The 72,089-nt window shown below is 44.9% G+C and overlaps 3 protein-coding genes across 3 annotated transcripts in view; all 3 read left to right on the top strand.

Moving 5' to 3' along the window:
• arl4ca (ADP-ribosylation factor-like 4Ca) overlaps window positions 1–610 on the top strand; it is a 1,857-nt gene extending 1,247 nt beyond the window's left edge. The window contains exon 1 of the mRNA XM_060911838.1: window positions 1–610. This exon is cut by the window's left edge and continues 1,247 nt beyond it. The gene's annotated coding sequence lies outside the window, so the exon portion shown is untranslated.
• A 20,984-nt stretch (window positions 611–21,594) lies between these two features.
• On the top strand, window positions 21,595–22,842 carry LOC132875081 (hatching enzyme 1.2-like). Its single transcript, XM_060911680.1, has 4 exons — window positions 21,595–21,712; window positions 21,986–22,126; window positions 22,212–22,329; window positions 22,455–22,842. Exons 1-4 carry the CDS (start codon window positions 21,595–21,597, stop codon window positions 22,840–22,842), a joined length of 765 nt encoding a protein of 254 aa, XP_060767663.1.
• Window positions 22,843–27,619: 4,777 nt separating this feature from the next.
• On the top strand, window positions 27,620–66,031 carry LOC132875273 (aldehyde oxidase 1-like). The gene is made up of 35 exons (XM_060911999.1): window positions 27,620–27,730; window positions 27,860–27,917; window positions 29,941–30,037; window positions 30,320–30,428; window positions 31,508–31,634; window positions 32,227–32,288; window positions 37,667–37,738; window positions 37,956–38,030; window positions 38,811–38,955; window positions 42,089–42,181; window positions 42,322–42,473; window positions 42,562–42,655; window positions 42,982–43,091; window positions 43,421–43,605; window positions 44,290–44,449; window positions 44,918–45,007; window positions 45,158–45,315; window positions 45,420–45,546; window positions 51,647–51,769; window positions 52,144–52,240; window positions 52,618–52,742; window positions 60,296–60,429; window positions 60,655–60,742; window positions 60,864–60,950; window positions 61,085–61,276; window positions 62,085–62,312; window positions 63,256–63,351; window positions 63,504–63,632; window positions 63,925–63,999; window positions 64,089–64,141; window positions 64,592–64,706; window positions 64,800–64,865; window positions 64,936–65,124; window positions 65,410–65,577; window positions 65,883–66,031. Exons 1-35 carry the CDS (start codon window positions 27,677–27,679, stop codon window positions 65,928–65,930), a joined length of 3,981 nt encoding a protein of 1,326 aa, XP_060767982.1. The 5' UTR covers window positions 27,620–27,676; the 3' UTR covers window positions 65,931–66,031.
• The last annotated feature ends 6,058 nt before the right edge of the window (window positions 66,032–72,089 follow it).

Genomic DNA, 72,089 nt, shown 5'->3' with positions numbered 1-72,089 from the left:
CACAGTAACATCCATCCGTCCGTCATCTCCAGCACTTATCCGTCAGGGTCGTGAGGGAAACTGGAGCCAATCCCATCTGACTCCAGGTGAGAGGCGGGGTTCACTCTGGGCGGGTCACTAAACTGAGATAAACAACCATCACACTCTCACCTCTGGAGGATTTAGAGGAGCCAGTTGACTAAATCCACATGTGTTTGGACTGTGGGAGGAAACCCACACACACACGGGAAGAGAACACACAAACTCCATACAGGAAGACCTCGGTCAGCCATGAGGTTTGAACCCAGAACCTTCTTGCTGTGAGGCAACAGTGATGACCCCTGCACCACCGTGCCACGCCCACATGATCGCTTCATAAACAAACCAAACATGAACACAGGTGCCAAACAAACAAAAACAAAGAGTTCTCTGGTATAAAAGTGAAATCGATAATGCGGGGAATTTAATGGGTTTTGATGACAGGATTCTGGAAAAGTACAGAATTTGAAGGCGCTCAGATCCAGACCTGACTTTTAAAAAAGTTTGAACACACAGTCGTTGCTTGTCAGAGTCCCCAACACAGTAAGATTATAATTCTTCAACATTATAATTATGTTATACAGCTGAGCAGTGTGATTATATAAGATCAGTATTGTGATAAAGATCTCACAGAACACTTTTTTTTTAGATACTGCAGACGTCATCAGGATTTTTTTGTATAACATACAAATTTTGATAATTCGTACTGAATCTTTAAACGGTGTAAAATGATAAAATTAGTTGTAGATTTTTATATGTTTAGCCTTATTTCAGTGTTTTTCTCTTTTATAATGTTCCATTCTCGTAGGACATCAAATCTAAAGGATTTCACAGACTTTCTTTTGAAGAAAAGTTAAAAATAATAATAAGAAGAAAACCAAACACAGAAAGTCTGGAAACTTTATATATACACTATAAAAGTGTGTGTTTTTACACACAACCCCCTTTTTTGACTGTATAATTCGTTAAAATATTTAAAAATGCCACAAATTTGTCCAAAAAACCAACTGGACTTAATATTTCAGTGAGTGTAATACAACCCCGATTCCAAAAAAGTTGGGACAAAGTACAAATTGTAAATAAAAACGGAATGCAATGATGTGGAAGTTTCAAAGTTCCATATTTTATTCAGAATAGAACATAGATGACATATCAAATGTTTAAACTGAGAAAATGTATCATTTCAAGAGAAAAATTAGGTGATTTTAAATTTCATGACAACAACACATCTCAAAAAAGTTGGGACAAGGCCATGTTTCCCACTGTGAGACATCCCCTTTTCTCTTTACAACAGTCTGTAAACGTCTGGGGACTGAGGAGACAAGTTGCTCAAGTTTAGGGATAGGAATGTTAACCCATTCTTGTCTAATGTAGGATTCTAGTTGCTCAACTGTCTTAGGTCTTTTTTGTCGTATCTTCCGTTTTATGATGCGCCAAATGTTTTCTATGGGTGAGAGATCTGGACTGCAGGCTGGCCAGTTCAGTACCCGGACCCTTCTTCTACGCAGCCATGATGCTGTAATTGATGCAGTATGTGGTTTGGCATTGTCATGTTGGAAAATGCAAGGTCTTCCCTGAAAGAGACGTCGTCTGGATGGGAGCATATGTTGCTCTAGAACCTGGATATACCTTTCAGCATTGATGGTGTCTTTCCAGATGTGTAAGCTGCCCATGCCACACGCACTAATGCAACCCCATACCATCAGAGATGCAGGCTTCTGAACTGAGCGCTGATAACAACTCGGGTCGTCCTTCTCCTCTTTAGTCCGAATGACACGGCGTCCCTGATTTCCATAAAGAACTTCAAATTTTGATTCGTCTGACCACAGAACAGTTTTCCACTTTGCCACAGTCCATTTTAAATGAGCCTTGGCCCAGAGAAGACGTCTGCGCTTCTGGATCGTGTTTAGATACGGCTTCTTCTTTGAACTATAGAGTTTTAGCTGGCAACGGCGGATGGCACGGTGAATTGTGTTCACAGATAATGTTCTCTGGAAATATTCCTGAGCCCATTTTGTGATTTCCAATACAGAAGCATGCCTGTATGTGATGCAGTGCCATCTAAGGGCCTCTGCATGCTCTTGCGACAAGGCTTTCGCAGATAGCTTTTCTCAGACAGTTGTAATTTATCGTTGAGCAGGGAGTAATAGGCGTGCGCGATGTTATTCACCGCCACAACGCAAGGGGGCGCGAAGTCGCGAAATCGCTAGGAGTAGTTGGTGGGTGTGGTTAGTGGAGTGTTTATCCTCCGGTTACTTATAATGACTCTGGAGTCGTATAGATGTCCGTACTTCCTCACTTCCTCGATCAACCGCTCTTCGTGCTGCTCCATCTTCGCTCGTGTTTTTAAAAATGGCGGTAGTGAAAACAAACCAAACCAGGAAAGTAGGGAAGCGGAAGTGCGTGTACAGCAGATGTAGAGTGGACCAATCAGAGCCCTCTTGTCTGCTACGCTGTCTGCGAGGCTTCTGCGGTGGTCACAATTTTTGGGAGGTGCACGCAGAGCGTCTGCGAAGGGGGGGGGGCTACGCAGACACCATCTGCAACACCATCTGCGAGGACTGCGTTGTCAGCATAAATTGGCCTTAAGGGCCCGAAGATCACGGGCACCCAGTATGGTTTTCCGGCCTTGACCCTTACGCACAGAGATTCTTCCAGATTCTCTGAATCTTTTGATGATATTATGCACTGTAGATGATGATATGTTCAAACTCTTTGCAATTTTACACTGTCGAACTCCTTTTTGATATTGCTCCACTATTTGTCGGCGCAGAATTAGGGGGATTGGTGATCCTCTTCCCATCTTTACTTCTGAGAGCCGCTGCCACTCCAAGATGCTCTTTTTATACCCAGTCATGTTAATGACCTATTGCCAATTGACCTAATGAGTTGCAATTTGGTCCTCCAGCTGTTCCTTTTTTGTACCTTTAACTTTTCCAGCCTCTTATTGCCCCTGTCCCAACTTTTTTGAGATGTGTTGCTGTCATGAAATTTCAAATGAGCCAATATTTGGCATGAAATTTCAAAATGTCTCACTTTCGACATTTGATATGTTGTCTATGTTCTATTGTGAATACAATATCAGTTTTTGAGATTTGTAAATCATTGCATTCCGTTTTTATTTACAATTTGTACTTTGTCCCAACTTTTTTGGAATCGGGGTTGTAAAACACAGTGTTTCATTGATATAATTATTTTATTTATATAATTTATATGTATATAATCATTATCAGACCCACAGTTAACTGACACACAGCTGAATTATATTCCAAACACAAAATGGAGCAGATTTCTACATGCAGGGATTAAATTTTGTGTATTCAGCCTCTGAAAGGCCTGATGTGAGGAATAAAGAAGCTGTAATAAGGAAGGCGTGTGCTAAGAATAATGAAGCGAATCCGGAAACGTGGTTTAATTATCCGGATAATTAACGGTAGCGTCGCTGTAATGAACAGGTTTGTTTCGTGTGAAGACTGATCACGCTGCTGCTGGTGTTTCAGGCGCTCCGTGTTCCTATAATTATATAATATAAATTAATTTAATTTTGCAGGAAGAAACCCCATGAATCAGAGATGTAAAATAAAAGCAGGCTGGCTCCTGCTGTGTCGTTTCTTCCCCTGTTTCTCGATGAAAGTAGTTTTTATATTAATGCTGTTAGAGCTTAAATATAATGTTATATATTACGTGATAAAACTCCACACTGAGCTGCGATCCAACGCTGGAAAAGGATCAGAGGTAAACTAAAAACAGATGTGTGCCACATGTTGATCCTGAAGGTCTTTCGGTTCGTCCGACACAATCAGTGAAGTTCCTCATCAGATCTGCACCATGTCGGTGTGATGGATCGGCTCTTCTGCAGCTCTTATCTCACGTTAATTTAGGTTATAAACATCTATAAGGCGTGGACTGATGATCACTTTTACAGAATGATTCACGCCGTCACAGCCATTTTCCCTGTCTGTTCTCCTGAAATAAAGCCCTGTCTCTTTCACACTCACAGCTCGTTTTTCACGTGTCCTTCGTTGCAAAACAGCTGTGAGATGGTTAAGTTAAAACTTTAATGAAGACGTGAAGGTAAAGAGAGTCGTGTTTTTAAAGCCCTATTTGGATGGGATACGTTTCTGTGCATGACGTGTGGAAGAACACTCTCGCACTTCTCGTTATTAACAGCTCGGTTGGTTTTTCCACCAGAGATGACCGATCACGTCCTGATTTGTTATAAGACAGAGAATATGACTGGATCATTTACAGTACAGGTATATTTATTTATTTGGCAGCAATATAAAGTGGTTTTACTTGTAGCTGTCATTGGAACAGCCCCTTTAATGAACCTGCGCTCTTCTGATTGATTTTATTTGTACTGTTATTTATTTTCTTTCACTAGTGGGCTCCTAATGTAGACGCTATGGAGACAAAGTTCTAGGACACTTAGCGAGTAAATAGAATTGTTGACAGAATTCTCCATTGTGTCGTGTTTGTTGACTGATGTGTCAATCTGGGACTAAAATGATCAGATGATTATGGAGCTGTAATTTTCTCAGGGAAGGACGGAGGACAAAAATGCTGATTAGAACAAATGATGGAATTAGTGAAGTGCACCATGTCCAAATTAACCCTGTAGACACAGAGCTCTCGATAAAAAGTTAAATGTTGATATACGCACATGCCTCATGCTTCTAATTCTGAGGCCACACACTGTTTCACCTGCAACCTGAATTCCCAATAAAGTAAATGAAACTAGTGAAGAATCGTGTGTGTGTGTGTGTGTAATTTTTTGTGTATGTTTTTGTCTTTTTATTTGCATATAAAAAATAAAATTGTCTCATCAGGGACAAAGTCATAAAAGGTCAGTTTTGATTTCAGGTTGTCTCGACCTCTATTCAGACGGGATTAGTTTCCCATGTGGAGGTGTAATTATTCCCAGAGTTAGTCATTTTTTACAGACTGCACACTGGCGACAGCTTAATTTAATTATATTATGTATATATAAAATGTTCTTTTGTCTCCAAACTCAAAAAGTTTAAGACACAGAACAGTAAAATCTAGGCGGAGTTAAAAAGGGCGTGTCAGAGAAGCAACACTTCCGGAGGTTTTAGCTCATCTAGCCGCAGCCCAGGCCGGATGAGCTCAGGCAATCACGCGTCGTCCGTCTGTCACTGTCTGTCCACAATTTACAAAAATCGCTACTCCTTCTCCAGGATTGATGGGATTTGGATCAAACTCACATCCAGTGTTCCCCAGGTGGGTGTGTATAAAAGTTGTCAAGATGGTGGCGCCACCTGTCACATTTAGGATTTTATAGGAGTCTTGGCTGATATGAGCTCCAGTCTCACTGAGGCTATTTTTTGGGACGTTACTGAGTTCCGAGCACAGGTTCACACTACAGGCAAGTTATGGTCATGTGACCTACTAACGAGCAAGCATGGCCACGCCCCCTACAACAAGCACTTATAAGGTATAAAACGATCTGTATGTTGTGTACACATGGACTCGGAGTATTAGTGATGAAGAAACCCGTCTCTGTGATTTTATACACAGGTCTGTACACTGTATGGAGAAAGTGTCATCTGGCACCGGGCTATGAACTCATGGACATCTCCGTGTGTGTGTAGCTGGATAATGAGCTCAGTGAGATTTAGATTGGATATTATTATGTCACACTTGTTGCATAATTAGCAAAGCTATTTTAAGCTGAAGTAATCCCAGAGCATTTCTGATATTTGACTTTTTGGGGCTATTGGACTAAAATAAGCTAATTAGCTAATATGCTCGGCTAATTATCAACCCATATCTCACTGACTAGATCTAATCTCCCTTTCTCTCGGAGACCAGCCTATTTTTGGTACGGGGGTAATAAAGCATCTGTAGTATCGACTTTTACAATTAACACAGTTCCCAGAAGGCGACCTTTGTATGAGTATAAATGTAAAAGTCTTTTTTATGTTGGTAAAAAATTACAGGTTTCACACTTGCATTCACTACCCGCACTGTGACGTGTCCCAAAGCACAAACCCAACACACTTCAACCTGAAACAGCACAATGTATTCAGGGTATTAATCTTTATATCGGCTTTATGTTTGGAGACGTTTATCATATCGTATCCGATGTTTCAGTCCTGAAAGAGAATTATCAGGAACATCAACATTTCCCTCAGATGTGTTGGAAAAATACAAAATAAATTGGATGTCTAAACTTGCACTATGGGCGGCACGGTGGTGTAGTGGTTAGCGCTGTCGCCTCACAGCAAGAAGGTCCTGGGTTCGAGCCCCGGGGCCGGCGAGGGCCTTTCTGTGTGGAGTTTGCATGTTCTCCCCGTGTCCGCGTGGGTTTCCTCCGGGTGCTCCGGTTTCCCCCACAGTCCAAAGACATGCAGGTTAGGTTAACTGGTGACTCTAAATTGACCGTAGGTGTGAGTGTGAATGGTTGTCTGTGTCGATGTGTCAGCCCTGTGATGACCTGGCGACTTGTCCAGGGTGTACCCCGCCTTTCGCCCGTAGTCAGCTGGGATAGGCTCCAGCTTGCCTGCGACCCTGTAGAAGGATAAAGCGGCTAGAGATAATGAGATGAGATGAGATGAGAACTTGCACTATAACGACAGCATGAAGCATGAACCAAATTTCAACACTGGCCACTAGGTGGCATGTGTGACTGGTAATTACTAACACTGGCCACTAGGCGGTGTGTCTCTCATCTCATCTCATTATCTCTCGCCGCTTTATCCTGTTCTACAGGGTCGCAGGCAAGCTGGAGCCTATCCCAGCTGACTACGGGCGAAAGGCGGGGTACACCCTGGACAAGTCGCCAGGTCATCACAGGGCTGACACATCGACACAGACAACCATTCACACTCACACCTACGGTCAATTTAGAGTCACCAGTTAACCTAACCTGCATGTCTTTGGACTGTGGGGGAAACCGGAGCACCCGGAGGAAACCCACGCGGACACGGGGAGAACATGCAAACTCCACACAGAAAGGCCCTCGCCGGCCACGGGGCTCGAACCCGGACCTTCTTGCTGTGAGGCGACAGCACTAACCACTACAACACCGTGCCGCCCCTAGGCGGCGTGTCTGATTGGTAATTACTAACACTGGCCCCGAGACGGTGTGTATGACTGGTAATCACTAACACTGGCCACTAGGCGGTGTGTATGACTGGTAATTACTAACAATGACCACTAGGCGGTGTGTATGACTGGTAATCACTAACACTGGCCACGAGGCGGTGTGTATGACTGGTAATTACTAACACTGGCCACTAGGCGGCGTGTGACAGGTAATTACTAACACTGGCCACTAGGCGATGTGTATGGCTGGAAATTACTAACTCTGACCACTAGGCGGTGTGTATGACTGTAATTACTAACACTGGCCACTAGGCAATGTGTATGACTGGAATTAAGAACACTGGCCACTAGGCGGTGTGTATGACTGTAATTACTAACACTGGCCACTAGGCGGTGTGTATGACTAATTACTAACTCTGGCCACTAGGCGGTGTGTATGACTGTAATTACTAACACTGGCCACTAGGTGGTGTGTATGACTGTAATTACTAACACTGACCACTAGGTGGTGTGTGACTGTAATTACTAACACTGACCACTAGGCGGTGTGTGTGACTGTAATTACTAACTCTGGCCACTAGGCGGTGTGTATGAGTGTAATTACTAACACTGGCCACTAGGCGGTGTGTATGACTGTAATTAATAACACTGACCACTAGGTGGTGTGTGACTGTAATTACTAACACTGGCCACTAGGCGGTGTGTGACTGTAATTACTAACACTGGCCACTAGGCGGTGTGTATGACTGTAATTACTAACACTGACCACTAGGCGGTGTGTGTGACTGTAATTACTAACACTGGCCACTAGGCGGTGTGTATGACTGTAATTACTAACACTGACCACTAGGCGGTGTGTATGACTGTAATTACTAACTCTGGCCACTAGGTGGTGTGTATGAGTGTAATTACTAACACTGGCCACTAGGCGGTGTGTATGACTGTAATTACTAACACTGGCCACTAGGTGGTGTGTGACTGTAATTACTAACACTGGCCACTAGGCGGTGTGTATGACTGTAATTACTAACACTGGCCACTAGGCGGTGTGTATGACTGGTAATCACTAACACTGGCCACGAGGCGGTGTGTATGACTGGTAATTACTAACACTGGCCACTAGGCGGCGTGTGTGACAGGTAATTACTAACACTGGCCACTAGGCGATGTGTATGGCTGGAAATTACTAACACTGACCACTAGGCGGTGTGTATGACTGTAATTACTAACACTGGCCACTAGGCAATGTGTATGACTGGAATTAAGAACACTGGCCACTAGGCGGTGTGTATGACTGTAATTACTAACACTGGCCACTAGGCGGTGTGTATGACTAATTACTAACTCTGGCCACTAGGCGGTGTGTATGACTGTAATTACTAACACTGGCCACTAGGTGGTGTGTATGACTGTAATTACTAACACTGACCACTAGGTGGTGTGTGACTGTAATTACTAACACTGACCACTAGGCGGTGTGTGTGACTGTAATTACTAACTCTGACCACTAGGCGGTGTGTATGAGTGTAATTACTAACACTGGCCACTAGGCGGTGTGTATGACTGTAATTAATAACACTGACCACTAGGTGGTGTGTGACTGTAATTATTAACACTGGCCACTAGGCGGTGTGTGACTGTAATTACTAACACTGGCCACTAGGCGGTGTGTATGACTGTAATTACTAACACTGACCACTAGGCGGTGTGTGTGACTGTAATTACTAACACTGGCCACTAGGCGGTGTGTATGACTGTAATTACTAACACTGACCACTAGGCGGTGTGTATGACTGTAATTACTAACTCTGGCCACTAGGTGGTGTGTATGAGTGTAATTACTAACACTGGCCAATAGGCGGTGTGTATGACTGTAATTACTAACACTGGCCACTAGGTGGTGTGTGACTGTAATTACTAACACTGGCCACTAGGCGGTGTGTATGACTGTAATTACTAACACTGGCCACTAGGCGGTGTGTATGACTGTATCAGCGGTTCCCAAACTTTTTTGGCCGCGCACCCCCTTCTATACTCCAACCAGGTTGACGCACCCCCAGTTCCCCAGTTTCAAAAAACACACGCTTTCTTATAAAGGCAGCATCTTTAATCGTGCTAAAATGATAAACATCGTTTGCCACACCTGCAGGAAACCACAAAAGTGAAAAAAAAAACACCTTACAAAGCCAGCACGTCATGCTCGAATGAGAACATCGAATCACATTAACATACGCTCTCGTATTTGAATTAGATAGAATTTGATTGAAATGTAACAGTTTTAAAACGTTGCAACACGGTAAATGCGCAAATTCATTACAAAGGGAGGTCACATCGAGGCATGTAGTCTACCAGCCAGATATGGGGAAAATATATGATTTTCATCCGTGTTTAAAACACTAGCAACACGACCCTGTCATTAAGGTTATGAAAATGAATTGAGAATGAATTTAATTTGCAAAAAAGTTAACATATAATAACAGTAAAAATAGCAATGATAATTATGAACATATGCATTTTAAAGAGATACAACAATTAAAGAGCATATCAGGAACAGATAAAGAAGAGGATCCATCTGATTGTGAAGTGCAGCGCTGGCGGCTCAGTCTGCAGCGAAAGAGAGACAGACAGACAGACAGACAGACGGTGGGTGGATTCCTCCCTATCTGTTGGGGTTTCTCCTCCTTCATCCCTGATTTGTGGTGGTGCATTTAGTTTTGCCGATTTCAACCAGTTGAGCATCGCGAATGAATGAATGAATGAATGAATGAATGAAGCCACAAACTACTGCAGAACCGGTACGGCGTAGAAGAGTTAAAAATCGCCATTACATTTTTTATCTTGCGCACCACCTAGTGGCAGCTCCCTGTGGACCACACTTTGGGAACCGCTGCGTGTAATTACTAACACTGGCCACTAGGCGATGTGTACGACTGGTAATTATTAACACTATAATAATTCATCTTTTTTGCTCTTGTAAGCACTGATTGTAAGCGCAGGTCCTCTTCTGGGAACAGCGTTCATTCCAAAAGTCCATCCATCCATCCATCCATCCATCCTGTCCTACAGGGTCGCAGGCAAACTGGAGCCTATCCCAGCTGACTACGGGCGAAAGGCGGGGTACACCCTGCACAAGTCGCCAGGTCATCACAGGGCTGACACATAGACACAGACAACCATTCACACTCACATTCACACCTACGCTCAATTTAGAGTCACCAGTTAACCTAACCTGCATGTCTTTGGACTGTGGGGGAAACCGGAGCACCCGGAGGAAACCCACGCGGACACGGGGAGAACATGCAAACTCCACACAGAAAAGGTCCTCGCCGGCCACGGGGCTCGAACTCAGGACCACCGTGCCACCCCCATTCCAAAAGTCTTTTATATATAAAGTTTTAGAGTGTGTATGGTGTATGAATTGTGTAGGTATAGTGCATGTATGTACAACCCCGATTCCAAAAAAGTTGGGACAAAGTACAAATTGTCAATAGAAACGGAATGCAATGATGTGGATGTTTCAAAATTCCATATTTTATTCAGAATAGAACATAGATGACATATCAAATGTTTAAACTGAGAAAATGTATCATTTCAAGAGAAAAATTAGGTGATTTTAAATTTCATGACAACACATCTCAAAAAAGTTGGGACAAGGCCATGTTTCCCACTGTGAGACATCCCCTTTTCTCTTTACAACAGTCTGTAAACGTCTGGGGACTGAGGAGACAAGTTGCTCAAGTTTAGGGATAGGAATGTTAACCCATTCTTGTCTAATGTAGGATTCTAGTTGGTCAACTGTCTTAGGTCTTTTTTGTCGTATCTTCCGTTTTATGATGCGCCAAATGTTTTCTATGGGTGAAAAATCTGGACTGCAGGCTGGCCAGTTCAGTACCCGGACCCTTCTTCTACACAGCCATGATGCTGTAATTGATGCAGTATGTGGTTTGGCATTGTCATGTTGGAAAATGCAAGGTCTTCCCTGAAAGAGACGTCGTCTGGATGGGAGCATATGTTGCTCTAGAACCTGGATGTACCTTTCAGCATTGATGGTGTCTTTGCAGATGTGTAAGCTGCCCATGCCACACGCACTAATGCAACCCCATACCATCAGAGATGCAGGCTTCTGAACTGAGCGCTGATAACAACTTGGGTCGTCCTTCTCCTCTTTAGTCCGAATGACACGGCGTCCCTGATTTCCATAAAGAACTTCACATTTTGATTCGTCTGACCACAGAACAGTTTTCTACTTTGCCACAGTCCATTTTAAATGAGCCTTGGCCCAGAGAAGACGTCTGCACTTCTGGATCATGTTTAGATATGGCTTCTTCTTTGAACTACAGAGTTTTAGCTGGCAACGGCGGATGGCACGGTGAATTGTGTTCACAGATAATGTTCTCTGGAAATATTCCTGAGCCCATTTTGTGATTTCCAATACAGAAGCATGCCTGTATGTGATGCAGTGCCATCTAAGGGCCCGAAGATCACGGGTACCCAGTGTGGTTTTCCGGCCTTGACCCTTACGCATGGAGATTCTTCCAGATTCTCTGAATCTTTTGATGATATTATGCACTGTAGATGATGATCTGTTCAAACTCTTTGCAATTTTACATTGTCGAACTCCTTTCTGATATTGCTCCACTATTTGTCACCGCAGAATTAGGGGGATTGGTGATCCTCTTCCCATCTTTACTTCTGAGAGCCGCTGCCACTCCAAGATGCTCTTTTTATACCCAGTCATGTTAATGACCTATTGCCAATTGACCTAATGAGTTGCAATTTGGTCCTCCAGCTGTTCCTTTTTTGTACCTTTAACTTTTCCAGCCTCTTATTGCCCCTGTCCCAACTTTTTTGAGGTGTTGCTGTCATGAAATTTCAAATGAGCCAGTATTTGGCATGAAATTTCAAAATGTCTCACTTTCGACATTTGATATGTTGTCTATGTTCTATTGTGAATACAATATCAGTTTTTGAGATTTGTAAATTATTGCATTCCATTTTTATTTACAATTTGTACTTTGTCCCAACTTTTTTGGAATCAGGGTTGTATAGTATATGTTTGGAAGCCCCGGCCTAACAGTTAGAGAAGCAGCTTTGCGACCAAAAGGTTGCTGGTTCAATTCCCTAGACCAGCAGGACTGGCTGAAGTGCCCTTGAGCAAGGCCTCTCTCTCTCTCTCTCTCTCTCTCTCTCTCTCTCTCTCTGGCAGTCACTCGTGACTGAGCACTAGAGTTCATGTCAGATCTGCCTCAGTTGTTACTGATTCAGGGGGTGACGATGTCTTATGTGGCTGCTCAAACCCAAAGCAGAACGGAAGAGTCGGGGACACTTTGTGCAAGGCAGGGTGGGTGGTGAGCAAGGAAGGAGAAGCTGCTCTTTCCGTTGTTGTCTCTTGGCCTCTACCTCACAACATCGTTGATTCTCCATGTGGCCTGTTCCCTGAATGATGGTGCGCCTCCACTCAGTGCGGTCCTCGGCAAGGGTCTCTCAGTTGGCATGGTCGATGTTGCAGCGAAGGAGAGTGGCCTTCAATTGGTCGCGAAATCGACGTTTGGGGGCTCCTCGGGATCTTGTGCCGGATTCAAGTTGTGAGAACAGGATCTGGCGGGGGAGTCAGGTTGTGGACATTCTTCTGACGTGTCCTGCCCAGCGGAGGCGATGTCGTGCCATCGTGGACTCGATGCTGGGGAGATTGACTCGGAGAAGGACAGATTCATTGGAGACGAGATCTTGCCATTTGATCTTCAGGATCGCACTGAGTTTCTGCTGTTGGAAACGCTCCAGCTTTTTTATGTCACTCCTATACAGAACCCACATCTCAGAGCCATAAAGGAGGGTGGACAGAACAATGGCTTGGAACACCATGATTTTTGTATGAAGATTCAGGTCGTGGTTTAGGAAGACACGTTCAGAGAGCCTTCCAAAAGCTGTATGTGCGGCACAAATCCTATTTTCAATGTCTTTCTGCACAGTGCAGTCGTTGGAAAGATAGCCTCCCAGGTAGGGGAAGGCTTCCACAGTCTCAAGGACTTCACCACAGAGTCGTATGTTGCTGGTGTCTGGAGGGGGATGGCCCGGGGCTCCCTGCGCAAGGATCTTGGTCTTCCCAGTGTTGGAAATGAGACCAAAGTGGGAGTAGGCACCATCAAAGGCATCGACAGTAGTCTGGAGGGCAGTGACTGTGTCCACAGGGGTCGCGTTGTCGTCAGTGTACTGCAGCTCCCGAACCGTGACCAGGGTGGTGAGCCTGCGGGTGCGGAGGCGTCCGGTGTTGGAGAGGCCTCCATCCATTCAGCAGCGAAGTTGGATGCCAGAGGCCTTGTCAGGAAGCTCGTGGATCATGGCACCAAGGTAGAGGGAGAAGAGAGTGGGGGCCAGAACGCAGCCCTGCTTCAGGCCAGTGGTGATGGAGAAGGGGTCTGAGATGGTGTTCTTGGCCACGACGCAACCAGTCATCCCATCATGAAGGGCCTGTACAAGGTCTGTGAAGTGGTCGGAACAGCAAAAGCATCTCAAGGTTGCCCACATAACTGGTCTTGGGACGCTATCGAATGCCTTCTCCAGGTCCCAGAAGATGAAAAGGAGTGGTCGTCATTGCTCACGGGACTTCTCATTAAGCAGGCGGGCACAGAAGATCATGTCAGTGGTGCCATGAGATGGCCGGAAGCCGCACTGTGACTCTGGAAGGACTTCCTTAGCGATGGTCAGGAGCCTGTCTAGCAGGACCCGTGCAAAGATCTTTCCGGCAATGGTGAGAAGGGAGATGCCGTGGTAGTTTCCACAGACGGATCGATCCCCTTTCTTGAAGATGGTGATGATGGTGTCGTCCTTCAGGTCCGCAGATACCACTTTCATCTCCCACATGCACAGGATCATCATGAAAAACCTGGTCTCCATGGCTCTGCCCCCATGAGAGATAAGTTCCAACGGGATGTTGTCGGGACCTGGGGACTTCCATGCTTTCATGTGCTTCAGCGCCTTCTGAAATTTGGTGTAGGAGGGAGAGAGTGACATTCAATGCCTGACCGGGTGTTGGGGTACCTTACAGAGCAAGTAATCAACCATGGTAGATGGATGATTCAGGAGCATCTGAAAATGTTCTTTCCACCTTTTAAGGATGGCTTGATCTTCTGTAAGGGTGGTTGCCCCTTCGGCAGTCCAGAGAGTGTTGGTACCTCCACGACGAGGACCAAAGATTTCCTTTGTTGCAGCGTAGAAATGCTGGAGGTCTCTGCTGTCAGTGTAAGACTGGATCTCCTTTGCATTGTCTTGCCACCAGAGGTTCTGCATCTCTTGGACCCTTCGCTGACACTCCTGCTTTGCCTTTTGGAAGTGTCGCAAGCAGGCACGGGTAGGACGATTCTCCCATGCGAGGCAGGCAGATCTCTTCTGGTCGATCAGTTCTCGGATATCGGTACCTAACCCTCAATTCCTTGGGTGAGAGTGGTGGTGTACCTTGTGTGTGATTAACTGAAGAAAAAGTGATGATGTGATGATCAGTTTGGATGTTATGAACATGCTGAAGTTGTTATTACACACTGAGAGAAAACGAGAAAGATGCCTGGTTGCTAAGCAACTGTCTGGAACGTCGCCAGCACAGAGATCTTAGATAGTCATCATGAACCTGTGTGTGTGTGTCCTCAGGGAAGCTCTCCTCATATTTAACAAGCTTACACACACTCAGTTCAGACACTAACTTTTCTTTCCTGACCTACATTCCACTTTCTCTCTCTGTACCAAAAAGTTTCTAGGTTACTTGACTGCCTTTGATCACACACACACACACACACACACACACACACACACACACACACACACACACAGTAACATCCAATGTTCAATTTTGCAAGTGTGCACAAACAATTGTGTGTGTGTATTTCGTGGATCTCTGAGGTCAAAGTTCACTCTTCAGGCATGCACATGGACTTTATGAAGTAAACTTTCACAGAAAGGAAAGAGAAGAAAAACAGTAAAAAGGGGCGGGGCTTGATGATCAAAAAGGGGAGCTGGGGCGGGGTTAAGGTCCACTTGGAAACAGATGTCCCTTTTTATGAAAAAGGGCAATGAGAGAGATGACAGTGAGACACACAGTGTGAGAAATACAAAGAGAGAGAGACAGACAGAGAGAGAGGGACAGACAGATAGACAGAGACACACAGAGAGAGAGAGATACACACACACACACAGAGAGGGAGAGACAGAGAGAGAGAGAGAGACAGAGAGAGACACACAAAGAGAGAGAGGGAGAGAGAGACAGAGAGAGACAAAGAGACACAGAGAGAGAGAGACACAGAGAGAGGGAGAGACAGAGAGAGAGAGAGAGAGACTGTCTACAGTGTTTAAACACTTCTCAATGCCCTAATATGGTCATTGTGTGTAAATTTCAGTTCCTGTGTATGTGAAGTTTTGTTAGTGATTAATGCTGAGTGTAATTTTAGTGTATTTTTAGTTGCTCTGAATCTTTTCTTCGTAATTTAGCAACACAACTGAGATCAGTGTTGATGTTCTGGAGAACAAATCAAACAACTATCTGCGAGCTCACTAAATCAGTAACTATAACATTTTGTAGTCATGTCAAAAACATGAGTGTGCACACACACACACACACACACACACACACACACACACACACACACACACACACACACACCTCTCAGTGGCCTATGACATGTCCTCTGTCGTCCTCTAGTCATGGATGTGTTTGGGGTGTGTGACAGCTGTAATGATGAGAGCTGCAGGGGAAGATCTCAGCAGGAGCGCTCTGTGCACAGTGTGTGTGTTTAGTTAATCCCTCTGTGCCCACAGGGAGACGTCTGGGTTTAATAAGGCATGTGTGATCCATGTAGGAGATCAGCCTTTTCTTTGATCATTCACCATTTCACCATAGGGTTGTCTGTCTGTCTGTTTGTGTCTCTCTCTATCTCTCTCTCACACACACAACAAAACCTAAACTGCACACAATTGGTTATGTAATATAATATATCCTGGTTGCTATAATGATGAAAAACTATTGTGCTTTTTTGATATTAGCTCATTGGAAGCCCAAGTCAAGTTCAGTTCTCACAGAGCTTGCACACTGTGATGATCAAGCATCACTAGTCTCCCTCATCGACCTAGCCATAGGCCTTGACCACCTGCTGAAGAGTTGAAGGGGAAAACCAGAAAAAATTTCCATCATGGAAATCCGAGCATCTGAACCCAAGCCACGCTGACCAGTATGGAGCGCAAAGGTGTCATAAGAACAAGTTGTGTTTCTATAGTGGCAGTCCCCAACATCAAGTGGCACTTTGCCCAGTTTGTCCCAAGACCAGGTCCTCACAGTCCACTCCTGAGCAAACTGACCAGCCCTCTCACTCCAACACGCTCCTAAAATTCTCTCATCAAAATTTTGCCACAGAACACTCAGAAAGTCCCTCGAGTTTTTCTCTGCTGATGGACTCCAGAGTGGCTGGCAACTTTATCAACACTCCCTTGTCTTGAAATTGAATTTGTCCATCCAGCCACTCTGCAAACCTCTACCCTCACTGCAGTGTTGACTTCAGTTGAGAGTCCTGAGGCCAACTCGAACATGGAAATGCCCTTTAAGTATCAGGACCTCAAGGAAGTTTTCAGCAAGACCAAGGCAGGAGGCATCCCTCCTCATCATCCCAATGGCTGCACTGTTGAGATCATGGCAGGCACCACACCTCATAACCATATCTCCTACTCATAACCATATAACCAACTCCTCATATCCACTCTCAGCTAAAGAAGCCATGGATGAATACATAATGGAAGCCCTGAAGTGGGTATATTCGTCCCTCCAGCTCAGCTGAATTCCCCCCCCCCCATGGAACTGTTCCCCTGACCTAGCATTTCAACACCTAAAGGTAGCTTTCATGTCTGTTCCCATCTTGAAACACCCTGGTCTGTTCAGGCCCTTTATTTTGAAAGAGGATGCTTCCAACACGTCATCGTATATTTGCTTGAGAGCAGGAGTGAATAAAAAGCTTACTATTTATACTTTATTATTCACTCTCTGAACATGAAATGACCTGAAATACACAGACAAAGCACTGACCAAAATCTCTGAGCTACAGTCCACTCCCTGAGTTTATATCAGAGTCTTTAGGTGTCCGGTTTCTGATTAAACCAAGACAGGAGGACAGTAAACAGCGACCACATGTGGTGAAGCAGTAAAACAGCAGTCCACAGATGGCACAGTGTGAGGAACTCACTAGTTACTGCATGATTACACTGGAGAAAAAAAATCAATCTGCCTTATAATGATTTGAGTCATAAATACACACATCTGTAAACAAGGATAAACCCCTCAAAACTGTGTTCAAGAAGATCCTTACCAATTTTCCCCGTGTCCCATTGGCATACATTTAGTCTTCTCTCTCTCCCTTTCTGTCAGTTCTCTGTCTTTGTGGTTTTTTTTTTTTTTTTTGTGTGTGTGTGTGTGTGTGCAAAGCAAGCACAAGCAGACTTGGTTATAACTGAGACAGTTTGGGTGGTCTTATAAAAAATGGCGCCAACGGAAAAACTGCACCTCAGATCTCTAACTTGTTAACTGATGCACTTTAATTTCTTTACAAATTAGGAGCTGAATTCCAAAAAGTCAAGCCTTAGATCTGAGATGTAGTTGCTTCCTCTGGTCACTTAGGTTTGGAAAAAATGTTATGCTAAAGTACTAAATATGTTTCCTGGAACAATCACATAAAATATAAACTTAAAACAGAGCCTGATATGTTCGGACTTTTTTCCATGCTGTTTTTTTTTTTTTTGCAGTTCAGTCTAAATTTGATGACTATATTCAAAGCTGAGTGGTGGTCCAAATAATATTCAATAAAATAATGGAAATTGTACAGTGTGCATGTTTTGGTAAATGTATGCCAAAGCAATAAGAAGAAATAAAGAGTGATGTGTCATAATTGAGGCAGCACAGTGGTGTAGTGGTTAGTGCTGTCGCCTCATAGCAAAAGGTTCTGGGTTCGAGCCCAGTGGCCGACAGGGGTCTTTCTTTGTGGAGTTTGCATGTTGTCTGCGTGGGTTTCCTCTGGGTGCTCTGGTTTCCCCCACAGTCTGAAGACATGCGGTTAGGTTAACATGGGGGCGGCCTTGGGCTGAAGTGCCCTTGAGCAAGGCACCGAACCCCCAAATGCTCCCTGGGCGCTGTAGCGTAGCTGCCCACTGCTCTGTGTGTGTGTGTGTGTGTGCGTTCATTGCTCTTTTCAGATGGGTTAAATGCAGAAAGGACGAATTTCACTGTGCTTGAGTGTACATGTGACAAATAAAGGCTTCTTCTTCTACACCTTCCACAGCAAAACCTGAATTTGTTTCATTCCTGGGACAACTCAAACCTACTACCTCAGCATCGAGAGCAAAGTCGGGTGAGTCCCACTAAAATGTTTAACTTATACATGGAGTTTGATCTTCTTTATTCCTGTTCGATGCACAGTCTCCATGTGTTGGTTTCAGTGACATGGTCAATCACCTCTCTTTTCTCACAGATGCTACTCTAATGTGGGCAGAACAGGTGGTGCTCAGGTGGTCTCTCTCAGCAGGTTGATATGTGTTTATAATGGCATCGTCGAGCACAAGCTGAACCATGCACTTGGTTGCTACCACGAGCATACTCAGAGTGATCACGACAGCTACATCACCATTAACTGGGAAAACATCAACCCAATAATGCAGTTTAATTTTAACAGAAAGAATGCCAACAACCTCAACATGGTGTGTGAATACTCCATGATGCACTACATAATAATAATAATAATAATAATAATGCATTTTATTTAGAAGCGCCTTTCAAAACACTCAAGGACACTATACAAACAGTAAAAACAGTAAAACAAGACACAATAAAAGCACAGAGAAAGTAAACAGAGAATTTAGAGATGGTAAGAGTCATAGTGAATATGCTAACTGGGTCAAGTGAGTTATCAGTCTGGATTTGAATAGAGGTAGAGAGTCGATATTACGTATGCTGGGGGGGAGTGAATTCCAAAGTTGGGGAGCAGAGCGACTGAAAGTTCTACTCCCCATAGTACTGAGGCGGGCAGAGGGGACAGTGAGGAGGATGGAGGAGGAGGATCGGAGGGAGCGAGAGGGGGTAGCAATGTGGAGAAGATTGGACAAATATGGAGGGGCAAGATTATGGATGGCCTTGAATGTGTGGAGGAGAATTTTGAAATTGATCCTGTATTTGATAGGGAGCCAGTGGAGAGTCTGTAGTGTTGGGGTGATGTGATGAAAAGAGGGCGTATTAGTGATGATACGGGCAGCTGAATTCTGGACCAATTGGAGCTTATGAAGGGATTTTTGAGGGAGACCAAAGAGGAGAGAATTACAGTAGTCAATGCGGGAAGTGACAAGACTGTGTACAAGGATGGAGGTGGTGTGGGAGGTGAGGGAGGGGCGAAGACGATTTATGTTACGTAAGTGAAAATAAGCAGGCCGTGTAATGTTATTGATATGAGAGAGGAAGGACAGAGAGCTGTCTAGGATGACACCCAGGCTCTTGACCTGAGGGAAGGGGGAGACTATGGAACCGTCAATTGAAAAGGAGATACTGTCAACTTTGGAGAGGGTGGATTTGGTGCCTACAAGGAGGACTTCAGTTTTGTCGCTGTTCAGTTTCAGGAAGTTAGAGGTGAACCAGGATTTGATTTCAGCTAAGCAGGTGGTAAGGAAGGGGGGAGGGAGGGTGGAAGAGGGTTTTCCAGACAGGTAGAGCTGGGTGTCATCCGCATAGCAATGAAAATTGAAAATTTTCAAAGAACAGCTTTGGATGGACAACATCACTCCTACTCTGGGTCCATCAGTGAACATTGGATAGAGAAAGGATCTGTCCACCACTGACATCTTGAGGATCAAAACTCAGGGTCAAGAAGTGCAAGGACAGAGGCTGATGTGAAATAATGATATAGGTCAATGGGCTTCAATCAGATTTGAAAATGGCCAGTAATTCTGCAGATTTGAACCTGATTAATCAATTTATCTGGATTCCCAAGTCAAAATTGAGTGCAGCTCATGCTTCTCTGGAGGAAACACCTACCGATGTGCTTAAATTGTGGGTAAAAAGCACCTGATAGACATCAATAAATGTTTCTTTGTTTGTATTGTCCATCTCAAATAGTTTGGGCGGGACGGTGGTGTAGTGGTTAGCGCTGTCGCCTCACAGCAAGAAGGTCCGGGTTCGAGCCCCATGGCCAGCGAGGGCCTTTCTGTGCAGAGTTTGCATGTTCTCCCCATGTCCACGTGGGTTTCCTCCGGGTGCTCCGGTTTCCCCCACAGTCCAACGACATGCAGGTTAGGTTAACTGGTGACTCCAAATTGACCGTAGGTGTGAATGTGAGTGTGAATGGTTGTCTGTGTCTATGTGTCAGCCCTGTGATGACCTGGCGACTTGTCCAGGGTGTACCCCGCCTTTCGCCCGTAGTCAGCTGGGATAGGCTCCAGCTTGCCTGCGACCCTGTAGGACAGGATAAAGCGGCTAGAGATAATGAGATGAGATGAGATGAGATCTCAAATAGTTGGAACGTCTCTTGTTCAGAGTAATGTGAGGTACAGCAATGGTGCTAAAATTACATTGCATTACAGGCGTTTATCAGATGCTCTTATCCAGAGCAATGTACAGCACACCCAGAGCAGCCTGGGGAGCAGTTGGGGTTCGCTGCCTTGCTCAAGGGCACTTCAGCCATTCCTGCTAGTCCAGGGAATCAAACCGGTGACCTTTTGGTCCTAAAGCTGCTTCTCCATTAGGCTCCATTAACCTTTAGGCCATGGCTTACTCAGAATCAAACCCATGTAAAAATGAACAACAAAAAGCATCACTGCAATAACAAGAGATGAAACCAAACCCTGACAACCCGAGTCCTGCTGGGATCCATCTAAATGTAACTTTTAGACAGGAAATTTTGTGAAATGCAGGGCATGTTCATGAAGAGATCATAAGATGAAAATGACATAGAGGTACACAAAGTGGTGTGATCTGTTTGTTATGATCTCTGAGGACACAATTAATGAACACTGTTTTAATGAATATGAAAGAGCACAAGAAAACGTCAAGCCAGTGTCTCTAGAATCAGTTGTTGCCTTCCTCTGCAGGTACGGATGGATATTAATTCCCAAAAACACACAGTAGGATTTCCAGGCTGTTTATCTTGGGTTAAACTGCAGTTCTGTTAAATATGCAAGTCACTCCCAAAAAATAGAGATTGAGACATAAATCAATAACCAAACTCTGTGAGCTACGGTCCATCCGTAAGGACAGAATATCCAAATAATCTCCCAACTCAAGCTCTGTGTCAGTAAGGTATTAAAGTAAGTACTGAGTCCATGGGATCCTCCCTTTAGTTCCACACATTACAGTGGACTCTTAACGCCTAGCGTTAATCCCCAGAAAGCCACACCATGTGGTTCCTGTATGTGTCCATGTGTATAAAAAGCCAGGTATGACAGTAGGCAGTCACCAAGCTACGGTGAAGGAGCATCCAGATCATCTCCACACACTGAAGCATCATGGAGTCCAGAGCATCTCTTTCCATTCTAGTCCTGCTGCTTGGCTTCTCGCAAGCTCTCTATCTCAATCAACCTCAGCACGTGGACATGACAACACAGATTCTTACCACCAACAACGGTCTGATAACTCACTGAGCTCAGCCATACTAGACCAGCATCATTACTGCTACACATTCTATAAATATAAGCCCAAAACCTGTCTTGCTCTAAGATCGGAATTTTGTAACGATTTCTTTATGATTCTATTTTGTGTGCTTGCACGAGTGACAGAAATTGTGGCAGTGAGAGTTTTATTTGAGACCATGATATTTGACTCAAAAAGCTAAGACACTACAAGTAATACTGCTTATTGATTTTCAGTCCTTATCCCTTTTCGTTTTGCTTGATGAAGGCTCCAGGGAATTGCTGTTGGAGGGAGACATACTCTTGCTAAGCGACAGGAACGCTGTGGTCTGCCCCGACAACAGCTGCTTTTGGAAGAAGTCCTCAAATGGCTTAGTGGAGGTGCCGTTCACACTGAGCAGTGTTTTCTGTAAGTGAAAGACTTCCTTATCCACGTTGTCTAGTCACACATCTCTGTTTATTTGTTATTAATTTGTTGGTCATTTTCTGTAAAGCTTCCTCGGACAGGACTGTAATTGCCAATGCCATGGCCACCTTCCATAGCAAAACCTGCATTCGTTTCGTTCCCAGGACATTTCAAACTGACTACCTCAGCATCGAGAGCAAAAGCGGGTGAGTCCCACTAAAATCTTTAACGTCACTTACACATGGAGTTTGATCTTCTTTATTCCTGTTCGATGCCCAGTGTCCATATGTTGGCTTCAGTGACATGATCAATCACCTCTCTTTTCTCTCAGATGCTACTCTAGTGTGGGCAGAACAGGTGGTGCTCAGGTGGTCTCTCTCAGCAAGTTGGGTTGTGTTTACCATAGCGTCGTCGAGCACGAGCTGAACCATGCACTTGGTTTCTACCACGAGCATACTCGGAGTGACCGTGACAGCTACGTCACCATTAACTGGGAAAACATCGACCCAGCAATGAAGTATAATTTTAACAAGGAGAACACCAACAACCTCAGAACAGCATACGACTACTCCTCCGTGATGCACTACGGAAGAAGCGCTTTCTCCATCAACGGTCTGGACACCATCACTCCTATTCCGGATCCGTCAAAGAAAATTGGACAGGCGACGGATCTGTCCGCCACCGACATCCAGAGGCTCAACACTCTCTACAACTGCTGAACTTGTTCAGACCTTTTGGCTTGATTTATCTTTGCAGTAACGTTGTGTAGCTGTTAATGATAGAGGAAGCAGTGATCGCTTCACTTCACTTGCTGTAGTAACAAATTATGGAATCATAGAATAAAATGGGTACAAGCATAATTTTCTCAGTGTGTACTTTTATTCTTTAGTGTGTACATTTAAGTTTATTTCACGTAAACAACATGAAAGAGTTTCTGTCATCCCAGAATTCTGAATTTCACAAAAATATGTATTGTCACACCATCAGTTTTCATACCTTCATATCATACATGTACCATTACTTTATTGAATATCGTTTGGTATAACTGAACCAGCACTTAGACATGGGTGGCACGGTGGTGTAGTGGTTATATATTTATCAGGGTTCTAATGAGGCCTTTTCAGCATATCGGGCCGACACACAACGTTTCCTTACTGCTACGCCCACAACATTGCCGACACGCCTGTAAAAGTTGCCGCTACACAAATAAAAAGACTTGAAAATCTTGAAAATGTGGCCTTTTGTTTAATTTTCTCCTGTTATCCCCATGCCGCCATGCGAATGTTCTACATTTGGACATACTCCACTCCCCGTCCACGTCAGCGCCCAGTGCAGAGCTGCCTGAGTAGCTCCGTGTGGAGATTGTCACTGATTGTGCTCGTTTACCTCCTTCCTTATGCTGTGTTCACGGTAAAGTGCCATCCGTGTTAAGAGACGCTTACAAGCCATGCAGTAATACACAACGGTCGCCGAGTTAAATCTGGATCGTCATGTCCTGTAATTGAACGTCCGAAGCTGAAAATAAAGCTCACACTTGGTGAACCTCAACTGATTGCTTTATTCTTATTCCATAAATATGTCACTAATATAGTTGAATATTAACGATAATAACTCTTCAGTCAAAAACAATCACAGCAACTTCTGGCAAAAATAATCTCATTAATATTACCAAAAAAGATTGACTTTCAGGGAGGCTTGCAAGTGCCAGCAAATGCATGAGAATGCATCTCCGAGCATGTAGAACCCGTGAGCTTTCCCCCGGCCATTATGACTGGGGCCACTACGCTGATATTTTGGTTGAGTTAGAACCCTAAAAACACACACACAGAGTCCACTTTATTAGGAACACCCCTACCTCCCCCTGCTGTTTTGTGCAGTTCTCTAATCAGCCGATCCCTCCACAGCAGCACGATGCATCAAATCCCACAGATACAAATCAGGAGCTTCAGTTAATGTTCACAATGTTCAAACATCAGAACGGGAAAAATTGTGATCTCAGTGTGACTTTCTCTCACTGTGGTATGGGTGTTGGTTTGAGCCAGATGGACTGGTTTGAGTATTTCAGAAGCTGCTGATCTCCTGGGGTTTTCACACACAACAGTCTCTAGAGTTTACACAGAATGGTGCAGAAAACAAAAAACACTGAGTGAGTGAGCGACAGTTCTGTGGGTGGAAACAAACGCCTTGTTGATAAGAGAGGGTCAGAGGGAAATGGACTTTTCAATTGAGCTTTTTTTCCAGGAAGGATATAGTAACTCATATAATCACTCTTTACAACCGTGGTGAGCAGAAAAGCATCTCAGCATGCAACAGAAAAATAGAAGAACACATTGGGTTCCACTCCTGCAGCCAAGAACAGGGATCTTAGACTCAACAACAAGTTCCTATTAAAGTGGCCAGTGAGTGTATATGCATATAATAGTGTGCTATTGATAAAACCAAGTGTTATGCAACCTGATTTATTTTTTTGTATTAAAGTATGTCCTATTTTCCATAATTATTAATGTTATCAACTGAAAGGTCCTGAGGAAATCCCACTCCATGCGTATGTGATAGGATGGTTTTTTTTTATGCATAAACCCCTGTGCATTTTTCCATGTATAATACTCCATGCCTTTTTTCTACTTAAAAAATGTCATGGGTTTGTCTGTGCCTCCATCTCCATACACGTCATTCTATCCACAATACAGCAGGCATCAGGAATTCTCCTCAGGCATCAGGAATTCTCAGGCATCAGGAATTCTCCTCAGGCATCAGACCTCAGGAATTCTCCTCAGGCATCAGGAATTCTCCTCAGACCTTAGGAATTCTCCTCAGGCATAAGGAATTTTTCTTAGGCATCAGGAATTCTCAGGCATCAGGAATTCTCCTCAGGTATCAGAAATTCTCAGGCATCAGGAATTCTCCTCAGGCATCAGGAATTCTCCTCAGGCATCAGGAATTCTCCTCAAGTATCAGACCTCAGGAATTCTCCTCAGGCATCAGGAATTCTCCTCAGGCATCAGGAATTCTCAGGCATCAGGAATTCTCCTCAGGCATCAGACCTCAGGAATTCTCCTCAGGTATCAGGAATTCTCCTCAGGAATTCTCCTCAGGCATCAGGAATTCTCCTCAGGAATTCTCCTCCGTGTATAAACCCAGAGATTTTTTTTACCCATAATGTTTCTGCCCTGAATAAAACTCCTGTAATATTCCAGTAACTCACACACACACTCACTCTGTTTTACACACACACACACACACACACACACACACACTGCTACACACACTCACTCTGCTACACACACACACACACACACTCACTCTGCTACACACACTCACTCTGCTACACACACACACTCACTCTGTTAAACACACACACTCACTCTGTTAAACACACACACTCACACACTCTGTTAAACACACTCACTCTGTTAAACACACACACTCTGTTAAACACACACACTCTGTTAAACACACACACACACACACACTCTGTTACACACACACTCTGTTAAACACACACACACTCACTCTGTTACACACACTCACTCTGTTAAACACACTCACTCTGTTAAACACACACACACACACACACACACACACACACACACACACACACTGCTACACACACTCACTCTGCTACACACACACACACACACACACACACACACTCACTCTGCTACACACACTCACTCTGCTACACACACACACTCACTCTGTTAAACACACACACTCACACACTGTTAAACACACACACTCACACACTGTTAAACACACACACTCACACACTGTTAAACACACACACTCTGTTAAACACACACACTCTGTTACACACACACTCACTCTGTTAAACACACACACACTCACTCTGTTAAACACACTCACTCTGTTAAACACACACACACACACACACACTCTGTTAAACACACACACTCACTGTTAAACACACACACTCTGTTAAACACACACACACACACACTCTGTTACACACACACACACTCTGTTACACACACTCACTCTGTTAAACACACTCACTCTGTTAAACACACTCACACACACACACTCACTCACTCACTCTGTTAAACACACACACACTCACTCTGTTACACACACTCACTCTGTTACACACACTCACTCTGTTAAACACACTCACTCTTACACACACTCACTCACTCACTCACTCTGTTACACATACTCTGTTAAACACACACACACTCACTGTTACACACTCATTCACTCTGTTACACACACACTCACTCACTCTGTTACACTCACTCTGTTAAACACACACACACTCACTCTGTTACACACACTCACTCTGTTACACACACTCACTCTGTTACACACACTCACACACACTCACTCTGTTACACACACTCACTCTGTTACACACACTCACACACACTCACTCTGTTACACACACACACACACACACTCTGTTAAACACACACACATTCACTCTGTTAAACACACACACACTCTGTTACACACACACTCAGTTACACACACACTCACTCTGTTACACACACACACACACACACTCACTCTGTTAAACACACACACACTCTGTTAAACACACACACACTCACTCTGTTACACACACTCACTCTGTTAAACACACTCACTCTGTTAAACACACTCACTCTGTTACACACACTCACTCTGTTAAACACACACACTCACTCTTACACACACTCACTCACTCTGTTACACATACTCTGTTAAACACACACACACTCACTGTTACACACTCATTCACTCTGTTACACACACACTCACTCACTCTGTTACACTCACTCTGTTAAACACACACACACTCACTCTGTTACACACACTCACTCTGTTACACACACTCACACACACTCACTCTGTTACACACACTCACTCTGTTACACACACTCACACACACTCACTCTGTTACACACACTCTGTTAAACACACACACACTCACTCTGTTACACACACTCACTCTGTTACACACACACACACACACACACACTCACTCTGTTACACACACACTCACTCTGTTAAACACACACACACTCACTCTGTTACACACACACTCACTCTGTTAAACACACACACACTCACTATGTTACACACACTCACTCTGTTACACACACTCACTCTGTTACACACACACTCACTCTGTTAAACACACACACACACTCACTCTGTTACACACACTCACTCTGTTACACACACACTCACTCTGTTAAACACACACACACACTCACTCTGTTACACACACTCACTCTGTTACACACACACTCACTCTGTTAAACACACACACACACTCACTCTGTTACACACACTCACTCTGTTACACACACACTCACTCTGTTAAACACACACACACTCACTCTGTTACACACACACACACACTCACTCTGTTCCCGAGCTGCACGCTGACTGTGATGACGTCATATGCAATACTGTCGGACTCCGCGCGCGCGCTGTTCCGCCATGCTATGTCAGAAAGTAGGCGGGGCTCGAGCTGTGTGCGGACAGTGGGCGTGTCCTGAGTGTGGCGTCCCCCGGTCAGTCCGCAGTTGGAGCCGAAGCCCCGAAATGGCTGCTGAGCGGCGCGGTGGAGTTCTGAGTCTCTACGTCAACGGGAGAAAGGTACAGAGTCCCAGGAACGGCCTGCACGATGAGTCTGTGATTAGTTTCCGGTTTGCAGTGAGTTTGGTGTGGTGGTGATGGTGGTGGGGAAAATGCTGCACTGAGGGATCTTGTGCTGCTTTGTGGCAGGTGGAGGTGAGAGATGCGGATCCAGAGACCATGCTGCTCTCCTTCCTCAGGGACACATGTAGGACTCTGACTTACTTTCTCTTCTTTACAGTCTTTATATTTAACATGCACTCTGTAGGTGTGGCATGGCTGACTGCTGTGCAGAACAAAGTATTGGCACCCGCCTGTCAGTGAGAAAGGAGCACCACTGAGCAGGTGGAGGTGGCGGCGGCTTCTTCTGTGTGACCTGCAGGTCCATCAGCTCCACTGCACATCTCACACACACACAGGATACCACGTGACATGTGGGGACTTATTTAAGAATACTATTGCCAGATTCTCACTCACCCACTATATGGCCAAAAGTATGTGCACCCCTGACACTCCTACGTCCTTGTTTGTTTAATGTCTCAGTCCAGATTTATTCCTCCTTTCCTGTTATAATGAGTTCCACTCTTCTCTTCTCTTCTCTTCTCTTCTCTTCTCTTCTCTTCTCTTCTCTTCTCTTCTCTTCTGCGAAGGCTTTCCACTAGTATTTGGGGCAGGGATTTGTGCTACAAGAGCATTAGTGAGATCAGGCACTGGTGTTGTTTTGAGGAGGTCTGTGCTGCAGTTGGTGTTCCAGTCCATCCCAAAGGTGTTCATTCAGGGCTCTGTGCGGGACACTCGAGTTCTTCACTTCAACCTTTACACACCATGTCTTCATGGAGCTCCTGTGCTTTGTGCACAGGAGCATCATCATGCTGGAACAGGTTTGGACTCTGAGTTCCAGTGAAGGGAAACTGGAATACTACAGCGTACAGAGACATTCTATACAACTATGAGCTTCAGATTTTGTTGGAACAGTTGAGGGGAAAAAAAACACATACGGGTATGAAGGTCGGGGGTGCACATACTTTTGGCTAAATATGGTATCATTTTCAATATTTTCAGTGCTTTCAAATGCAATTTGGGTTTCTTTGTGACATCATTGATCACCAATAGTAATAACCAATCAATTTTGAAAATTCTCTTTACGTTTTCAGGTGACGGCTAATTACCGTCCCATTATAACTAAAATGAATACAGACTTTTCATCAACTGAGCGCCATGTTGCAGCACAATACATGGACAAGAAGTCATGTTGCTATGGCAGTACCACCAGTACAAATAAATCACACATGAAAATAAAAACATTTTCACTCCATTACATTAAAATCGTGTAAATTTCTCATCTGACATTTCATCTGGTCAGTGTTCAGTTGGAGAGTGAAGCTCATATCTTCCATGTAATTTTTGGTTGGTGGAAACAAATATCTGCTCTGGTGGTTCCTGTGGTGGTTCCTTTCCAAACTAAAACTACAAGTGTTTACAATTCAATCAGATTCAGCAGTGGCAGTGTGTGAGCTGAGAAATGAATCAGACAGTGAATCTATAAACTATAAAGTTATATAACCAGACGGTTCAGTGACTTTGACCCAGACTGAAGGTTTCTACACACACAGGTTAAATGATTTAATTATGATTAAGCAAAAATCCTCTACTCAAAAATCCTTTCCTCAGCTTTGTCAGCACTGTAGCTGCCACTTAAAATACAAATAAAAAAGACCAATTCTCACATAATGCTACTTTAAGTAAAGAATAAAACGGGACGGAGTGTGCTGGTGTCCCAGTGTCATGTGATTTTTCTGTGACAGTTGGATGAGTTACTGGTTTCTCGTCTCAGTGCAAATGTGAAAGTTGGTTAAAACAACTCGTCTTACTTCAGAATAAACAGTAAAATAAAATAGACTGTGATCGTTTATACAAGCTGCTGATCCAATGAAACTGTCGGAAAACTCAACAAATTTGGGTTTTTCCTGATATAAAGTGCGTTTATCACATGTCTCACATTTCTGGAAGGAGTCTCCAGTGTCAGCGTTTTGTAACAGCAATACTCAGAGCTAAAGGTGTAACATCCGACATCTTCAGGCCGGAGGAGTTCACGCTTTTTTGTGGTTTCTCAGGAACATAAGTGATTTTGTTTGTCTAATTAAAAGAGAGAGAGCTGGTGAGAGGCTGCTACAGTATACATGATAACTGTATGAACATTAATGAATTAATATGCAATGGTGTGTGTGTAGTGCGTCTGACAGGCACTAAGTATGGCTGTGGAGGAGGCGGGTGTGGCGCCTGCACCGTCATGCTGTCCACATATGACATTCAGACCAAGAGCATCCAGTATCCTCCTGCTCTGTCCCCACCCCTCCCTGTTCTGCACCCCCCTGCCCATCCTCTTGTCTTTCACCTTATGTCCAGTGACTTTTCCCTTTGTCGCATTTTGATTTATATATTTTTTATAACGTTACTTTTGATGAAAAGTGTAAGCCGTCATTGGTTAAAGTATTAATTTATACAATTGCAAGTGTAACAAATAAGGGATTTTATCATTGATCTTGAAAATATTTGTATTACTGCTGAAGATAAAGTGATTAACAAAATCCAGTTTCCTTCACTGCTGAGTCATTTCTCCGTTAACGCCTGTCTGATGCCTTTATGCCAAACCCACGGAGCGGCAGTGACCACGGTGGAGGGCATCGGGAACAGCAAGAGCAAACTACATCCTGTACAGGTCTCTCTCTCTCTCTCTCTCTCACACACACACACACACACACACACACACACACACACGGAGTACCAGTCAGAAGTTTGGACACACCTTATAATTCAGTGTTTTTTCTTTATTTTTATTCATTAAAAGTCACTTCATGTCTTAAAGTAATGATGGATGTCATTTCTCTTTACTTAGTTGTTCAGTTCTTGATATACAGTAATATGGATTACTGCAGTTGTGGAACAGGGCTGCTTATTTATTGAATATGTTTACTGTTTGGGCGGCACGGTGGTGTAGTGGTTAGCGCTGTCGCCTCACAGCAAGAAGGTCCTGGGTTCGAGCCCCGTGGCCGGCGAGGGCCTTTCTGTGCGGAGTTTGCATGTTCTCCCCGTGTCCGCGTGGGTTTCCTCCGGGTGCTCCGGTTTCCCCCACAGTCCAAAGACATGCAGGTTAGGTTAACTGGTGACTCTAAATTGAGCGTAGGTGTGAATGTGAGTGTGAATGGTTGTCTGTGTCTATGTGTCAGCCCTGTGATGACCTGGCGACTTGTCCAGGGTGTACCCCGCCTTTCACCCGTAGTCAGCTGGGATAGGCTCCAGCTCGCCTGCGACCCTGTAGAACAGGATAAAGCGGCTAGAGATAATGAGATGAGATGTTTACTGTTTGATCTCAAACGCATTAAGGCGGCGAGAAACTCATCCACTAATGACCTTTTGACGAGACACAGCTGTTAATTGAAAAGCGTTCCAGGTGACTCCCTCATGAGCTGGTTAAGATCATGACAATAGTGTACAAAGTGTTATCAAGGGAAACGCTGGATACACTGAAGAACCTAAAATATGAAACATATATTACACTTTTTTGTATACCGCATAATTCCAGATATGTTCCAGATGTTATTTCATAGTTTTGATGTCTTCAGTTTTGTTCTAGAGAATTGTCACAATACAGAAACACATGTGAATGAGTAGAGTAGGGATGTACAAACTTTTGTGTGTAGATGCACACATCTTATACAGATCACACACGAGACTACATCCTGCTCTTGGTGAACATGATGTGATGTACTGAGAATTTAACATTGTGTGTGTGTGCAGGAACGTATAGCGAAGGCAAACGGCTCTCAGTGTGGGTTTTGTACTCCAGGGATGGTGATGTCCATGTACACACTGCTGAGGAACCGACCACAACCCAGCATGGAGGACATCATACAGGCGCTGGGGGGTAACAAACACACACACACTGTCATGACTCTTTATCATATGGATAAGTGCAGTAGTTTTTCTGCCCTTATTGCAAAATGTTTAAAACTGAAATATTTCACAGAAACAGCAAAATAGTCAAAATAATTCCAAAGAAATTATGAAAATTTTATTTAAGGACTTGTTTTCTTGTCGCCTGCTTATTATTTTTGATTTTGTGAATTTAGTCCAACACACCCTGGTGCTTTCTGTCTCTGTGTTTCTGAATGGTGCTCGGAGTGTGTGAAAGCTGATATCACGACTCCTGCTGACTCTCTCGAGTGTTTGTTTCATCCCTGAAATGAAACTTAGTAAATATTTTGTTGATTTGTTGACCATTTCAACAGGAAATTATAAAATTAGCTCTGGATTTGGGTTTCTAGTTAAACCATAAACTATAGCGTTAAAAATTTCCAGCCAGAAACCCAGGGGATAAATACTTGTGCACTGAACTACTCCTGATATTTAGTATTGGTATTGATGAGAGACTTTAGAGGATTATTCTTTACTCTGACTGGTGATGTGTGTGTGTGTGTGTGTGTGTGTGTGTGTGTGCAATGTTTTTTTCCTCCTAGGTAATTTATGCAGATGCACAGGATATCGTCCGATTATCGATGGCTATCGGACTTTCTGTGAGGTGTGTGAACAACAGTACGATTTCAGTCATGTGATGTGTCTCAATATTCATTTGTAAGGATTCTTATTTTGAACAAAAGTACAAGTGCATTACAGACAGACAGTAACATGGTTATAAATAATAAAACATTCCACAAAAGGACAGACAGGAAGATAGAGAAAGAAGACAGACAGAAGATAGGAGCATGTGGACAGACTGGGGACAGATGGGGGGACGGAGTATGTGGACAGACAGGGTGACAGACGGAGTACACGGATGGACGTGGGGGACAGAGTACATGGGCAGGGGGGACGGATGGGGGGACGGATTACACGGGGGGACGGAGTATGCGGGGGGATGGAGTACGTGGACAGACTGGGGGGACAAAGTATGTGGACAGAAGGAGGACAGGCGGGGGATGGAGTACGTGGACAGACTGGGGGGATGGAGTATGTGGACAGAAGGAGGACAGGCGGGGGACGGAGTATGTGGACAGAGAGGGGGACAGCCCGGGGGGATGGATTATGTGGACAGATAGGGGGACCAAAAGCAGGATGGAGTATGTTGCCAGATGAACTATGTGGGCAGATTGAGGGATGGAGTATTTGGACAGAGAGGGGGCAGACAGGGGGATGGAGTATGTGGACAGACAGGGGGATGGAGTATGTGGACAGATACTCAGTCCCCCGTCTGTCCACATAGTCCCACTATGTGGACAGACCGGGGCATGGAGTATGTGGACAGACAGGGGGATGGAGTATGTAGACAGACAGATGGATGAATTGTTTGGACAGACAGGAGGATAGAAGGGGATGTAGTATGTGGAAAACACAAAATTGTCTGGGTGACCCCAAACTTTTGAACGGTAGTGTAAGGACAGACAGGGGGACAGATATAGGGATGGAGTATGTGGACAAACAGTGGGACGGAGTATGTGGACATATTGGGACAGACGGGGACCAAGTATAAGGACAGACAGGGGGACAGACAGTGGGACGGAGTATGTGGACAAACAGTGGGATGGAGGATGTGGACAGATTGGGATAGACAGGGGACCAAGTATAAGGACAAACAGGGTTACAGACAGGGGGACAGAGTATAAGGACAGACAGGAGGATAGAAGGGGATGTAGTATGTGGACAGACAGGGGGACTGTGTATAAGGACAGACAGGGGGATAGATATAGGGACGGAGTATGTGAACAGACAGTGGGACGGAGTATGTGGACAGACGGGGACCGAGTATAAGGACAGACAGGGGGACGGAGTATGTGGACAGACAGTGGGGTGGACAGACAGTGGGACGGAGGATGTGGACAGACAAGGAGACGGAGGATGTGGACAGATTGGGACAGACAGGGACCGAGTATAAGGACAAACAGGGTTACAGACAGGGGGACAGAGTATAAGGACAGACAGGAGGATAGAAGGGGATGTAGTATATGGACAAACTGGGGGATGGAGTATAAGGACAGATAGAGGGACAGACGGGGATGTAGTATGTGGACAGACAGGGCTATCAGAATTTATCCTGAAAGTACTTGTCATTTCTAAAGTCTGAATGAATGAGGAGCAGAACTGATCGTGTACTGAGTGATGTTGTGGATTCAGCATTTATTGCTTATAATAATTGAGTGATTTGTAATAATGTAATAATCCCATGTGACTCCTGCCTCCTGTGTCCCTGGAGCACATGCTGTGTTGGTGTCATTACTGTCCTGTATATTAGCGTCTGTAGTGACTTTAGGGTGCTGAAGGGTATCGTGTCGTTACCTAAAGATCCCTAAACTGAGTGAGTGTAAAGTTCACACTCCAGTCCACTGAACTGTGATTCATTAAGGTCTTTAGAGCTGTGTGTTAAAGCCGCACTCGTAGCTTTGCTGTCGGTCATGTGATCACTGGTTGCCTCTGCCAGGAGGTTAATCCACGTCTCATGATGCAGCTTTGTAACTGCGACTCGACAGAACTCTGTGTTTATGGAGTGAAAATATAACGTGTGTGTGTGTTCTTACTTACTTACTTACTGCTGCTGTCGTGGGTAGACCCACATAGCGCCAACACAAACGACCGCCAACTTTTCCTGTCCTGCAACGCCACCATAGCCTCCTCATATGTTAGGGATTGTTGAAGGTCTCTAGTGACCGCGTCGCGCCAACGCATACGCTGTCTGCCTGGGCGCCGGCGTCCTTGAGGTGCCCAATAAACAAGTCGGCGCGGCAGGCGTGTTGGAGGCATGCGCATAACGTGCCCAAACCATGATAGTCGTCTTTGTTGAAGGATGTTTGTTAGAGGAACCTGTCCAGTTCTTTGGAAGATCTCTGCATTGGATTTACGCTCTCTCCAGGAAACACCAAGAGTTCTGCGAAGGTATCTAGTATGGAAGGCCGATAGTCGCTTCTCTTGCTGCACTGTTGTGTTCCAGGCTTCGGCTCCATACATTAGGATGATAATTACTACGGCCTGATAGATTGCCATTTTTGTGCGAAGCTGGATGGACTTGTGGCACATGATGGGTAGAAGTTTATTAAAGGCGTTCGCTGCTTTCCCTATACGGTTGTTAATCTCTCGGGTTAAGTCACCATCGGATGTTATTGTACTTCCCAAATAAACAAACTTCTCCACCTTCTCCAACGCATCTTGGTTGTTTAGACTGATTGTAATGTCGCATTTATCCTTTGAGACAGCCATAACTTTGGTCTTCGTGGGGTTAATGGTTAGTCCTATTTTACTCCCTCCCTCTTTCACTTGAGTGGTTGCATACTGTAATCTTTCTTCCGACTCATCAATAAGAGCGATGTCGTCTGCAAAGTCAAGATCAGATAATCTTTGCTGCTGGTAACGTGGGCTCCTTCGTCGTTCGAGTACAATTCCACAGTCATTCCTGTCCAGAGCTTGTTTCAGCGCCCAATCGATCAATATGGCAAACAACATTGGAGACCATACACAGCCTTGTCTAACGCCCGCCGATACTGGGAACCATTCAGTTGTTTCTCCGTCGACCTTGACACAGCATTCCGATCCGTCATAGGTGTTCTTCATGATGTTTACTATCTTCTTGGGAAACCCATATGCTTCAAGAATTTTCCAGAGGGATTCTCTGTCTACGCTGTCGAAAGCAGCTTTAAAGTCGATGAAGTTGATGTTGGCCAAGAGTTGAAATTCAAGGCACTTTTCTACTAGTTGGCGTAGGGCGAAGCACTGATCGATGCATGACCTCCCCTTTCTAAATCCAGCCTGGTTTTCTCTGAGTCGCTCATCCACGGCATCTCTAGTACGCAGGAGAACCAAGATGCAGAGTACTTTCCCGGCTGTGCTTAGAAGGGTAATACCGCGGTTATTACTACAGATGGTGAGATCTCCTTTCTTCGGGAGTTTGATGATGACTCCTCTTTTCCAGTCTTTTGGCACTCTTTCCGTCTTCCACACTACAATGCAGATTCGCAACAACCAGTCTACTAACTTCTCTCCTCCAGCTTTTAACATCTCTGCAGTAATTTCATCATATCCAGGTACTTTGTTATTTTTCAGACGCTTAATGGCTTCAATAACTTCCTCCCTAGTAGGGTCATTCAGGTCAATATCAAGCTGGTCCCACTCAACGGGGATGTCCTCCATCGCATTTGCAGGTGGTTCAGCGTTGAGGAGTTCACTGAAATGTTCAGCCCATCTCTCCAACTTCTTTTCCTCATCACCTATTATATTTCCATCTTTATCTTTGACTAAGGGTGTACTGCTTGTCTTTTTGCCTGTAAGCGTCTTCACTTTTTGGTATACGACTCTCTGGTTGTTTTTAGTTGATGCTTCTTCAAGCTCCTTCGCTTGCTCATCTATCCAGGATTTCCAATCTTTCTCAGGACTGTTCTTAATGCTCTTGTCTAACTCTCTGTACTTCCTCTTGTTATCCTCCGTATTGTCATGATCTCTGACCCTCTTTGCGATTCTGCGTTGCTCAATCAATTCATATGTCTCCTTACTTATCCAGCTCTTATGCTCTCTTGTCTGGGGTCCTACCGTCTCCTCAGCTGCTTTGTAGACCGTTTCTTTAAATCTACTCCATTCGTAATCTATATCCGGCTCAGACGCTATATCAGATAATGCTTCGAATTTTTCAGCTATCTTTGACTGGTAGTCTCTAGAGAAGGGTGGAAGCTGTAGATCCGTGCATTTCAGTTTAGACTTCTTTGACGTTTTCTTCTGTGCCGCCAATTTAAGTTGGACTTTGGCTATAACTAAGTCATGGTCACTCCCTATATCTGCTCCCCTGAAGGTTCGAATGTCCAGTAATGACTTTCTCCACCTGCCGTTGATCAACACATGGTCGATCTGATTATGAGTGTTACCATCAGGAGATGTCCAGGTCGTCTTGTAGATGATTTTATGTTGGAATAAGGTACCACCAATGACCATGTCGTTTTCAGCACAGTACTCAACCAGCCTCATAACATCCACACCATGGGACCCCATAACTCTTGTCCAGTTGCTATTATCGCTACCAACTTTCGCACTGAAGTCCCCAATAACAAGTCTGAGGTCGTGTCTTGGCACATCATCCGTGACTGACTGCAGAATTTCATAGAAATGATCTTTCACATCGTCTTCTGCCTCTTCGGTAGGGGCATAGGCCACAATGATAGTAACCTTTACTTGCTTCGCGTATAGCCTCGCTCTCAAGATTCTCTCATTAATAGTTTCGTATGGCATTAAACTTGCTCTTGTTCTTCTAGAAAGCATCAGACCTACACCGTGTGCATGAATGTCGGACAAGCCTGAATTAATGAGTGTCCAACCTTCAATAGTCTCGATATCAGATCCGGTGATATGAGTTTCGCAGATGCCACAAACATCAAGATTGTATCGTTCCATCTCATTTACTAAGAGTTCTTTGCTGCCTTTCTTGTGCAGAGTTCTGGTGTTCCACAACCCAACTCTCAATGGTTTCTTCATGATTTTAAGGCTCTTCCGTTTGCCACCTCGTGTCAGACTATCGGCTTCTTGGGTCAAGCTTTGACCGTTAGTCGTCATCATACTGGCTTGTGAGGCAGTGAGGTCGCTCACAGAAGAAAGTTCAGTGATGTGATTTGTCCTTGTGTTAGATTCCGTAGCAAACTATACTCCAGGTGGGATGCTGGCCCACTGTGGAGGGTTTTTCTGTCGGGGTGTCCTTCCCTTACCCCTTTTAGTCGCCTCTTACGACATGCACGGGTTACGTTGGATGTATTCTAAAGCCCAATCCTCAGGCTGTGTGTGTTCAGTTAACATTATTGTACCAGATGAGTGTAATATCACTGATAACTCTCTCTCACACACCTGGAGAGACTTTAATACGGTGTGTGATGAATATTTACTGTAATAGTGTGTTATAATAATGAATCATTAATGAATGTGTAATCGTTTGTGTAGAGTGAACGCTGCTGTCAGGTGAACGGCACGACCTGCTGCACCCCAAACACCGAAGCGTCTCCTGCTCACAAAGTATGAATATTTTATAAAAATAAAAAGTAATGACTTGTTTATTAATTAAACAACCTTAAGCAGCTGGAATTCATCAGTGTGCTCTGATGTTATGGATTTATCTTCCAGTCCAGAGAACAGTTTCACTTTCTCAGACTGAACCTGGGAGTTTCTTCCAGTTTATTGTGTTCTAAAATGGATTAAATAAAATGTTGATTTTAATCCTGTGTGTTTACAGCTGCAGCTGTTTAATAAAGAGGAATTTCTTCCTCTGGACCCGACGCAGGACCTGATCTTCCCTCCAGAGCTCATGGTGAGAAACATTCAGACCTTTTCAAAATAGTGTTTTTAACTTTTGGTCACGCATTCATAATTTTGGACTGTATGATGACACAGTGATGATAAAGTGTCAGGAGTGGTGAGCTGAGGTGAAGTGAGGACCCAAGAGCAGACTCAGAAAACAGGCAGTGTAAAGAGAAAACTTCTTAAATGAAGTAGATGGCAGAAAGGCAAAGGTACGGTAGGGCTCAGGCAAAAATCGGTCGTCAAAAAACAGGCCAGGAGGTCAAAAACACAGAGGAGCAGGTAGACACGATCAGGGACAAAAAACAGGACAGAAAAACCTTCACAAAAACTGATGAACACAGGGACAAGGGAAATCCAGGCAGAGGGAGCAAAAGACACAATTCAAAAGAACGGGCAGACAAGAACAGGGACAAAAAACTGGACAGAAAAAATTGACAAGGAAAAATTCAGGCAGGGGGAATCAAGAAGACACAATACGAAGGAGCTACGGCGAGGCCAGGAAGGTCTACAAGAGACAGTCTGGCAAATGGAGTCGCTCCAAACAGTTCTTAAAAAGCCCTGGCTGATGGGAGAGGAGTGGGAGCAGGTGTGGGAGTGCCGCTTCAGGAAATGGCCTTCAGCAAGTCAGGGCTGAATTCCTGTCCTGGATCCGGCCAGGAGCCGGCATGGAAGGCCCACAATCTAAGGCATGGATGGACTGGACCGGACTGTGACATAAAGTGTTAAATGGTTTGATGATAAACGTTAGATGTAACCTGGTTTAAAAAAAACCCTGATGTTTGTATAGAGAATGGCGGAGAGTCAGGAACAAACCACTCAGACGTTTCGGGGGGAGAGGATGACCTGGATCTCGCCCGTGTCTCTCAGTGAGCTGCTCCAGCTGAAGGTTCAGCACCCAAAAGCCCCCATTGTCATGGGAAACACTAACATAGGTAAGGTATTATTATAATAATAATAATAATAATAATCAACTCAATCACAGCCCTGATTAGGAAAAATTGGTCAGTCAGTCAGTGATAATTCGCCTTAAATGAGAGACACAATAAAAACCATCACTGTTTGTATTAAAATGTAAAACTCCCTTTGTATAATATCTGTTTCCATAGTTACACTATAAAGTACCCTTTAAATTCAGTTCAGACCAATCCTCTGGACACATTTAAAAGGGTTCCTGATTGCTTAATCGGTATCAGTATCAAGTTTATTTGTATAGCGCTTTTAACAATAAACATTGTCACAAAGCAGCTTTACAGAATTTGAACGACTTAAAACATGAGCTAATTTTATCCCTAATCTATCCCCAATGAGCAAGCCTGTGGCGACGGTGGCAAGGAAAAACTCCCTCAGACGACATGAGGAAGAAACCTCGAGAGGAACCAGACTCAAAAGGGAACCCATCCTCATTTGGGCAACAACAGACAGCCTGACTATAATATTAACAGTTTTAACAGGTATAACCCTCAACTGTCCTCATGGGGCCGTCCTTCACAGGAGTGGTGCGATAAAACTCCGACCAGACACAGGGCACCAGGATGGATCAAGCAAGTCCGAGGGGCAGAAGAGGCCAGCATCTCAATCCCAGGATCAACATGGAACTCAGAGGGACAGATTGGGGGGGGAGGGGGAGAGAGAGAGAAAGAAAACATGGGTTGTTAGGTATGCCCTAAAAATGACAAGTATTAAATCTGTGTGGTAGACTCGCAGAGACGAGAGTCTTTACATCAGGCATAACACACAACAATGGAATGTTAATATGGTAAAAAATATCATGACCTGCTCTGGCTGGATGCTTGATTGGGTGATGGGAGCACACTCCTCAGCAATGATGAGATGCAGATGGGACCCTTAGGGCTGGCCAAGACAATTCAGTTACATTTCACCGGGTCTGGGACATGCGACAGAATGTCTGACGGCCGATTCCCTGCAGGCTACGATAGCCAGTCGAGGTCTCCACCTTCTCCACCAAAAGATTTCCTGTTGACTCCATGTAACTCAGCTGGACAGATTTGGGGTGGGGGGGAGGGAAAGAAAACACAGGTTGTTAGGTATGCCCAATGTCACCTGAATAAGTAGGAGCAGTATACATATTGCACCGAGTACAAGCAGGGACTCCGGCAACTAACTAAGACAGCATAACTAAAAGGAGAGAGCCAGAAGGTAACACAGGCATGAGGGAGCCCCGGGACATAAAGCAGCCAGCCACTACACCGTCAACAAACTCGAGTGAGCAAGCGAGTGGGGACTGACAGCATCCATACATCCCAGTTTACCAAAACACTCTATATCTGAGGACCCTCCAGATCTACTCCTTTACCTCATAAACACCATTAACAAAAGGCTTGACTAAACAGATATGTTTTCAGCCTAGACTTAAATGCTGAGACTGTGTCTGATTCCCGAACACTACTTGGAAGGCTGTTCCATAACTGTGGGGCTTTGTAAGAAAAGGCTCTGCCCCCTGATGTAGCCTTCACTATACGAGGTACCAGCAGATAGCCTGCACCTTTTAATCTAAGTAGGCGTGGCGGGTCATAGAGGAGCAGAAGTTCACTCAGGTACTGTGGTGCGAGACCATTTAGTGCTTTAAAGATCAATAGTAGCATTTTATAATCAATACGAAATTTGATTGGGAGCCAATGCAGTGTGGATAAGACAGGCGTGATGTGGTCATATTTTCTAGTTCTAGTAAGGACTCTTGCTGCTGCATTTTGAACTAACTGGAGCTTGTTTATGCACTTATTGGAACATCCAGACAGTAAGGCATTACAATAATCCAACCTGGAGGTAACGAAAGCATGGACTAGTTTTTCTGCATCATGCAATGACATTAAATTTCTTATCTTTGCAATATTTCTGAGATGAAAGAAAGCTATCCGGGTGATGTTATCAATGTGAGTTTCGAATGAAAGACTGGGGTCAATAATCACTCCGAGGTCTTTTACTGCTGCACGTGAAGAAACAGAAAGGCCATCCAGAGTCACTGTGTAATCAGAAAACTTACTTCTAGCTGTATGTGGTCCTAGCACAAGTACTTCAGTCTTGTCAGAGTTAAGCAGAAGGAAATTAATAAGCATCCAGTGTCTAATGTCCTTAACACATTCCTCAATTCTATTAAGCTGGTGTCTCTCATCAGGTTTTGCAGAGACATACAACTGTGTGTCATCAGCATAACAGTGGAAACTAATACAATGTTTACGAATAATATCGCCCAGAGGTAGCATATATATAGAGAAAAAAGCAGTGGACCCAAGACAGAACCTTGTGGAACACCAAACTTTACCTCGGTACGTCTAGAAATATCACCATTTACATCAACATACTGATAAAGATCAGTTAGATAAGACCTGAGCCAGGAGAGGGCCATTCCCTTAACTCCCACAACATTTTCTAGTCTATCCAGAAGAATGGAATAATCAATGGTATCAAATGCTGCACTAAGGTCAAGCAACACAAGCAGCGAGACACAGCCCTGATCAGACGCCAACAGTAGGTCATTTACTACTTTAACCAGAGCTGTCTCTGTGCTATGATGAGGTCTAAATCCTGACTGATACATTTCATGGATGTTATTCCTATGTAAATATGAGCATAACTGCTGTGCCACAGCTTTTTCAAGGATCTTGGAGATAAAGGGGAGGTTTGATATTGGCCGATAATTGGACAGCTGACAGGGATCAAGGTCAGGTTTTTTAATCAGGGGTTTGATAACTGCTAGTTTAAAGGATTTGGGTACATAGCCAATCATAAGAGAAGAATTTATTATTTTTAGAAGCGGTTCAATTACTCCAGGCATTATCTGTTTGAATAGATGTGTCGGTAAGGGATCTAGTACGCAAGCTGAGGCTTTTGATGTAGAGATTAATGAAAGTAATTCAGTTTCTTTTAGGGGAGTAAAACATTCTAACTGATGATCTGATACAGTTATATTGTTAATGACCGCAACAGGTTCTCATTCAGAGTCTGGCGGTTGTTGGTTGCCATGGTGATTTCCTGAGGCACTCACTGATGGGCGGTTTTGACGAAGTATTTGATGTTTGTGGTTTATTTTCTGATTTTTCTCCTCAGGGTTGGACATCAAGTTTAAAGGTGTCGTCCATCCCATAATAATCTCAGCCACACGCGTGAAGGAACTGTTTGAAGTCACACACAAACCTGAAGGTAGAGTGTGTGTGTGTGTGTTAAGCAGGTATTTGTCACCATCATTACAAGTAACCTGTGAATGTCTCACTCTGTGTGTGTGTGTGTGTGTGTGTGTGTGTGTGTGTGTGTGTGTGTGTGTGTGTGTGTGTGTTTTTCAGGTGTGCACATTGGTGCTGGCTGCAGTTTATCTACAGTGCGGTGTGTGTTGCAGAAGTGTGTGTGTTCTCTCCCAGTAGAACACACACAGACATACACAGCACTGCTGGAGCAACTGAGACACCTGGGAGGAGAACAGATCCGCAATGTCGCTGTGAGGCACACACACACACACACACACACACACACTGATAACAGTAATAACAGTTATTTATTTTTACATGTCGTGTGTGTGTGTGTAGACGCTGGGGGGGAACATTGCTAGCGCGTACCCAAACTCTGATCTGAATCCTGTTCTGGCTGCAGGGCGGAGCTCAGTGCTACTGCTGTCTCACGGTCATTACATCACTCAGATAGACAGATGGACACATGAATAGATGGACAGACAGTCAGACTGATCTATCAGACAGTTAGACAGATGGACAGACGTGTAGATATTCAGAGTCAGACATGATTGAGAGACAGACAGATTATACGTAGAAAGATAGACTGATATATAGACACACGTAGAGATAAACACACACAGGCAGTCATAGACGGATATAGAAAGAGAGACAGACGGACTCAGACAGGTAGACTGAGAGACAGACAGGTATAGAAATATATACAGACAGACAGACAGACATGCTGGTGTTGAGTGGTGTGTGTGTGTGTGTTATCAGATGGGAGGCGTGAGGTTCCTCTGGATAAGGAGTTCTTTGTGGGATTTGGAAAGACGGTTCTCAGACCAGAGGAGATTCTGTTGTCTGTTTTTATTCCAGTTTCCCGAAAGGTGATGTTTCTGTACAGTTCATCTAAACACACATACGCTCTCTATATATTAGCATTAGCGTGTAGCTCACATTTCCGTGTTATTGATCAGTAAATGTTCAGGTTCTTCTCTAATTCCCAGATGTGGTGATGTCTCAGATTAGGTTTCAGGTTGTAGTTATTATGTTCGTTACTCCAGCTCATTGTTCAGTGAAGTTTACTGTAGCAGGTGATAACTGTGACATCACACACTAAAACTGCATGATTTATGAAAAAGAAAGTGATTTGGTTTACTCCAGATGCAAGCGTTCACGTCTGTGGTCTTTCCTGTGTTTATCTTCACCCCGTCAGTGTGAGGTGGTGCGTGCGTTCCGTACCGCGCCCCGTAAAGACAACGCTCTGGCCACGGTGAGCGCCAGCATGCGGGTGTGGTTTAATCACGGCTCAGACCTGGTGAGAGACATGAGTGTGTATTACGGAGGAGTCGGAGCACACACACTCAGCGCAGAGAACACGACCCGGCACGTCATCGGGAGGTAAACACACACTCCATCAGAGAGACTTCATTAATAACCTTCTTCATGGAGCAGTCGGGTGCTCACACTGTCTCCTCTCCATAATCGAGCATGAAAGAGCGGTCTGTAATAATAATAATAATAATAATAATAATAATAGCTGTTTTAATGAATTGTTATGCAAAGATTATAATAATTATTCATCCAATCTCAGTATTTATTCAAGTATTGAGGCCATTGTAGGTAAAAATAAATAAATAAATAAAAATAACACAGCTGGGAGAGGGAGAATAATATTCCGAGGGAAAAACTCGGAATTTGTGGGATTAAGGCTGCGAGTTTATGAAAAAAATCTTTGATATTGTAAAGTGATAAATTTGCCCAAAAAAACTTGAGAAATTCTCTGAAATTAAAATCACAAATTTACCAGAAAAAAAAGTCACAAATTTACGACAAGCAAACCTCGGAAAAAAGTGTTTTCTTACTTTATGATCGCAGAGAATATTAAAGGTTTTTTTCTTCCAAATTTACAACTCTAATCTTGGAAATTCTGAGTTGTGTCCCCCCCCCGGATTATTACTCCCCCAGGTTTGATTGTTTGTTTTTACCTCCAGTGGCCCGAATACACCATCCCACTGCACTAGCTGTATCTTTATTGTCTTATTCCTGTCTATCTTCTTGTCAGCTCTGTTAATTTTTACGCAGGTCGTGGAGTGAGGCAATGTTAAGTGACGCATACACGGCACTCCTTGATGACATCACGCTCGGGGCGTCGGCAGGAGGGAAGGTGGTGTTCCGCAGGTCTCTGACCCTCAGCATGTTCTTCAGGTTCTACCTCCACGTCCTGCAGCACCTCAGAGACCAGGTACGACTGCACGGACTCCAGCCATGCTCATTAGCATAGCCACACCCACCAATATATCCTCGGCACGCCCATGATCATAGACATGAGTGCACACAGAGCTGCACCGTTGTGCTGCCACAAATGAAAATAAAGTCCTCATTAATTAGAATCGCTAATCACTGGGTTTTACAGGTTCAGTGTCGATGATTTGCAGCGTTTTAGAGGCAGAAACTCAAGAGCTTGTTGTTATAGTAATTAAAAACAACACACTCCACCCCTTTTAGAAAGATTTCTGTGAGACAACATAGTGATTTAGCTCATTATGAGCAGGGGTGAGGTTATGATGTTAAATGCTGTATACAGTCTGTGTGTAATGAATTTCATTTTAATATGAATAGCTGTTATTATATTCTTGTATTTAAATCATTGTGTGTGTGTGTGTGTGTGTGTGTGTGTGTGTGTGTGTGTTTATGATGTGATGTGTGAAAGAATGTGATTCAGGGTGAAATTCCAGAACATGAGCGGAGTGCACTGGAGCCGCTGCCCAACTTCATTCAGCCCGGATATCAGGAGTTCCAGGTGTGTGTGGTGTATGTGTGTGGTGTGTGTGAGAGAGAGAGAGAAAGGTGTTTTACATGATGGTGTGTGTGTGTGTGTGTGTGTGTGTGTGTGTGTGTGTGTGTGAGAAAGAGAGAAAGAGAGATGTTTTACATGATTGTGTGTGTGTAGGCCGTGCCTGAGGGGGACTGTGTGGGTCGGGCGTTGCCTCACCACTCCTCCGTCTCGCATGCTACAGGAGAGGCCGTGTACTGCGACGACATTCCACACACACACGGAGAACTCTTCCTCTCTGTCGTCACCAGCACCAGAGCACACGCCAACATCACGTAAAACTCCTCTCACACACACACACACACACACACACACACACACCAAATTATGTAAAACCCTTCACACACAAAGTGAATTGTTTATATCATTTCCCTGTCAGCCATATTGATGTGGGCGTAGCTCTGGGGATGGTGGGCGTGGTGGATGTGATTACTGCTCAGGACATTCCTGGCAAGAGATCCGTCTCCTTCACTAAGCTGGATGAGGAGCTTCTGGCAGAAAAACAGGTCATAAAATAAACATCATTTCACTTAAATTCACCATTAAACACAGCAGTCCGCGTGAGCACCATTTCTCGTGTTTTGGTGTGGATTTAATCCCCTTTTAAGTTAGCGTCCAGCTTGGGCTGTATTTCAGACCACTTCATAGAGGTGTTTAAGTGCACTAGGCAGCACGTGGGCGCCATTGTTCACCTCAGTTTGAAGGGCGTGTGTGTGGGGACCAGGAAGGCGTTTGGGATTTGGACCTTATAGTTCCTCTTATTTTTTAAGTATTTTTTTGGGTTCATTGTTGTTTGCATGAAAATATGTACCAGGTTTATAGGAATAATTAAATGATTTGCATAGATTGCACTGTTTTAAGACTGTTAAAGGAGATACAGTACGCAGAGCCATGGCCTCACTTTTTGTTTATAAATGCCTTGAGACCTCAAGAATGGCACAGGAATAGTTAACAATAAATCTAATAAAGTAATTTTTACGATTAAAGTGATTTATACAGGTAGCGGTCTGAGTGAATGACCTTGACATCTGTGACGTCACCACAAGAAGTCTATCGGTCTCATCGCCATTTCCGCTATACTAAAACACAGCACTGACTGCAACTCTGATCCTCCATTTTGAGCTAATTTATCGCCATGCCACAGAGATGTGTTGCTGGCGGGTGCAGCAATGCGACAGAAGGTGGATTTATGTTGCATTCAGAGCCCAAGAATGTTCAAACTGCAAAGATTTGGATGCATTTTGTGAGAAATTCACGGGCACATTGGACACCTATGAAGTGGTCTCTCCTCTGCTCTGCACATTTTACTGAAGTCTCGTACGAGACCTCTGATCTGTTGAGGAGCGTTGGCTATAAGCCCGTATTGAAAGAGGGTGCAGTACCAACAATTAAAGGAAAAGAAAACTACAAGAAAAGGAAGTTAAGTTCAGTTGCATCAGTTCTCCCGGAGTGTGAGCCGAGGGTTGTTGCTAAAACCCAGGACGGAACGGGACATATCGCTTGGGCAGTGGCATCCCCGCGGTTGTTGCTAAAACCGGTGACGTCCTGTTCCGTCCCAGGTTTTAGTAATTGCCTGAGCCGAGCAGTAATGGCGGAGTACTCAGTATGGAGAAATAGTGGAGCAGCCGTCTGACTTCTCCGCTGGATATACTCGCCTCAGCAGCAATATCTTGCTCTTACATGGAAGAAGCGAATGAACGGAGAACTGAACGAACAACTGAAAGTCAGATTGTTTCAAAACAGTCGGCCACAAGATCGGCCTTCAAGAAGCGAGAACACAGACGGGTAAGCGCCGACTCTCATTTGGATACAAAACAACACTCGTTGTTTACCTGCATTTAGATTTGTAAATTGGATAATAAAAGATCAAGGACCGTGACGTGACCCGGTATGGCGCAGCCGGGGCCCCACCCTGGAGCCAGGCCCGGGGTTAGGGTTCGTATGCGAGCGCTGGGTGGCTGGGCCTTTGCCCATGGGGCCCGGCCGGGCTCCTGAAGCAGTGACGTGGGCCCGACCTCCTGTGGGATCACCACCCACAGAGGTAGCCGTAGGGGGCTGGTGCAGTGTGGATTGGGCGGCAGTCGAAGGCAGGGGCCTCAATGACCTGATCCCCGAACACAGCGGCTAGCTGTTGGGACATGGAATGTCACTTCGCTGGGGGGGAAAGAGCCTGAGCTTGTGCGGGAGGTTGAGAGGTACTGGCTAGAGATAGTCGGGCTCACCTCCATGCACAGCTTGGGCTCTGGAACCCAGCTCCTCGAGAGGGGCTGGACTCTCCACTTCTCTGGAGTTGCCCATGGTGAGCGGCGGCCGGCTGGTGTGGGCTTGCTTATAGCTCCCCAGCTCAGCCGCCATGTGTTGGAGTTTACCCCAGTGAACGAGAGGGTCGCCTCTCTGCGCTTTCGGATCGGGGGAGAGGTCTCTTGCTGTTGTTTGTGCCTATGGGCCGAATAGCAGTATAGAGTATCCGGCCTTCTTGGAGTCCCTGGCAGAGGTACTGAGAGGTGCTCAGACTGGGGACTCCATTGTTCTACTGGGGGACTCCATTGTTCTACTGTGGGCGATGACAGTGACACCTGGAGGGGCGTGATTGGGAGGAACGGCCTCCCCGATCTGAACCCGAGTGGTGTTTTGTTATTGGAATTCTGTGCTACTCATGGTTTGTCCATAACGAACACCATGTTCGAGCATGGGGTGTCCATAAGTGCACGTGGCACCAGGACACCTTAGATCGGAGGTCGATGATCGACTTTGTTGTCGTTTCATCTGATCTCCGGCCCTATGTCTTGGACATTCGGGTGAAGAGAGGGGCTGAGCTGTCAACTGATCACCACCTGGTTGTGAGTTGGATCCGCTGGCGGAGGAGGAAGCCGGACAGACCTGGCAGGCCCAAATGTATGGTGAAGGTCTGCTAGGAACGTCTGGCCGAGCACTCTGTCGGGGAGGTCTTTAACTCCCACCTCCGGGAGAGCTTCTCCCAGCTTCCGAGGGAGGTGGGGGACATTGAGTTTGAGTGGACCATGTTCTCTACCTCCATTGTAGACGTGGCTGTTTGGAGCTGTGGCCGTAAGGTCTCCGGTGCCTGTCGTGACGGCAATCCCCGAACCCGGTGGTGGACACTGGAAGTAAGGGATGCCGTCAAGCTGAAGGAGGAGTCCTATCAGGCCATGTTGGCCTCCGGGACTCCTGAGGCAGCTGACGGGTATTGGCAGGCCAGGCGTGCCGCAGCTCGGGCAGTTGCGGAGGCAAAAACTCGGAACTGGGAGGAGTTCGGTGAGGCCATGGAGGAGGACTATCGGTCAGCCCCGAAGAAATTCTGGCAAACTGTCTGGCGCCTCAGGAGGGGGAAGCAGTATTCTGCCAACACTGCTTACAGTGCGGGTGGGGAGCTGTTGACCTCGACTGGGGACATTTGTCGGGCGGTGGAAGGAATACTTCGAGGATCTCCTCAATCCCACCGTCACGTCTTCCATTGAGGAAGCGGAGGCTGATGACTCAGAGGTGGACTCGTCCATTACCCAAGCCGAAGTCACTGAGGTGGTTTGCAAGCTCCTCGGTGGCAAGGCACCGGGGGTGGATGAGATCCACCCTGAGTATCTCAAGTCTCTGGATGTTATGGGGCTGTCTTGGCTGACACGCCTCTGCAACATCGCGTGGCGGTCGGGGACAGTGCCTCTGGAGTGGCAGACTGGGGTGGTGGTCCCTCTTTTTAAGAAAGGGGACCGGAGAGTGTGCTCCAATTATAGGGGAATCGCACGTCTCAGCCTCCCCAGGAAGGTTTACTCCAGGGTACTGGACAGGAGAATTTGGCCAATAGTCGAACCTCGGATCCGGGAGGAACAATGCAGTTTTTGTCCTGGTCATGGAACACTGGACCAGCTCTATACCCTTCATAGGGTGCTCGAGGGTTCATGGGAGTTTGCCCAACCAGTCCACATGTGCTTTGTGGATCTGGAGAAGGCATTCGACCGTGTCCCTCGTGGTATTCTGTGGGGGGTGCTTCGGGAGTATGGGGTTCGGGGCTCTTTGCTAAGGGCTGTCCGGTCCCTGTACAAACGGAGCAGGAGTCTGGTTCGCATTGCCGGCAGTTAGTCAGACCTGTTCCCAGTGCATGTTGGACTCCGGCAGGGCTTCCCTTTGTCACCGGTTCTGTTCATAATTTTTATGGACAGAATTTCTACATGCAGCCAGGGGCCAGAAGGAATCCTGTTTGGGAACCACAGGATTTCATCTCTGCTTTTTGCGGATGATGTTGTCCTGTTGGCTTCTTCAAACCAGGACCTTCAGCATGCACTGGGGCGGTTTGCAATCGAGTGTGAAGTGGCTGGGATGAGAATCAGCACCTCCAAGTCTGAGGCCATGGTTCTCGACCAGAAAAGGGTGGTTTGCCTTCTCCAAGTTGGTGGAGAAGTCCTGCTTTTGTGGAGGAGTGGAGGAGTTTAAGTATCTCGGGATCTTGTTCACGACTGAAGGAAGGATAGAGCGTGAGATCGACAGGAGGATCGGTGCAGCCTCCGCAGTGATGCGGTCGCTTTACCAGTCCGTCGTGGTGAAGAAGGAGCTGAGCCAAAAGGCGAAGCTCTCGATTTACCGGTCGATCTACGTTCTGACTCTCACCTATGGTCATGAGCTTTGGGTAATGACTGAAAGAACAAGCTCGCGGATACAAGCGGCCGAAATGAATTTCCTTCGCAGGGTGGCTGGGCGCTCCCTTAGAGATAGGGTGAGAAGCACAGGAGCTCGGAGTAGAGCCGCTGCTCCTCCACATTGAGAGGAATCAGCTGAGGTGGCTCAGGCAACTCTTTCAGACGTCTCCCTGGGGAGGTGTTCCAGGCATGTCCCCCCGGGAGGAGGCCCCAGGGGTCTCCACGGCTGGCCTGGGAACGCCTCGGTGTTCTTCCCAAGGAGCTCGCCGAGGTGTCTGGGGAAAGGGAAGTTTGGGCTTCCATACTCAGACTGCTGCCTCCGCGACCCAGCCCCGGATAAGCAGATGAAGATGAGACGAGACTTTGGTCTATAGCTGTAAAAGGCCTCGGCCTTAAAACCGGTTCCGGCTGTGACATCCCGCACTCAGGGCTGGCTGGCTCAGTGGGGCAGCTCCAGTGCCAACTTTGCGATCGATTTTTAACTCTCAAAACTATATATATTTTTTATTCCCATTTATGCAGCATACAAGAGTCAAGGATGGAGATACTATCCACTCAGAAATTTATTTTAAAATGAAGGTTCTGTCTATCTCCTTTAAGGACGGTTGTTGATGGGTGTGGAAATTTCTCTCAACCCTGGGCCCAACAAACAAAAAGCTGGAAACAGCAATAGCCAATCAAAGATTATTTTTAATATTATTAGTAGTCTCGTCTCGTCTTCTTCCGCTTATCCAGGACCGGGTCGCGGAGGCAGCAGTCTAAGCATGGAAGCCCAAACTTCCCTTTCCCCAGACACCTCGGCCAGCTCCTCGGGAAGAACACCGAGGCGTTCCCAGGCCAGCCGAGAGACATAGTCCCTCCAGCGTGTCCTGGGTCTTCCCCAGGGCCTCCTCCCGGGGGGACATGCCTGGAACACCTCCCCAGGGAGGCGTCCAGGAGGCATCCGAAAAAGATGCCCGAGCCACCTCAGCTGGTTCCTCTCGATGTGGAGGAGCAGCTGCTCTACTCCGAGCTCCTCCCGAGTGACTGTGCTTCTCACCCTATCTCTAAGGGAGCGCCCAGCCACCCTGCGAAGGAAACTCATTTCAGCCGCTTGTATCCGCGATCTTGTTCTTTCTGTCATTACCCAAAGCTCATGACCATAGGACCTTCAGCATGCACTGGGGCGGTTTGCAGTCGAGTGTGAAGCGGCTGGGATGAGAATCAGCACCTCCAAGTCCGAGGCCATGGTTCTCGACCGGAAAAGGGTGGCTTGCCCTCTCCAGGTTGGTGGAGAAGTCCTGCCTCAAGTGGAGGAGTTTAAGTATCTCGGGATCTTGTTCACAAGTGAGGGAAGGATGGAGCGTGAGATCGACAGGCGGATCGGTGCAGCCTCCGCAGTGATGCGGTCGCTTTACCGGTCCGTCGTGGTGAAGAAGGAGCTGAGCCAAAAGGCGAAGCTCTCAATTTACCGGTCGATCTACGTTCCGACTCTCACCTATGGTCATGAGCTATGGTCATGGTCATTATTAGTAGTAGTAGTCGTAATATAAACAAGTGATAAAGTACCGATGTGAAATTATTCAAATAAAATAAAACAATATAAGATCATTTTAAAATCTTAATTTAAATTTATTTTTTAAAAATTACAAAATTATATTTTTCACTTTATGTATTTATTTTTATATTTAATAAGTAAACTTTTTTTAAAATTAATTTAAATATTTTACTTTAAAATAGTATTTAATGGATTTTTATTATTTATGTATTTATTCGATCGTTTTTAATTTATTTTCCGCTCTCTGCTACTCGACACCAGATGAGACCTGTAATGGAGCTGTGAGGTTTAACGTTGCTAACAAGTAATAAAAACGTACAGCCTCCAATTAACATCACATTTAAGTACAAATTTCCAAAAGTAGTATAACTCTGGAAAAAAAATGATTTAAAATTATATATTTATTTCTCTACCTGTTCTCAGGTGACATGTGTGGGTCACATGATCTGCGCTGTCGTCGCCGATACGAAGCAGCACGCTAAACTCGCCGGAGCAGCTGTGAAGATCACCTACGAGGACCTGAAGGATCCAGTCTTCACTGTAGAGGTCAGTCTTTTCCTCACCAGTCTCTCTCTCTCTCTCTCTCTCTCTCTCTCTCTCTCTCTCGCTTTCTCCAAGTTAATAAGACAAAAAAAAAAATCACAGCTTGTCATGTGACTGAGAAACTGTAAGGAAGTGTAAACTCCTCTGTCCTGAAGACGCCTAAAAACTGAAAGTTCCAGCTTCACCTCTGACTGTTACCCAGCGCTCACACTGGAGACTCCTTACAGAAACATGTTACATAAATGTTTCCTTTCTCTGGAGAAGACTTCACCGTGTCAGCGAATTTTTTTTAAGCCATGACTATAGAAACGTTAACGTATGAGAACAAGTGCATTAATATAAACCTGTGATTTGCAGCTGTGTGTGTGTGTGTGCAGGAAGCTGTGGAGACGAGCTCCTTCTTTCCTCCTCTGAGAGAGATTCAGAGAGGAGACGTCGCTTCTGCGCTCCAGGAGACAGACCACGTTTACGAAGGTCACACTTCACTTTCTTTATGAATAAACAAACAGCACCATGTTGATCTTTAGCTGCTCTCAGTATTTTAACCCTCAGTTATCCTGAGACACACAGTATACACCACACGCCTGTGCAGTTGTGAGTTTCTAAGCCTACGTATAACTGTAACGACGGCGGACTTTTAGCAATTCTGAGTATTTTCTCAGCAATGTATCAACGCGCCTGAGGTAAATGTTGACCGTCCAGAGCGTCCTGTACCGTGTCCTCACTCAGTGTGAAAGACCTCGTGCGTTCATGCTTATCTAATTCAATGATTAGTACTCAATTTATTCTCAAAGTCTGTATTTTCCAGTTGTTTCGCAGCAACAATGTCCTCCTTACTGCTGTTTGATCAGGGGAGCTGCGTGTAGGAGGACAGGAGCATTTCTACATGGAGACACAGAGCATGCTGGTCATTCCTGTAGGAGAGCAGAAGGAGATGAAGGTCTATCTGTCTACACAGCATCCAACAGGTGTTCAGGTACGCGCACACGTACAACAGGACTACACATACTGATCATATACAAACCCACTTGGGATGCTGTGTAAACTGTAAATATAAACAGAGTGCAATAATTTGCAAATCATGGAAACTCGATATTTCATTTAAAATCGTCGTCGGCATCCTTCTGTCTACGAGAGACAATGGTGTAGCATCCAGATATGTTTTTATCTGCATCTTCGCATGTGGCTGTGCAATCTAATCTGTGAATGACGGTCTCTGCTGCATTTGCTGCAGGCTGTCATTTTCTCTCCTTCCTTCTCACTCTCTTGTCCTCAAGGTTTTCATTCCTTGTCTCCTCTGCTCTCTGTATGCCTTTTCTGACGGCAAGGAGCCAAGCTGCACGGTCATCTGCACATCGTTCCCAGGTGGTGATGTTGATGCTGCAGAATTTCATGTCTTTCTTGCAGACATCTTTGTAGCGCAGGCATGGTCGTCCCGCCTGTCGTGAACCCTCTGCCAGCTCGCCGTGCATCAAGTGTTTGTGAATGTATCCTGAGTCCATTCTCCTGACATGGCCAAGCCAACGAAGACGCCTCTCGCTGAGAATGGCGAACATGCTGCTCATCTTGACGTGTTTCAAGACCTCCTGTATTGGGCAGCTTGTCCTGCCATTGGATATGTAGAATACGTCTGAGGCACCTCAGGTGGAAGCTGTTGAGTTTCCTCTCGTGGCTGGCATATGTGGTCCATGCCTCGCTACTGTAGAGGAATGTGCTTTGCACATAGTCCTGGTAGACTTGCAGTTTGGTCTTCTAGGTGAGGCTGGGGTTTTTCCAGACCCTCTGGTTTAGCTTAGCCATAACTGCTGCTGCCTTAGCGATCCTGTTGTTCACCTCTGCATCAATGGAGAGCAAACTGGAGACAGTGGACCCAAGGTACGTGAAGCTCTCAACAACTTCCAAGCTGTGCCCATTGATGACAATGTTTAGAGGAGCGAATGTGCCTTCCGCCATGATTTTTGTCTTTTTCAGACTGATGGTCAATCCAAACTCCTTGCAGGCATGGGAGAGACGACTGACAAGCTGCTGCAGACCGTCTACAGTGTGTGCGGTCAAGGCTGCATCATCAGCAAAGAGCATCTCACGAATGAGTACCTCTGTGACTTTGGTCTTGGGACGAAGGCGGGCGATGTTGAAAAGCTTGCTGTCAGCCCGGGTGTAAATGTAGACACCCTAGCTGCAATCCTTGAAGGCTTACTGGAGGAGCATGGAGAAGATGATGCCAAAGAATGTCGGTGCAAGGACACAGCCTTGCTTTACTCCACTGCTGACCGGGAAGGCCTCAGATGTTGCACCATTAAAGCAAACTGTGCTGTGCATGTTTTCAGAGAATAAGTGACAACCGTAAGCAGTTGGGGAGGAGGTTCAGCCAGTAGGTGTTGGCACAGTGGTGGGCAGTGTGCTGGGCTTTTTTCCTGGCAGTCTTGAGGGCTTCCAGTGTATTAGGGCTAGGCGCTGCCTTGTGAGCTAGGAGGGCTCTCCTCTTGGTCTCAGTCATGGGCTCCATTTCTTCCCAGTGGGCCTCATACCATTCGGCATTTTTACACTTCTTTTTCCCGTAGGTGGTGATGGCCGAGTTGTACATGGCGTCTTGGAGGTGGGACCTTACCTACCTTGTCCAGGTCTTCAGTCGTCGTCAGGTGACGGCTCTGCCTGCTCACATTTTTTGCGTTCGTTCAGTGCAGTTAACAAGAGGCGATGCCATCTGTTGCGATCTAATGCTAGTCTCGCACCATCCGAGATGTTGCAATCATCACCCAAGAGGAGCTGGAGGTCTTGTTCTAAGATCTTCAACAGGGATAGCCTGGGACGCCCCACGCGTCGAGACCTATGAGTGGGCAACCAGTAGAGGAGACGTAACTGGAGCCTTTCACTTGGCATTCTAGCTACATGGCTGAAGTAGAGGAGACGTCGATGACTGATGACGGTTGCTAGTGTGGAGCACCCAGTTCTTCTCCTTATCTTGCAGTTTGAAACATGGTCGTAAAATCGGACATTCAAAATCCTTCGTAAGCAGTTGTGATGGAATGCGTCCAAATGCTGTAGTAGTAGTAGTTGTTGTTGTTGTTGTTGTTTAAGAGCCCATGTTGCACAACCATAAAGCAGTATCGTGATTACTCCACACTCATACAATGTAGATTGTAATTTTGGTGCTCAATATGATTCCTCTATTCTTCCATATATTATTCAGAGCGTTAAAGGCACTAGAAGCTAGACCAAACCTGGTGTTAATCTCTTTATCGATTGAGCCATCACTAGAGATCATGGATCCCAGATAACAGAAGTGATTTACTTGCTCAAGATTTATTCCCTCGACCTCTATATTCAGGGTCTCGGAAAGAGGGTAAGGATGCTGGTTATGGGACCTTCCTATCAGCATGGTCTTTGTCTTGTTTGTGCCAGTCTGTAGGCCTGCTTCCTTGCCATACCTTGTGATATGGTCGGTGGTTTCTTGAAGCCCGGGTATGGTACTGTCAAGGGCGGCTATATCGTCTGCATAATCCAAGTCAGTGACGTAGATGGCAGCATACCGTGATCACCTCCTTTTCTGGAGCAGGAAGCCTCTGGAGACCATTTTCTCCTGCATGGCCTGTTCCATCACCCAGTTCAGGATAAGATTAAAGATGGGTGGAGCTTGAATGTCACCCTGCCCAGTTCCAGGCTGAGTCAAATGCAGCTTTAAATTCAATGAAGTTGACGTAAAGTGGTAGGTCAAACACCAGCGCACGTTCGATGATAACTCTCAGTGAGAAGAGCTGGTCCATACATGATCGGTTCTTCCTGAAGCCACACTGGTTTTTGCGAAGCGCAGCCTCAATACCGTCGGACAACCTCGAGATAACAATGATTTGAAAGAGCTTAGATGCAACACAGCGAAGCGTGATTCCTCGGTTGTTCTCACAGTAAGAGATGTCACCCTTTTTCCCTCGCTTTGTAATGACCCCTTTCAACCAGTCGGTGGGGACTCGTTCAGAGTTCCAAACTTTCTCAAATATAGGCATGAGTTTTTCCACCATTGCTTTGCCACCAAACTGGAGCTCCTTGTTACTGATTTGATCTATGCCTCCTACCTTGTGATTTTTCAACTTTGAAAGTGCTTTTCGAACTTCACCTGCAGTTGGAGGGTGCATCAGGAGATCAAGAAAGAGGTCTACCACAAGTGGGTCTACAGGTGGAATATCAACTGGGTTTCCAACTGGTGGATTCAGGAGTTCTTCGAAATATTCTCTCCATCTGTCTAGCTTCTTTTCCTTGTCTATGATAAAATTGCCGTTTCTATCCCAGACTGCAGAGGTGTTCTTCTGCTTTCTTCCGGACAGGACCTTGATATTATGCCATACTTCCCGTTGGTTCCCTATATTAGAGGCATGTTGAAGTTTATCGGCGATTCGCGAGGCCCATTTTTCATCGTCTTTCCTTACGCTCTTCTTTACTTTCTTGTTGGCTTGAGAGTACAGAGTGCGTGGTTTGAATCAGTGGGCTTTGATCTCTTGAGTTGGTTACGCTAATCTATGAGTTCGATGGTTTCAGCAGAGAGACGCTTATCCCGTGCTTTCTTGGGCCTAACACCCAGCGTTTCGTTGGCCGCAGAATGGAAGGCATTCTTAATGTGTTCCCAGTCATCATCTAGGCAAGTGTTAGGAGAAACATTGACCGTGTGGAGCCGGAGAGCTTGTTGAAAGACTTCTACTTTTTCACCATTCCTAAGTAGTTCTAAGTTTGGAGGAAAGGCCTTTCTGTTCCTTCTTTGTGCACTAAGCTTCAAGTGTAGTTTGCACTTGACAAGATTGTGAGTGGAATTTATGTCTGCTCCACAAAAGCTCCATACGTCTATCAGGGATTGTCTCCAGCATTTGTTGATGCAAATGTGGTCTGTCTGATTGGATGTGCCACCATTTGCTGAGGTCCAGGATGCTTTGTGGATGTCCTTGTGTTCGAATAGGCTTCCACCAACAAGATATTCATGCAGTGCGCAAAAGTCAAGAAGATGAGTTCCATTGCCATTCGTTTCTGAATGGTAAGAATGTCTACCAATTATGTTAGGCCACGCCTCGGTGTCACTTCCGACACGAGCATTAAAATCTCAGAGGAGAATTCTGATATCATTTTGAGAGATGTATCTGTGGGCCTTTTCAAGATCTCTGTAGAATATGTCTTTCTCCTTCTCATCGGAGACCTCCGTAGGGGCATAAGCTACAATTACCGTGATGTTCACCTGATGGCTGAAAAACCTTGCAAACATGATCCTGTCTGAAAAGGGCATGAATGATATCAGGGAGCTTTTTAGTTCCTTCGAGATCAGCATTCCCACACCATGTTCTTTCTTACGCTTGGTGCCAGAATAAATAAGGAGAACCCCATTGTCAAGAATAGTTTCGCCGGACTCAGGCATGTGAGTTTCTGTAATGCCAAGGATATCGAGGTGGTATTCATTAAAGGCCTGTTCAAGCTGATATAGCTTGCTTGTGTCGCTAACGAGGGAGGTGACATTCCAAGTGGCGATGGATAGAGGTTTTTGAACAGGATGGATTCCTGGGTGCTCCTTGTTCACAGCAATATCAGATACGGAAACTTGGATTGATGGTCGTTTTCTGCGGCTATTACGAACCGTGGATAGCTGTTGAGGATGTTGAGTTCTTCTTCTTATGGGTGCTAAGGTCAGAATTGTCCTTTGCACCCTTAAGGGGCGGCGTTGACTCTGTGCCATCGTGCTAGGAGCTTCCGATCGAGTTTGGCCAGTAGCAGTCATACGAGATAATGAGGTATCCGACACGCCCAGACTTACGCCGCGGGAACGACACAAGTAGTAATTGTGAGTTTCTGTAGCTAGTGCTAGTTTTACATGGCAGGGAAGCTACCCCTGCGCAAGACCCCCAACCTGGAGGGCCAGAGTTCCAAGGAAAATCGTACCGCCGAGGATGTGGCTCTTGAAGCTGATGAGCCAGGGATGTTGAGCATGAGCAAGTGGTTTTTAGGCGCCAGTAACCCAACTTCGCCCCTTCTCCTGTTGATACCAAACAGTTCCGTCACGAGAAGGCCAGGAGTTGGACTTTAGTTGTCAGAGGCTTTATCTTGGGCAAGCCATCAGAGATTTTTAGAAGACCTAGAGAGCTCATTCCCTAGGCCATCGCCGGCAATAGTGGAGGTGGGACCACTTTGCATCAATGGAGCCTTCTTCAGGCATCTTATCATAGAGGGCCTCTTGCAGCTTACTGATGAACTGCTGCGTCTTCTCTGGGTTTCTTACACAGCAAGTATTTATGCGTGGACGATCCTTCAAGTGTTGCATCTTCTTTGGTGCTACATGCACCTTGCTGGCCATGAGAGAATGATCTGTGTCACAGTCCGCACTGTGATAGCTGCAGGTGAGGAGGACACTAGCGAGTTCTGCCCACCTGGTGATGACCAAGTCTAGCTGGTGCCAGTGGCGAGAACGTGGGTGTCTTCAAGACACCTGATGGAGTTCCTTGCTCTTGAAGAAGGTGTTGGTCACGCATAGGTCATGAAAGCAGCACAGCTCCAACAGTTGTTTGCCATTCTCGTTGATCTTTCCCCTTCCATGAACACCAAGGCAGGTGGGCCAAGCTTTGTGGTCAGCTCCCACTCTGACATTGAAGTCTCCAAGCAAGTAGAGGCTTTCAGTGTTTGGAATCCTGGATATCACTTCTTCCAGGGCTTCATAGAACTGATCTTTTTCCTCTGGGGTGGAGTAGAGAGTTGGGGCGTACACGCTGATGATGTTGGCTAGGCCTGAGGATGTTGCCAGCCGGAGTGCTAGTGTCCTCTCATTGCCAGATGATGGAAGCTCAATGCAGGCAAGGAACGTGTTCTTCACAGCAAAGCCGACACTGTGCTGGCGGGGTTCATCCAAGGACTTCCCTTGCCAAAAGAAGTTGTAACTTGTTTCTCTGATAGTTCCGCTGTCGGCCAGCTTGCAAAACGAAGAGCTGGAGTCTTCTTGTTGCCTGGTGCAGAATTTGTGGCCTACCTTTTGAGATGGCTCTCTGAGCTCCATGCACCCAGTGGAGCAAGTAGGCCATGGTGGGACAGCACCTTACTGGCTGGGGGCTGCCCAGCTTGAGGCGGGCAGTAGCTGTCCAGTGGGATGCGATGATCCCTCCCACCGTCAAAAGTGACCCCTGGTGCTCATTTCCTTTGCCAATCGGATGAGCTTAGAACTGGTAACTGCCATTTCCCGTGTTGCGTTGACATCTTGCGATGACACTGGAGTGTCCTCTCCAGTGGAGCTACAAGGCCTGGGCGCAAGGTAATATGGAGGATCAGCTTTTGCCCATGCAGTAGGTCCCCCCTCTCCACGCAGCTGCTGTGGTCCAAAGGAAAGGCAGAAGCCAATGCAGTTTGGCAATGGCAGCGCTGCAGGAGTTTCTGGAAGCGCTGCAGTTCAGCATCAGATCACTTTAGGGACTCTAGCTCTGGATTTAACCTCGAGTTTACTCCCGAAGCCTTCCCATAAATGGGTATGGCTGCAAGGCAGCAGAGGTTTGAAATCAGAGTTTTCCTTCTCCTAGATGGGCTACCTTCCCAGGTTGATGAACCCCATCTGCCCAAAGCACCAGTTTAAGGCGCCAGTTACCTGCCTCCGCCCCTTCTCCTATCAGTAGTAGCATTTGAAGAATTTATACTTTTGATTCGTCAGACCTCGGGACAGTTTTCCACTTCGCCTCAGTCCATCGTAAAAGAGCTTGGACCCAGAGGAGGGGGTGGGGTTTCTGGATATTGTTTATATCTGGTTTTAACTTGCATTTGTGGATGCAGTAATGAAGTGTTTTCACAGACGATGGTTTTCTGAACTGTTCCTGAGCCCATATAGTGATTTCCACTACAGACACCTGTCCATTTTTAATGTGTTGTATCCTGAGGCCCTGAAGATCACAGGCATCCAATGTCAGTGTTCAGCCTTGTCTCTTGCATACAGAGATTTCTCCAGATTCTCTGAATCTTTTAATGATATTATGGACCAGAGATGATGTGATCCACAAATTATTTGCAGTTTTACATTGAGGAACGTTATTCTTAAATTGTTGCACTGTTTGCCCACGCAGTCTTTCACAGAGCAGTGAACCCCGCCCCATCTTTACTTCTGAGAGACTCCGCCTCTCTGGGACACTCTTTTTTATTTTTTTATTTTTATTTTTTAAAATATACCCGGTCATCTTACTGACCTGTTGACAGTTAACCTAATTAGAGGTTTTTTTAGCATTACACACCTTTTTCAGTCTTTTGTTGCCCCTGTCCCAACTTTTCTGAAATGTGTTCCTGACATCGAATTCAAAATGAGTATATATTTTTCAAAAAACAGTAAAATTTCTTAGTTTCAGCATTTGATTTGTTGTCCTTGTACTATTTTAAATGAAATATCGGGTTTCTATGATTTGAAAACCTTCACATTCTGTTTTACAGTGTCCCAACTTTTTTGGAATTGGGGCTGTAAAGTTTAACACAGGACTTTCACATTGTAATTCTTGTGCTGCTTTTTTTATTTATTTATTTTTTAAACCATTCCTGTAGATGGCGATAGCAGAGACTTTGGGCATCCCGTCTAATCGTGTATCCTGCCACGTGAAACGTGTGGGTGGGGCATTTGGGGGTAAAGTGACCAAGGCGACTTTACTGGCGTGTATTACTGCTGTGGCTGCGTGGAAGTAAGTTCAGTCCAGATGTTTATTTAGCAGCACAGCGCTGTCGTGTTTCACCGCCACGCCGTTACGGCATCAGGTGACTGCGTTCAGGTGGAAAGAGAAAAGTTTACGGTTAAAGCAGAACACAAATAGAGTGTGGAGTATAGAATACTTATAAGAATTTCAGCAGTCACCTGCTAGAGTTTAGCTGTGATCTCTGTTTTTTTTAATGACCGTGTGTGTGAGTAGAACTGAGAGGCCGGTGCGCTGTGTTTTGGAAAGAGGAGAGGACATGCTGATCACAGGAGGGCGCCACCCAGTGCTGGGGAGGTACAAGGTCAGGTCTTAATCTCTCTCTCTCTCTCTCACACACATATATACACACACACACACACACACACACAAGGCACTGTGTCTTCAGAATAAACATCACATACTCGTGTGTGTGTGTGTGTCAGGTGGGCTTTATGAATGATGGCAGAATCACTGCAGCTGATGTTCATTATTACACCAATGCAGGCAACACACCCGATGAGTCTCCACTGGTGAGATCAATCTGTCTGTGGTTTTATTATCTCTGCTTTCTCTCTCTCTCTCTCTCTCTCTCTCCTTTTGTTTCACTCTCTTTTATTGTGTCTTACTCTCCATATGTCTGTCTCTCTCTCTCTCTCTCTCTCAGGTAGCAGAGGAGATTCTTCTCCACATGGATAACTCCTATAACATCCCAAATCTCCGTGGCCAGTTGGCTGCCTGTAGGACCAACCTGCCCTCCAATACGGCGTTCCGTGGTTTCGGCGTTCCACAGAGCATGGCGGTCATTGAAAACATGGTCACCGATGTGGCCATGACGCTCGGCCGGCCAGCTGAAGAGGTCAGAGGTCAAACGAACAACGGCCTGATAACAGGGTGTCATTAGTTTTTTAATTAAAGGCACGTTTCACTTTTATAAAGCAGCGTTTTGTGACCTATCAGACAGAAGAACATGAGTAACCATGTGTTCACAAGTTTACTTCAACATTTAAATTGCTATATGCTGGTTGTCATGGTAACCCTGACTTTTTTTTGTGTGTGTGTATTTGCCTCTCGGACATTCCCACATTCTGTCGTGTTGAAACCAGGAACATGAAAATAATGAAATTTTGATTTTATATAAGTTCTGGAAACTTTGGATTTGGTTAAAAAAAATCTCTCCCAAACCTGAACATCCTGTAGAGTGATATGATTAAATCCATGATAAAAACTATAAGTGACTGTGCCTCGGGGAAGCCTGAAGGGCCCTAAAGAGAGTTCCTGGGTAAACACTGGGATTAGTCCGAGAAGAGGCCAAGGCTAACATGATGTGTGTGAACATGATGCTACCACCACTATGTTTCACAATTGGGATTTCTGCCAAATGCACTGCAACAAACCAAAATAATTCAGTTTGGATGTTCAGAGTTTGGGTTCGAATCATCACATTTGCATAAATTCAAATTCTGTTAATAAGAGAAAGAAAGAAAGAACAACTTTCTTCATCACACACTTGTGAAATTCCTCTCTGCATTTAACCCATTTGAAGCACTGAACACGCACGCAAAATAACGAATGAAAGGAGAAGGAGCTGAAGAATCCCAGCATGTGTTGCACAGCTATAAACACAACATGTATTTTTCAGGTGTGTGTGTGTGTGTGTGAGACAGATCCGTGAGAAGAACATGTATAAGGAGGTGTCCTTCACACACTATAAGATGGAGTTTGACCCGGAGAACCTGCAGCGCTGTTGGGAGGAATGTAAGTCCAGAGCTGACATCATTCACAGGCGAGAGAACATCAGTCACTTCAACCTGCAGAACCGCTGGAGAAAGAGAGGCCTCGCCATCGTGCCCACCAAGCACGGCATCGGATTTGCCAAGGGATTCCTCAACCAGGTGTGTGTGTTTGGAAAACCTATCCTGACACATGATGCATCTGTATAATCAAAGCACATGTCTGCTTGTGAAGTCTTTTTTTTTTCCTTTTTTGTGTTTATATTTATTTAAGTATTTAGTCTATTTATTTTAGAATTTGTGTCCGATATGCACATTTCTTACAAACAGAATTTTAAAAACCTAAATAAATAAATTTTTAATCATGAACACTTCTAGTCTGATTCTCTCTCGCACGCGCACACGTGCATAATGAGCCTGTCCACTAGGGGGCAGTGTGACATATCCCCTACCACAATGTACAGAAAAACTCCAGATCCAGTGTGAACAGAATGAGGAGGGAGTAAAGGGGGGAGGGGGGTGTTAAAGGACTGAATGTGTGAAAGAGGTGTTTACATTGTGCCTGAGGTTTAACTTTATAAATATAACAGGCATTGATTTATTTCACTAATAAAAAAAGACGAACATAATAATTATTAACTTTGTTTATAGAGAACCCACTCATCCAGTTAAAATGCAACTCTATAAATAACATAAAATAATAATAATTAAAAAAAAAGTAAAATAGCTAAATACCTTATTGTATAATCACTAAGCGTAGAAATAACATTGGTGACAGAAAGAAGAAAATAAGAGTATAAAATATATACTCAGTGTGTACAAGTAGAATAAGAGAGAGAGAGAGCAGTAAAATTGACATGGCTGCTGATTAATGATTAGCATTTCTTTATTTTCGGGAAGACGGATGATCCTGTTGTTTTCCGAGGATCAAGAATTTGAGTTAATGTTCAGACCGACTTCAACTGATGAAACGTCTGTTATTTCCAGAACCAAAGACGTCCATTTACATCCTGTTAATAAGAACAACAATAACATGGACGCGGTGTATAGCACGGATATATAATGTGTGTTACACTGCTATAAGTGTGTGTGTGTGTGTTTCCAGGCTGCTGCTCTGGTACACATCTACAAGGACGGATCGGTGTTAATAAGTCACGGTGGGACTGAGATGGGTCAGGGCTTACACACCAAAGTCCAACAGGTACTTCCTGTCTCTCAGCCAATCACACAACACTGACTTCCTGTTTCAAACAACTGTGACAGTGATCTAAACTCTGGGTGGATTTGTACATCATCAAAGTAAAAAAAAAGAAAACAAACCTTCAACACGTGGGTGTGTGTGTGTGTGTGTAGGTGGCGAGTCGAGAGCTGCACATCCCGCTGTCTCTGATCCACATTTCTGAGACGTGTACGAGCTCCGTGCCCAACACCTGTCCCTCTGCTGCATCATTTGGCACTGACGCTAATGGAATGGCTGTCAGGGTGACTGACACACACACATTCATAGTTTAATTCCCATCCCATTATTTCTTAATTTGTTGCCCGTTTTACTCCACTCCATTCCGAAGACACTGAAATAGTTTTATTTCTGATGATGTATTAAACTATATGTTGATGTGGTTTATATAATGTTGTATTACACACAGCAGCGTCCAGCCGTCACACAGGGTTGTGTGTTCTCGCCTCACACCATCCTGCTTCCATCCTGAGCTCAGGTTCCTGTCTGTACACAGCGTTTTCTGAACATCAGTCAGTCAGTGTGTTTATTTTGCAGGACGCGTGTCGAACTCTGTACGAGCGACTCGAGCCGATCAGACAGACGGACCCCAAGGGCACGTGGCAGAGCTGGGTACTGTAACGTTAAAGCAAGACTCGAATGAAGACGAACACGGAAAGCAGTTCGGTGTCGTGATGTTTTGGTTTGTTTTTGGTTTGTAGATTAGGAGAGCGTTCCTGGAGAGAATCAGTCTGTCAGCTACTGGATTCTACAGGTAGACACACACACACACACACACACACACACACACACACACACACACACTTATAAATAAAAATCTCTATATAAAAATTGAATTGAAGAGATGAAGGAATTACTTCTTGTCAAATTTTGTCGAGACAAAGTCAGTAAGAAAATGTCTCAGTGCCACAGTATAGGAAATAAGGGACGTTTTAAAGGAAGTGGTTCTGTAAAGAGTTCTGAAAAATTATACTTGAGTAAAAGTACTGTTACTTCCACCCCACCGCCCACCCCCAAAGGGGGAAAAAAAACCTACTGAAGTAAAAGTAAGTGCGCTGCTGACTTTCCCAACCGTGACCATGAAAAGCTCGTACAGGTTGGGGGTTTCGTTTGCTGCTGGACACGTCGCCCTCAGAACTCCTCAGCTGCAGAAGTGAAAGTGTGTGTTATTGTTTTAAACTTGTGTTCCTGTTTCCTGAGTCAGAGGCCACGATGCGAGAATGGACTGGGAGAGACAGGAAGGACGGCCGTATGTGTATTTCACCTACGGAGCCTGCTGCAGTGAGGTGGAGGTCGACTGTCTGTCAGGAGAATACAGGGTCTCTCTCTCACTCACACACACACACACACACGAGTAAATAACACACATTTAGATAAAATGTAAATAAGTGTGTGTGTGTGATGTTACACAGACTCTAAGGACAGACCTGGTTGTGGACATCGGGAAGAGCTTAAACCCCTCCATTGATATTGGCCAGGTAACTAACACACACACACACCTCAATATCATCATATGGTTATGTCTAACAGTGTGTGTGTGTGTGTCAGATTGAGGGGGCGTTTATCCAGGGTCTGGGCCTCTACACGATGGAGGAGCTGCACTTTTCCCCCTCAGGTGTTCTGTACACTCGAGGTCCTGCTCAGTATAAGATCCCGGCTGTGTGTGACGTCCCGCTGCAGTTTAACGTCTACCTGCTCCCTGGATCCCAAAATCCACACGCCATCTATTCCTCAAAGGTCCATTTTACACACCACACACACACACACACACCATGCTAAACTGTAGGTTTCCAAACCTTATTAGCAACAGTAGCCTTGTAGCTCCAGTGCAAAACTAAAGAAACGAACATGTCTCGGGTTAAAGGTGACACATGGTGGACATTTTTTATTTTTGGGTAAACCGTTCCAAAAAAAATTCTCCAAGGAACTGAAATGACCCCAACACCATCTCTGTAACATCCATACACACATTTATTTATTCTATTCTCAGCCAATCACATGGTGATCCGTGTTGTGTTTCAGGGTATCGGAGAACCCACACTGTTCCTGGGTTCCTCTGTGTTCTTTGCTATAAAAGACGCTGTCATGGCAGCGCGGAAGGACGTGGGATTAACCGGACCGTTCACCCTAAACAGCCCTGCTACACCGGAGCAAGTGTGCCTCGCGTGCAATACACAGTTCACACAGATGGTACACACACACACACACAACCCTGTAGTGAAATAATGGGTGCGGTCTGATATTACAAGTCACTGCAGTGTACAGTATTCTGTCTCTCTCCTGGTTACTACTGTATGACAGTAAATCGTCGTGAGATGCGTAAATAAAGTGCGAGTGAGCGGCGGTTTGTTCATACGTCATTCTGGATCCTCAAAATTATGCTCATTTCTACACAACTTTCAGGAATAAAAGCCAAGAACTGTCTTTTACTGAGTGAATTTTCACAGTTGCTTATTTTATATCGTCTCTCTCTCACGCGCGCTTTTCATCCCCAGGTTCCAGACAGTGGAGCGTCCCAGCCGTGGGCTCTGCAGCTGCCGTGACCTTCATTTCACCTTTCTGACTGATTATAACCACTAAATGATCAGATCTGCAACATGATATTCACACTAAATAGATCACCTTAATAAATGATTTCATCAGATGTTTTGCACAGACCTCTATTTCGAGGCATTTAATATACAGTACCAGTCAAAAGTTTGTACACCCCTACTCTAGTAATTCATTCATAGGTGTTTCTGTATTGTGACTCTTCTCTACACTGTGGAACACTGAACACATCAAACACTATGAAACAACATCTATAGAATTATGTGTTTTTAAAAAGAAGGTTGATATTTTAGGTTCTTCAGTGTATCCAGCGTTTCCCTTGATGACCCTTTGTACACTATTGTCATGATCTTAACCAGCTCATGAGGGAGTCACCTGGAACGCTTTTCAATTAACAGCTGTGTCTCGTCAAAAGGTCATTAGTGGACGAGTTTCTCGCCGCCTTAACGCGTTTGAGATCAAACAGTAAATATATTCAATAAATAAGCAGCCCTGTTCCACAACTGCAGTAATCCATATTATATCAAGAACTGAACAACTAAGTAAAGAGAAACGACATCCATCATTACTTTAAGACATGAAGTGACTTTTAATGAATAAAAATAAAGAAAAAACCGTTCAAAAATCATATAAACACATTAACAAATCCATGCAACCTTTGTAGATGATGAACAACTGAAATTGCTAAATCTGACATCTTACAAACAACTATAAATAATCAACACAATCAGGTACTTTATGGACGGAGAGCTCGGACCCTCGGTTGCGTACCACATGCAGCCCGCCTGCGCCATCATCGGCGAGGGGCTGCACGAGGGCATGGACAAGCTGTATGACATGATCACCAAGCGCAGGAAGGCACTGAAACAGAAGAAAAAACGATAAACCTGTTTCATTTTTACACTTTCTGAATGCAGTTTTTATATCGTGCAGGAAAAAATGCAAGCTTGTTTATATAATTAACCAGATAAGAACATCATGTAGATTTATTTCAGGTACAACATCAAAAAAAAAAAAACTTTTCACGTAGTGACTGCTGCGTGAGAAAGAAACACACAGTAACATCCATCTGTCCGTCATCTCCAGCACTTATCCGTCAGGGTCGTGAGGGAAACTGGAGCCAATCCCATCTGACTCCAGGTGAGAGGCGGGGTTCACTCTGGGCGGGTCACTAAACTGAGATAAACAACCATCACACTCACACCTCTGGAGGATTTAGAGGAGCCAGTTGACTAAATCCACATGTGTTTGGACTGTGGGAGGAAACCCACACACACACGGGAAGAGAACACACAAACTCCATACAGGAAGACCTCGGTCAGCCATGAGGTTTGAACCCAGAACCTTCTTGCTGTGAGGCAACAGTGATGACCCCTGCACCACCGTGCCACGCCCACATGATCGCTTCATAAACAAACCAAACATGAACACAGGTGCCAAACAAACAAAAACAAAGAGTTCTCTGGTATAAAAGTGAAATCGATAATGCGGGGAATTTAATGGGTTTTGATGACAGGATTCTGGAAAAGTACAGAATTTGAAGGCGCTCAGACATAGGCGGTTTTAAACGGGGGCCGGGGGGGCCAGTGCCCCTGTAAAATTGCTCCTGGCCCCTGTTGTGGCCCCTGTGCTGAACAGGTAACAAGATTTATTAATTCTGACGTGCGCTGGCTCGAAGATCGGAACTGACATGACGGAGCGTTCTACACGGACTCCTTAAAGCGCTACACGCACACTGTTACCTGCAGCAGAAAGACCCGCAGCAGCGCGAATTGTAAACTTCGGACGTGAGAGATAACAGCTGCAGCCCTGCAAGGACTAGGCTACTGCAAAGAGGCGAAGGTAAGGAAAATTATTCAATTTCGTAACGTCAGTGTTTGCACATATCCGTGTTTTACTGTTGTTGTTCACTACAATAATAAATCCGTTTTATTGCGCTTTCTTAAAAGTGCGTTGCACAGCAATAAGTAGCCTAACTTAATATTTTTGGGAAATGGGTAAAATAACCGACAGTGTTTAACCTTCTTGTAAAACTTGAATGGCCTTTTGATATGTAGAGGCTACATTCCTCTCCGTTTACTTTTTAGTATAGACCTACTGTAGGCTGTCATCATGGAAAGGAGCAAGAAGGACATTATGTCCTTTTTTGCCCCTGTTGGCAAAAAGCAACATAGAGAGAGTAAGGAAGATGAGGATTATGAAAGAGGAGAGAGAGCCAGAGGTGGAGAGAGAGCCAGAGGTGGTGGTTGGAGAGGTGGAAAGTGAGGCATCTGAAAGGCAATCTGAGAGTGAGGATGAAGACATTCAGGATCAGATTGAGGGACAGAATGAGGGACAACCCAACGAGTCATTGGGACAACCAGATTCACCATGCATATCAAGTACAGCACCATCAGCTTTGTGATGTTGAACAAATGCATGTGTGTGAGCAGTGTCGACCTACAATTCATATAGCCTACCCTGAAAGTGTGAAGTCTGAATAATAATTAATAAATCTCATCTCATTCTCATTATCTCTAGCCGCTTTATCCTTCTACAGGGTCGCAAGCAAGCTGGAGCCTATCCCAGCTGACTACGGGCGAAAGGCGGGGTACACCCTGGACAAGTCACCAGGTCATCACAGGGCTGACACATAGACACAGACAACCATTCACACTCACATTCACACCTACGTCAATTTAGAGTCACCAGTTAACCTAACCTGCATGTCTTTGGACTGTGGGGGAAACCGGAGCACCTGGAGGAAACCCACGCGGACACGGGGAGAACATGCAAACTCCACACAGAAAGGCCCTCGCCGGCCCCGGGGCTCGAACCCAGGACCTTCTTGCTGTGAGGCGACAGCGCTAACCACTACACCACCGTGCCGCCAATTAATAAATATAAAATACAAATAATAGATATAATAATAAATGAATAATGATAAATAAATGTTGTTCTCAGTCGCACTCTCATATTTACTGTATTCATCTTTCTCCAGATATCAGCAAGTGCTTGGACAACACTCCAGTGCAGCCACGTCTGAAGAAAAGATTCATTGTATGCAAAAATAGAAATCTTATTTTACAAAAAAGAGAAACATGGTTTTAAGATTTACTGAGCACAATTTATTTTATGTTTAGGCTATTGAGACAGAATGTTTATCTCATTGTATTTATGCTCAATGTATTTTGTTTTGGTTTTAAATAAACTAAACAAAACATTTTGAACGCTTAAATATTGCCATGTTTTGCCCATATGTGCCCCCCTGAAAAAACACTGGCCCCACCTCGGCCCCCCTAGTAATTTTGGTCTAGAACCGCCACTGCGCTCAGATCCAGACCTGACTTTTAAAAAAGTTTGAACACACAGTCGTTGCTTGTCAGAGTCCCCAACACAGTAAGATTATAATTCTTCAACATTATAATTATGTTATACAGCTGAGCAGTGTGATTATATAAGATCAGTATTGTGATAAAGATCTCACAGAACACTTTTTTTTTAGATACTGCAGACGTCATCAGGATTTTTTTGTATAACATACAAATTTTGATAATTCGTACTGAATCTTTAAACGGTGTAAAATGATAAAATTAGTTGTAGATTTTTATATGTTTAGCCTTATTTCAGTGTTTTTCTCTTTTGTAATGTTCCATTCTCGTAGGACGTCAAATCTAAAGGATTTCACAGACTTTCTTTTGAAGAAAAGTTAAAAATAATAATAAGAAGAAGAAAACCAAAGACAGAAAGTCTGGAAACTTTATATATACACCATAAAAGTGTGTTTTTACACACAACCCCCTTTTTTGACTGTATAATTCGTTAAAATATTTAAAAATGCCACAAATTTGTCCAAAAAACCAACTGGACTTAATATTTCAGTGAGTGTAATAAAACACACTGTTTCATTTGATATAAATTATATAAGTAAAATAATTATATGTATATAATCATATTATCAGACCCACAGTTAACTGACACACAGCTGAATTATATTCCAAATACAAAATGGAGCAGATTTCTACATGCAGGGATTACATTTTGTGTATTCAGCCTCTGAAAGGCCTGATGTGAGGAATAAAGAAGCTGTAATAAGGAAGGCGTGTGCTAAGAATAATGAAGCGAATCCGGAAACGTGGTTTAATTATCCGGATAATTAACGGTAGCGTCGCTGTAATGAACAGGTTTGTTTCGTGTGAAGACTGATCACGCTGCTGCTGGTGTTTCAGGCGCTCCGTGTTCCTATAATTATATAATATAAATTAATTTAATTTTGCAGGAAGAAACCCCATGAATCAGAGATGTAAAATAAAAGCAGGCTGGCTCCTGCTGTATCGTTTCTTCCCCTGTTTCTCGATGAAAGTAGTTTTTATATTAATGCTGTTAGAGCTTAAATATAATGTTATATATTACGTGATAAAACTCCACACTGAGCTGCGATCCAACGCTGGAAAAGGATCAGAGGTAAACTAAAAACAGATGTGTGCCACATGTTGATCCTGAAGGTCTTTCGGTTCGTCCGACACAATCAGTGAAGTTCCTCATCAGATCTGCACCATGTCGGTGTGATGGATCGGCTCTTCTGCAGCTCTTATCTCATGTTAGTTTAGGTTATAAACATCTATAAGGCGTGGACTGATGATCACTTTCACAGAATGATTCACGCCGTCACAGCCATTTTCCCTGTCTGTTCTCCTGAAATAAAGCCCTGTCTCTTTCACACTCGCAGCTCGTTTTTCACGTGTCCTTCATTGCAAAACAGCTGTGAGATGGTTAAGTTAAAACTTTAATGAAGACGTGAAGGTAAAGAGAGTCGTGTTTTTAAAGCCCTATTTGGATGGGATACGTTTCTGTGCATGACGTGTGGAAGAACACTCTCACACTTCTCGTTATTAACAGCTCGGTTGGTTTTTCCACCAGAGATGACCGATCACGTCCTGATTTGTTATAAGACAGAGAATATGACTGGATCATTTACAGTACAGGTATATTTATTTATTTGGCAGCAATATAAAGTGGTTTTACTTGTAGCTGTCATTGGAACAGCCCCTTTAATGAACCTGCGCTCTTCTGATTGATTTTATTTGTACTGTTATTTATTTTCTTTCACTAGTGGGCTCCTAATGTAGACGCTATGGAGACAAAGTTCTAGGACACTTAGCGAGTAAATAGAATTGTTGACAGAATTCTCCATCGTGTCGTGTTTGTTGACTGATGTGTCAATCTGGGACTAAAATGATCAGATGATTATGGAGCTGTAATTTTCTCAGGGAAGGACGGAGGACAAAAATGCTGATTAGAACAAATGATGGAATTAGTGAAGTGCACCATGTCCAAATTAACCCTGTAGACACAGAGCTCTCGATAAAAAGTTAAATGTTGATATACGCACATGCCTCATGCTTCTAATTCTGAGGCCACACACTGTTTCTGTTAGGGTATTGCTGGGATTCGAACCTGGTTCGTTGGTGTGATAATCCAGCAAACCCCCACTAGGCCACCAGGGGAATGACTCAAATGCAGAGGCGTGAGGCGGAAGTAGAAAAAGAATCAAAAGGTTTATTTAAACTATATACACTATATACAGGGCAAAACAAAAGACAAAAAAAAACCAAAGAGTATAATCCAAAAGAAAAGCAAAGTGCAAAAATTCAAAAGCTAAGAAGATCAAAAAACACAGTACAAAGGAAACTGGAGATAAACATAACAGCACAAAGACTCCGTGACAAGAGGACTGAACTCAGGGGTATAAATAGACAAACTAATTAAGGACACAGGTGAAGATAATTAGGCAATTAACACAAACACAAAACACAGGAACAGTGGCGGCCTCTAGAGGCCAAAATAAACACGACATGAAAAGGAAATAACAGCGGCCTCTAGAGGCCAAAACAGTCCTAGTCCTAACAGGACCCCCCCCTCTAGGAGCGTCTCCTGACGTTCCCAGGGCGATCCGGATGGGCCGAATGGAAGTCCCGACATAGTTCTTTATCAAGGACATCCCGAGCAGGAACCCAGCAGCGCTCCTCAGGACCATAGCCCTCCCAGTCCACCAGATATTGCAACCCGCCGCGGACCCGGCGGGAGTCAAGCAGGCGATTCACAGTGAACACAGTCTGCCCCTGGAAGATGCGGGGGGGTGGGGGGTTCCTAGGGGCAGGGGCATACGTAGA

Source organism: Neoarius graeffei, chromosome 27, assembly GCF_027579695.1.
Source record: "Neoarius graeffei isolate fNeoGra1 chromosome 27, fNeoGra1.pri, whole genome shotgun sequence".
Classification (NCBI taxonomy): Eukaryota; Metazoa; Chordata; class Actinopteri; order Siluriformes; family Ariidae; genus Neoarius; species Neoarius graeffei.
The sequence above is the reverse complement of the archived record's forward strand: the minus strand, read 5'-3'. Positions and strand labels throughout refer to the sequence as shown.

Excerpts from the sequence above, each read along its gene's own strand:
- LOC132875273 (XM_060911999.1), top strand. The coding sequence starts at position 27,677 with ATGGCTGCTGAGCGGCGCGGTGGAGTTCTGAGTCTCTACGTCAACGGG. Across the intron at positions 43,092-43,420 it reads TTATTCCAGTTTCCCGAAAG|TGTGAGGTGGTGCGTGCGTT; the intron begins GTGATGTTTCTG and ends TCACCCCGTCAG. Across the intron at positions 63,352-63,503 it reads TACACACCAAAGTCCAACAG|GTGGCGAGTCGAGAGCTGCA; the intron begins GTACTTCCTGTC and ends GTGTGTGTGTAG.
- LOC132875081 (XM_060911680.1), top strand. The coding sequence starts at position 21,595 with ATGGAGTCCAGAGCATCTCTTTCCATTCTAGTCCTGCTGCTTGGCTTC. Across the intron at positions 22,127-22,211 it reads CACACTGAGCAGTGTTTTCT|CTTCCTCGGACAGGACTGTA; the intron begins GTAAGTGAAAGA and ends TTTTCTGTAAAG. Across the intron at positions 22,330-22,454 it reads AGCATCGAGAGCAAAAGCGG|ATGCTACTCTAGTGTGGGCA; the intron begins GTGAGTCCCACT and ends CTTTTCTCTCAG.